The sequence below is a fragment of the Dermacentor variabilis genome, chromosome 5, assembly GCF_050947875.1.
Source record: "Dermacentor variabilis isolate Ectoservices chromosome 5, ASM5094787v1, whole genome shotgun sequence".
In the NCBI taxonomy this organism is placed as follows: Eukaryota; Metazoa; Arthropoda; class Arachnida; order Ixodida; family Ixodidae; genus Dermacentor; species Dermacentor variabilis.
In genome coordinates this window covers 188442305-188514393 of record NC_134572.1, presented here as the reverse complement: position 1 = coordinate 188514393, position 72089 = coordinate 188442305, and the positions used below count along the sequence as shown (strand labels likewise).

Sequence of the window (72089 nt, the reverse complement as noted above, 5' to 3'; positions counted from 1 at the left end):
CCAATTGGCGCGTACTCTAGATTGATGTCATGAGCCGGACGGCCGGTGACCTCACTGACAGAGAAAATGGCAGTCCGCGTTTCGAACTGGGCCGAGTCGCGTAAGCAGTCCTATTACTTTCGTCGCCGAGGCAATCGGCTGCCGCGCTTCGGTCATCTGGGCGGGGCCTCTGCTGCCTTCTTAAGTTGTACCCCACTATAGGTACGTGCCACTGGGGATCTACCAATCTACAATGACGAAAAAGATTTCTTAAATTTCTCCGATAATGAGGGCAATCGAACTCACGCCACAACGGCTCCTCTAGCACAAGCAACCCGACGCATTAACAGACTGAGTTACAATTACACTAGGTATGTGCCGTTTTCCATGAACGTCTTTCACTCCAGCGCTTTAGCGAGCTACGCCATTAATGAACCCGGTATGTGCCACTCTTCAATAAATCTTTCGCCAGCTTGGGTCACTGAGTATGTGCCATTGAGCGTGCGGCCAAATAAGGGAACAATTCTTAACGTTCGGAGCCATCGGCGCACTACACTTCTCGTCTCGGAGGCAATGCGCGGACTTCTCGGCAGGCCCACTAAATGACGCAGCGTGTCGAGAAAGAATCGCGAGGGAGGAGTCCGGTTGTCGTACGACGCGTTTTTCAGAGTTCGCACGCACTGGCGCGCCATGCATTCCGAAAGCGATGACCGTGAGTGTTCTTAGGAAAGCACGAAAGAAGAGCCGCGTTGCAGTGCACGCCTCATGCGTAACTCATTTCGACGGTGGTAATACGTTGCGTCGCTATACTATTAATTGCCAACGCATTACCATCGACAGTAATTGTGAGATGGGTACTGGCTGCAATTTCGTTACAAGCATGTAACATCGTAACAAGCATGTGACACCCCCTCGGGCAGAATCTTTGTTGGCCCGCCAGGCTCGGTGGCCTGCGAGGCTCAGATAGGCAACAATGGTAACCGCACCGCAATGAACACCGGCGAGCACAGCTGCTCGGCGGTCAGTCGTCGATCGTCACCACCATGCAGCGGAGCGTCATTCTAACAGAGAGTGCCTCGAGCCCTCCCTTGTTCACAAACCCGGGCGGATCGTGACACTGGCGACGAGTACCCACGGATCGTCCCACGCCACTGCGAGCGGCGAAACACCGCTTCCGCTGCTGCCGCCATGCCGCTGTACGGAAGGCTCGAGCCGTTCGAGGGAGATGGGTCCGCCTGGCCAATTTACGAGGAACAAGTCTACGTGTTCTTCCGGGCAAACGACACACATGAGGCCAAACAGCGGGGCATATTCCTGGCCACCTAGGGGGCCCGCATCGTCAGTCTCCAGCTCGACCTTCTCAAGCCAGCGACGCCTCATGTTAAGACAATCGGTGAGCTGCTCGCCATACTCCGCTCGCATTTCAACCCAGCACCGTCCGCACTAGTGGAGCATTTCCGCTTTAACAACCAGAGCCGCCGGGAAGGAGAGACCCTCGGGCAGTTCGTTGCCGCGCTACAAGGGGTTAGCAAGTGCCTGCGCCTTCGGGGACCAACTGGACTCGCTGCTCCGGGACCGTTTCGTCTGCGGCATCAACAACACCGCCATGCAGACGCGACTCCTGGAGCTTCCCGACCCCTCGCTGGACGACGTCGTGAAGGTAGCGCTGGCAGTGGAAGCTGCCGCCAAGGACGCCGGCGAGATTGCCCGTGGGACTGGCTCACCGTCGGCGCAAGCAGCGGTCAACAAGTTGGCGACAAAGAGCAGCACCTGCGGTCGCTGTGGGGGTGCGCACTCCCCCTCACAGTGCTACTTCTCCCAAGCACAATGCTTCACTTGCGGGAAAACTGGGCACCTGGCCCAGGTATGCCGAAGAGGGAGGACGAACAACGGACAGCAGCAGCAGCCTGGTTCAAGCCCAGGTACCACACAAGCCCGCAGCCAGGGTAGCCGTCGCAAGGGTATGGCGCGAGGGCGGGAGGCAGCAGGCTCAAGTTCTTCCGCGGCCAGCTCGATGTCGTGGCAGAGGACCCGCCGATTTCCGACATGTGGCACACAGGCCTTGTACTGTCGTCTGTGCCGCCGTACATGCCGACCGTCGAAACCTGCGGGCACCCCATTTCCACGGAGCTGGACACAAGGGTCAGCGTGTCAGTAATGGCCGGGAAACTCTTCAAACGTACCTTCCCCGGCGTGTCCGTCGAGGCTTCGGGCGTGATGCTGCGCAGATATTCCGGGCTGCTCTCCCAGGTCCAGGGTCAGGCACACGTCAGCGTTCGCTTTGGCGACAGGGAGGCAACCCTTCCCCTTTACTTAACGAAGAGGTCGTCGCCGATGCTGCTGGGCCGAAACTGAATTCATGCACTGGGCGTTCGTCTGCCAGAGTACCAGGAAGCCAGCCTGCATGAGGAGAAAGACGTCCCCAGCATCCTAACCGAGTTCATGGCCCTGTTCCAGCCAGGGGTGGGCACATTCTCTGGCACGTTTTTTCAAGCCTCGCCCTGCCGTTTGCCCTGAATGACGGGGTCCCCCTGGAGCTGCATCGAATACAGCGAGAGGGCATCCTGGTGCCCGTCAAAACATCTAAATGGGCCGCTCCCATCGTACTAGTCCTCAAGCGAGACGGCAGTGTCAGGATCCGCGGGGATTTCAAGATTACTATCAACCCCGTCGCTACCGTCGAGAAGTCCCCGTTGCCCCGGATTGAAGATCTCTGGTCAGCGTTGTCCGGTGGACAGAAGTTGATCAAGCTCGACCTCTGAGATGCTTATCAGCAGCTGGTGTTCCAGGATGCCTCACGGAAGTATGTCAAAATACCGACAACTTTGGGACTCTTCCAGTATGCGCGCTTACCGTTTGACTTGGCCTCGGCCCCAGCCATATTTCAGAGGGAGATGGAGAAGCTCTTCAGGGTCATGAAGCACGTGGCGGTGTACTTGGATGGCAACCTGGCATCCTGGTTATCTTCGACAAAGGGGACGACTTGCAGAACCTACACCAAGTCCTGGCACGACTGTAGGACGCCGGTCTCAAGCTAAAGCTGGAAAAATGCATTTTCCTGGCTCCTAGTGTTGAGGACTTGGGACATGTCATTTCCCATTCTGGCCTTGCCCCGGCTCGCCGCAAAGTTGATGCTTTGCTCAAGGCGCCTAAGCCCCAGAACAAGGAGCTTCACAGTTACCTCGGCCTCATCAACTTCTACAGGAGTTTCCTGCCGAACCTGTCAGAGCATCTACAGCCACCAGCGCAGCAAGGAGCTAATCACCAAGGCTCCAGTGTTGGTACACTTCAATCCTGCCAAGCCTGTCGTCCTGATCGTAGATGCGTCGCCCTACGGCATGGGAGCCGTCCTGGCACACCGGGACAAGTGTGGACAGGAACGCCCTGTGTCGCTTGCTTCTCGTCAGCTTCATGCTGCAGAGCAACGTTACCTCCAGCTGGACAAGGAAGATTTGGCCCTCATGTTTGGTGTCGAACGCTTCCACCAGTATCTGTGGGGCCGGAAGTTCGAGGCAGTCACGGACCACAAGCCGCTGCTGGGGCTTCTGGGGCCTGACAAGGCAGTTCCCATTCAGGCATCACCTTGAGGGGTACGCTGGGCCTTAAGGCTGGCAGCTTACTCTTACCAGCAGATTTACTGTCCACGAAAGGACCTCGGACCTGCTGATGCCCTGAGCCGCCTGCCTTTGCCAGATGTGCATGATGCTGTTCCAGAACCTGCTGAAGAGTTCATGCTGGAGCACGCGTACTCGGAGGATCTCTCCAGGTCTGCGGTATCGCAAGCGACCAGCCGGGACCCAGTCCTTTCTCAGGTGGTCAAGGTGGTGTCCCGTGGGGTGGAATTGGTTCAGCAGGCCTATAGCCACAAGGCCGTTGAGCTGAACTTGCAGCAGGGCAGCCTACTGTGAGGTTCCAGGGTGGTGATCCGACAGTCTCCGATCCAGGGTCCTGCAGTTGCTGCACGTGGGTCATCCTGGCCTGGAAAAGACCACGATAGTGGCCCGATTCCATGTTTGGTGACCTGGCCTTGACCAGGACATTGCTCATATGGTGCAGAGCTGCCAAATCAGCCAGGAGCATCAGCGAGCCTCACGTCATGTGGAAATCACCCCCTGGCCGTTCCCACAGAGACCCTGGTCCCGCCTGCATGTGGATTTTGGGGGCCCTTCAGGGGTCATTACTTCCTGGTGGTGGTGGACGCCTTTTCGAAGTGGGTGGAGGTTCTACCTGTAACCACTCCATCAGCTGGTGCGACTATTGCAGCGCTACGACAGGTCTTCGCCGCCCAGGGGTTGCCGGACGTCATCGTGTCCGACAATGGTCCTGCTTTCGCCAGCACAGAGTACCTGGCCAGGCTGACAAAGAACGGAATCCGCCGGATGATGGTTTCGCCGCACCACCCTGCTTCAAATGGTGCAGCCGAGCGGGTGGTGCAAACCATCAAGGACAAGCTCAAGAAGAGCCAGACTGGATATTTCCGGAGATATATTACCCGAATACTCTTCCAGTACCGGACCACGCCCCACGATGTCGCTGGCTCTGCCCCCTGTGATCCTGCTGGGTCGGATGGTCAAGACACCCTTGGATGTCTTGCATTCAGACCTCCGATCCACAGTGTTACTGAAGCAGCTGAAGCAGAAGCTGGCTGTTGATCAAGGGTGCTGTCCCAGGCCTTTGCCGGAGTCGGGAGCTCCAGTTTTCGCCAGTGACTTCCATCCTGGCCCACCCTGCTCTACCGGACAGGTGGTGTCTCCTGCCAGCGCCTCATCCCTGCTCGTCTGCATGCCAGCCCTCCCTTGTTCATCAGCCCGGCCGGATCGTGACAACCATTACATTTGGTTTTAGTGAGGATCCCTTTCTGCTGACCGAAATGATAGGCACTTCACGTCAAAACAAAGTGTTTTCGTTGTCTTGCGGCTTATACCGCATGCTGTTATTACTAACCAAAAAAAGTTGTTCATGAGCAAGAACCGCGCCTAACTAATGAGGTAATCGCGCATTGTGTCTAAGGATAAGCTGAAACGCATTTCAATGTAAACCGCAGAATTTATTCAGCATCAGAACCTACATTCAATATAGGCACCTACACTCTTACAATCATAAGGTATGTTGCTTAACTACTCGTCGCTGCTAAGCCACAGTCTAGATCAACTACAGGTGGAACGTTGCAATAAGGGCGCATCCTTTCGCTGGATAGAGCTGCTGAAAGTACGTGGCAAGGAAGAGAGCGCGCCTGTGAGGAAGAGGGTGATGGCAAGCAAGAGGCCGCCACGGCGGCGTGTACACTCGTTCGTGAAATGCATGTAGCTTTGCTAATACGGCATGATTTGGAAAAATATTTGCGACCGTACTGTTACGAAGAGTTGCGAAGAAATGTTTTTATTTACAGATGGACGATGATCGTAGCGGGATCGTAGCGCAACCCGGCCTCTCAAATACCTCGTTCTCTTCGTCTTCTCTTCTCTCTTCTTGTCCGCGCCTTTCGTATCCGTTACAGTACGTTCAATGTTGTCTTGGTTTACAGCTTCCACTAGACAACGATGTTTCGAGCTCTGAGCGGTTCAGGGGTTCTTTAAGCTCAGCTGCGCTCATTAACTGTTTTGCTGTCAAGCGCCTGTTCTCTTTATAAGTATGTTCTGTTGCCCTCTTCCAAGAATGCAATTTAGAGTAAAAAGTTGGTTAGTACTAGCGTTTTAAAAATCTATTGGGTGATCTTATAATCGTTCGTCTTCAGTTTGAGCTCTCTACCTCAATTACGTCTGCTTTGAATGTTTGTATTCAACATGTGCTGGATAGTTATGCCTTACCTAGATACAAATGCTGTATACGAGTCCGTATACAGTGCTGTGCATCAGCCTCGGGGAGGTGCGAATAACTTACACACAATATTGCAAAGAGATCCATTCAATTGTAGTTGCAGAATAAAGTAAATCACGGCCGTTGAAGAGAATCCGTAATTTCATGAATGCTTAATCAGACGTAGCGAGTAAACATCCAGCGTTTATGCGATTCGCGCGAACACTTAGCGGTTACCGTTCTGCTGTAGTTATTTACTACACCTTTGCAGGTTAGTTTCATTTCTTTGACATCCTTTTCTTTGTAGGATATTCTGTATTTTATGCACGCGCGAAGAATATAATTCCGTTTCGCCTAGTGTAATACAATGCGAGTGAAACTGACAATGAATCTCATGATACATAAACTGCGGTATTAATTAGCCCGTTGCTTGCATGTGGAATGTTTGCTTTTCCAGTGATACATTTCTGACAAGTGGAGGTTTCATGTGATCTGAGCGTAATATACGAAGCATTCTGAACAGCAGAATGTTCGAAAACCATGACTGTCACTCATTCGAAGACGATAGATCGCTGGGCGAGTCTGGAACGCATAAACTGTTAGCCGACTGGTGTACTCTTAAGCTCACAGTGACGGTCAAGTAGCGAAGCAAGTAAAACGCTTGTTGCACCGCGGCAGTTGGATACACTAACTGAAGCAACGACTTGTGTGGCGCGGATAACGCGTGACAGAGCGGCTGCTTAAGCTGATTAGTGAAATATGCTTTGGTAGAGGAAAAGCCTTATTTAGCGCACGGAAGAATAACGCATGCCTGGTGCAATCGAACCTCCCCTTTTCTGCACGCGTAGTTCTTATGGGTGAGCCAAGTCATCGGTCCGTATTTAATGTAGAACACCAGATGCCTGCAATTCTTTGTACCGAATGTGGACTATAACACATCTTTAGGCGCAAGCGAAGCGCATTGGAGCGGCAGCAAACCTGCGGAGCGGCTTAGTTCTTCTCGCTGCACGGACCAGTGCCACAGCTTTCCGTGCATTGCAGAGAACTACGCAGAGCGGGGACAAGCTGCGCACAGGGAATAAAGGACGAGGAGGCGGGGGAGGGGGGGGGGGGGGCTCAACACATCGCGAGGGGTAATCCCCTTTTGTTCGCTCGTTGATTCAGGGTGCTCACTCCGGCGCTTGCGTTTAGGCTTAGTGCGTCCTTTAATCGCGCTCATTCCGATGGGAGCACAAAAGTTTGTAGCATATCAGCAAGCCAGTCTCATTAGGACTGGCTCATTAAAACGTCCCCCTCGCTCTCATTCCCTTTACTTTTCCCTCCCGATTGGTTCTTCCCAGCACCGCTACTAATCCGCCCTATAGTTCGAATGCCACGTTCACGCCATTTTTGCGTGCATCACTGCCCGTACGTGTGTATGTGCTGCAACATCATCTCTGTGTATCGGAGTCCACGCGTTTGACCATTTAAGAGCCACACTGCAGCCGTTAATGCGATTCCATTAGATCGCTGACGCCCTGTGGCTCAAGCGTACGTTCCTATAGCACAGACGCCGAGTAAAATTTTTGCTGTGGCTTGCATATTGCAGGTTATTAAAAGACTCGTGTAGTTTTATGAGCCTCTTAATTGTGTTTTAGATACCTTTGTTGCACACTCTCACTCCACATGCGGTTCGTTGACCTTATATCTCTTAGCTTGTTTCCAAATTACGCGACCTACTAAACAGTCCGTAATAATTTCTGAGGATTCTGCATGATGGATCTCACTCAGTGGGTAGCTGCTTTCTTGTAAAGCCTGTGATGACCCTAATATGGGGGCAAAGGTTGGTGCACTCAAATGTTTTAACGGTTCTCTTAGGCGGAGCCTCCGAAAACCCAATTGAGGACGAAACCGTTGGTTTGAACACACACACAAACTTTTAATAGAACTAAAAAGGCTTAAAATAAATAGAAGAAAATAGAAAACATAAAAGAAACGCTCAAATAGACATAATCGCAGAAAGAAACACACTTGGAGCTAGTATGGAGCTAACTAGTGCGCGAGTCCGGGCTTGCCACGACGGCAGGGACACACAACAGTCTCGACGCGGCGACGCGGCGACAAGCGGACGAAAGGAGTGGCGCCAGTCTCACCAAAGGTCTTGGTGTAAGTTGGTTGACCGGGCGACTGGAGCTGGCCAGCTCTGGCTTGGAGAGGTAAAGCAGGCGGCTTGGTGGCACGAGTAGACGGCGGCGGCGTTCTGGCCGGGCAGCTGGGTGTAGAGTACGGGCCCGTAGCCCGACTGCTCTTGTCCTGCCCACAGGCACAGAAGCTCGAACGCCGGCCTCGGGCAGCAGGCGGCACGACAGACGGGGCGGCGTTCTGGGCGGGCAGCTGGCATAGAACTCGGGCCCGTAGCCCGACTGTTCTCGTCGTACCCACGAGCACAGAAGCTCACCTGCCTTGAGGAGCTGGCGGCACGCTCGGGTAGACGGGCGACGCACAGGAACAGGTTGGCAGGAGGCCCCGGTCGGGGGAAGTCCTGGTGGCTCGGGTCCGGAACCCGACGGTGGTAGTAGTAGTATGAAACATTTATTTAAAAAAATAATGAAAAATCACATTGAGGTCCAGTGGGTGGGTCCCTCAGTCCAGGGCCCCACTGGCGATCGCGGCACGCCGGGCTTGGTCGAGAAGGGCCAATTGGTCCTCCCGCACCATGACGGCCGATCTTCAACGCCCGCTCCGGTGTTGACCTCCTCCTGGCGTCTCCCCTGTGTCTCCCACTTCTGCGAGCGCACCACGCTTTCAACGCGATAGCGTTAAGGAGCTCGTGTCGCAGAAAAGCCGGTGTCGTCGGTGTCGGCGTCCGTGGCGTTGGCCGTGAGCGATAAATCACGGCAGGCACTTCATAAATAAAAAGCAACTTCCAAGACGGGCTGGGTGGGAATCGAACCAGGGTCTCCGGAGTGTGAGACGGAGACGTTACCACTGAGCCACGAGTTATTTTTTTCTTTATTACCGACATGGCAACAAGGCTACAAAACAAGACATTTTAACAGTACACAACGGTCACGACAAAATCTCTGCCATTGGTTGGCAGTCACAGGGCTAAGAACGCTTGAAATTTGCTAGCTCAGTCATCACACTGAGCCATGTTGGTTTTTCTTTTTGACTGAGCCACGAGTTCGATGCTTCAAAGCGGTACAAAAGCGCCTCTAGTGAACGCGGTGTTGCCTTAGAAACGAGCTGTTTTTAAGGCTCAGGCGTGCGTCGCTTGCTCAGGAGCACATTTCGTTGTCGCGCCGAACGCTGCCTTGCTCGACGCTCACCGCGTCCGATGCGGGGCGCGTAGTCACTGCGCCGTAGCCCATTGTCTTACACCCCTTGGCGGGTCGACGGGAACGCTGTCGCGTTCAACTCTTGACTGCGAAGCTTAAGCGTCCCCCAATTTTTTCTTCTCTCTGGCCGATTAGGCATTCTCCGATTGGCTGCCTGACGCCCCGTGGTTTTTCCTAATTGGTTTGCTTTTCTTCTTTCAGTTGTTTTTCTTGCGCCCCGCGTTCACGTGCCGGACGTTCATCGGCGTTGTCGTTTTTCTCCTTCCAGCACGGAATTTGCCTCGGCGCGCGCACTTCTTGTCGTCTGCTCCTCACCGTCCCGATCACCGCACCATGTCGCGCACCACACATCACACAGCTATAATATTTCAGCCATATTATTTCCTATTATTTCAACCCGTGATCTCTCGCACATACAGCTTAAAAGAACGAGAATAAAACGTCATTCATTTATCGCAAATGCTCGGGGGCTGCCGCGGCAGCCATGATGTCCATCTTGAATATCATAAACTACGTGTTAGGGTACTACACCACGGTTCCTCCTACACAAGAGAATTGTGAAACGAGTATGCCTTGGAAATGATAGCCAGAGGGATGATTGACAGCATCTGACATATAGGGACGATCGCTGACCTGGTTATCCTGTCTGCTTCACATGCTGATTATTAGTGGAAAGGGCCGTCCGTGCACTGATGGTCGGGGTTAACAGCTCTCAATTTGTTGGAAACAGGAATCTGCGTAGGCCGAAGAGCAGGATGTAAGACATTACATCAAGAAAGAGTGGAATATCAAGAATTTTAGAACATCAAGAACCAGTGCCGCGTTGAACCGCGACACCGATGAAGGTGCTGCGTACACAACCCTGCCTGATGCTCCAGACTCCTCCTGGGAGCCTTCCATCAGTGCGTCTTTAATTATAAGTCTTATGCATCGCTTCATTCGGCGGTTGCTAGGCCTTGCGCCCGAGTTCCACCCCCTACAGGAACGTTCATCCGGGCGCTGTCTACCTCTGCATATAGCAACCGCCAGCCCGCCACAGGTTCCACGAGTTCCACAAGTCAGCTCCCCTCACAATCCGTCCCAGGTCCGTCACAACCCTCCTGCAGCCACTGGTTCCCGGTCGCTTTCAGGGTGCTGCACATGAAGACGGTGAATAGTGGCTTCAGCAGTACGAACGCCCTTTCTACCTTTGCTAATGACGACCACCAGCCCGCCACAGGTACCCCGAGTTCCACAAGACAGCTCTACTCATAGTCCGTCCCAGGTAACCCTCCTGCAGCCACTGGTTCCCGATCGCTTTCATGGTGGTGCACATGAAGACGTTGAAGACTGGCTTGACCAGTACGAACGTGTTGCCAAAGTCAATAAATGGACTGACTGCTCAGCAGAAGCTCTCCCACGTTTATTTCGCCCTTGACGGTACTGCTCTCACGTGGCTTGAAAACCGTGGGACTCAACACTACAACATCACTACATGGGATGATTTCCAGCGTTCGCTCATTAAAACATTTGCTAGTGTCGAACGACGCGGCCATGCCCAGCAACTGCTTGAGTTGCGCATCCAAACACCGAACGAACCGTAGCAATGTTTTCCGAGGACATGACCCACCTGTGTCGTATGCCTCACATACCCGAGCAAAAGAAGTTGTGATGCCTTATGCGTGGCATCAAAGGTGGATGGCGCCGGACTTGTGCGCCATCCACCGAGTATCGTGGCTTCTTTTGAAAAGGAAGCCACTAGTATTGAACGCGCACTTCATCTGAGGTGCACGCAGTACGATCGCTTGTCCATCAGCGCTCCAATCACCGCCACCGGAACGACCGTTAGCAATCGCAAATCCCTCCGTGACCTAATTTTCAGAAGCTCCGAATACTGGCAGTAAGCACAGCCATGGCGTCAGTGGCTGAAGTCGTGCGTAATGAAATTAGGAAAGCGTTTTCGGCCCGAGATCCTAGTCACGAGTAGCGTCCAGTAAGTTACGCCGACGCTCTCCGACGTCAACCTTGTGTGACGCCTATGCGGTCGCACCATCAGCCAGAGCCTCACCTTGGTCATTACCACCAGAGGAATCCAGACGAGGAGTCAAAGCCTCCGCAAAAGCGGCCATAATGCCCGCTTTTGTTCGTACACGCTTTTGTTGGTACACCTCTTTCCGACCTCGTCAATTCTGGTCTGACGGTTGACGCACTTGTGACGACTACATGCTACGACGCGACGATGCTGCTTTTAAAAACCTGCAGTTACGCGCATTCTGAACGAGGGCTTTTTGCCTAATCACCGGACGATTTCGGTTGACGGTCACGCTCAGGCCACGCCCAGCCCACGCCGGAGAAACTAACGGCGGCGACCTCTGGGGGTAAGGTTGCGGGCCGACAATAAGACGATGAAAAAAACCCAATAACTCCGCTGCAGGACGTCGTGAAACCGACAAACCCTGATACCAACGAAATTGTGAATACCGACGAAATTGTGAGCGCAAATCTTATTGTTTCCGTTGACGGACAGCAAGTGGCAGCACTAGCCGACACTGGTGCCGATTATTCCATAATGAGTCAAGGGTTACACGTTCCCCTTAAGAAAGTAAAAACGCCCAGAACGGGACCCCATATAAGGACTGCGTTTGGCCAACTGCTCATACCTGCTGGATGTGCTGTGAGAATCACCATCGGAAATTCTTCTTTCGTGGCCACTTTCGTCCTTCTTCCAACATACTGTAAAGATTTGATCATAGGCATGGATTTTCTAAGAGAATATGGTGCCATCATCAACATCCCGGACCGCTCGGTTATGTTTTATAAGAGTCCTGCTTAAAGTCCCTGCTTATCGCCAGAACGCAACCGCTTTCGTCTCATCGAAAAGAACTTGGTCGTCCCCCCTCGGTCATGTATGCTTGTTTCGGTGGCATGTGCCGTACCATTTGATTGTAAAGGAGTTGCAGACCAAGTAACCCCGTTGTTATTTACCCACGGTATCTCCGTTTCACGAGACATCGTGCATGTCGCTGGTAGGCTCACGAACCTATTATTAACCAATTTCATTACCCGCCGTGGTTGCTCAGTGGCTATGGTGTTGGGCTGCTGAGCACGAGGTCGCGGGATCGAATCCCGGCCACCGCGGCCGCATTTCGATGGGGGCGAAATGCGAAAACACCCGTGTGCTTATATTTAGGTGCACGTTAAAGAACCCCAGGTGGTCAAAATTTCCGGAGTCCTCCACTACGGCGTGCCTCATAATCAGAAAGTGGTTTTGGCACGTAAAACCCCAAATATTATTATTATTATTATTAACCAATTTCAGCACAGAGCGACGGCACCTGCCAAGGGGCATGGCTGTGGCTTATTTCGACAACGTCGCTGATGTTCGTGTCATCTTTTCAGTACTCGAGGAAGCATCTGCGCAATACCACGCACCTCTGCGTGATGAAAACACTACCACAACACGAGCGAGAACGCCTTCTTGCGCTCCTGACCGAGTTCCTCGACTGCTTTGCGTCAGCTTCAAGAGTTCGTTGGACGCCCTTAACCAAGCACAAAATAATCACAAAGGACGCAACGAGACCGATTTATGAAAGCCCTTATCGTGTTGCCCAAGAGGACGTCAGGCGATAGAACAGCAGGTAAACCAAATGCTCGGAGACGATGTGATTCATACTTCCAAGAGCCCTTGGGCATCACCGGTAGTTTTGGTCAAGAAGAAAGATGGCAGCCTGACGTTTCTGTGTGGATTATCGAAGGCTAAATCAGGTGACGAAAAAACAGACCTGGATCCGCTCCCCCGCATAGACGATTAAATTGATAGGCTTCGAAACGCTCTTGATTTCTCTTCCATGGACATAAAAAGCAGGTATTGGCAAATTGATGTAGACCCGAGAGACCGCGAGAAAACCACTTTCGTCACGCCAGATGGACTATACGAATTTGAGGTTGTGCCTTTTGGCTTGTGCTCTGCACCTGCTACTTTCCAACGACTTATGGATGCCGTGTTTTCGGTGCTGAAGCGGCAAACATGTTTAGTCTATCTCAACGATGTCATAGTGTTTTCCGCAACGCTTGAAGAGCACCTTGACCGGCTTAAAGCGGTTCTGCAGTCAATAAGGTCCGCCGGTCTCAACCTCAGGCCGGAGAAATTACATTTTTGGTTTGAGGAGCTTGAGTTTCTTGACCATGTCGTCAGTCATGCTGGTGTCCGCCCGGATCCTAACGAAATTACCACTGTCGCACAGTTTCCTGTACCATCAGATAAAAAGACTGTCCGGCGCTTTCTTGGCCACTGCGCATATTATCGGCGCTTTATCGCAGATGTTGCTCGCATTGCGTCATCGTTAACTTGCCTCACGAGGGATGACGTTGCTTTTGTACGCGGCGACGAACAGCAAGCATATTTGCGGACCCGTTTACAAACGCCGCCTGTTCTTGCCCACTTTGACGAGAGAGCTCCTACAATGGTTCACGCTGATGCCAGCAACGTTGGTCTCGGAGTCGTGCTTGGGCAATGCCTCGAGGACACAGAAAGAGCGATCCCTTATGCAAGCAGAACCCGCTCACCCATAAAAGCAAACCCTACTCTACAACTGAAAAGGAGTGCCTCGCCGTCGTATGGGCAGTTACAAAATTTCGCCCATATTTGTATGGTCGCCCCTTCAAAGTTCTGAGCTACCACCATTGGCTCGGCTGGCTCACAAATCTTAAAATCCTTCCGGGCGATTAGCCCGTTGGATCCTTAGACTGTAAGGGTTTCATATGACGTTCATGTAGAAGTCGCGGGAGCGCAATACCGACGCCGAGTGCCTGCCTCGGTCGCCCATAGAGTCGGCTCCTTCTTCCGATGAAGAGGAGACAGCATTCCTCGGTGTCTGGACACGTCTACCATTGCACAACAGCAACGTCACGACTCTCAGCTGTTTGACCTGATTAACTTCTTGGAGAGACAAACTCATACCGGACCTAAGGCTTTCGCAAGAGGAATGTCATCGTTTCCCTTAAGGAAAAAAAGTATACAAAATGAACTGCTCTTCGAGCGGATCCTGCTGTTTGCTCGTTATTCCTACTGCTCTTCCTTCTGAAGTACTGGAAGCATGTCACAACGAAATCACGTCTGGACATCTAGGATACACGCGAACGCTGAGCAGAGTGCGACGAAGCTACTATTGACCAGGACTGCCCATTGTCGTGGAAGACCACGTTCAGACCTGCCTAGATTGTCAGTGGCGCAAGTCACCTCCAACAAAACCACCCGGTTGGCTACAACCCGTTCAAGTACCGAAAACGCCATTCGACCAGATCCGTATGGACCTATTGGATCTACTTCCTACCTCTACTACGGGTAATTGCTGGGTTATTGTAGCGACTATCTTACTCGTTAGGTCGAAGCGAAAGCTACCGAGAGAGGCACAGCAGCAGAGTTGCCACGACTTTTCATTGAGCATGTTGTCCTGAGACATGGCATGCACCTACCATCGTCATAACAGACCTAGGCAAAGCATTCACAGCCGCGCTTTTAGATCACATCCTAATGCTCCGTGGCACGACTCATCGAAAGAAAACAGCCTACCATTCACGAAGAAATGGACTGGCAGAGCGCCTGAACAAAACACTCGAATACATGCTTTTAATGTGCGTGAATATAGAGCAGTGTGTTCAATGGAGCTGGTTGGTTCATCTTTAGAATAAAAACAAGAATAACGCAACACAGGACGGGCGAGGAAACAGGACAGATCGCTGACTAGCAACCAAATGCTTTATTTGCAGAAGCAGCATATAAATAAATCATGAAGGTGACACAAATAATAGAAAAGGAGCGATAAGAAAGATAAGTGTCAGCCACGAAGATAATTTCTTTTGTTGAGAGCGTGAGGGATGCAGAACTGACGCACGCATCGCCACTTTTGAATATGCAAAATGCTTCAAACATTTCCCGCGCACGATTTTCACTATGTCTGCCGATTATATCGCCCTTCTTAAAGCTGGGGGTGCAACCACACGTCTTACATTATTATCTTCATGGCTGACACTTATCCTACTTATCCTTCTTTTTCTATTCTTTATGTCACCTTAAAAATTATGGGGTTTTACGTGCCAAAACCACTTTCTGATTATGAGGCACGCCGAAGTGGAGGACTCCGGAAATTTCGACCACCTGGGGTTCTGTAACGTGCACCTAAATCTAATTATGTCACCTTCATGATGTATTTATATGCTGCTTCTGCAAATAGAGCATTTGGTTCCTAGTCAGCGATCTGTCCTGCTTACTCGCTCGTCCTGTGTTGAGCTGTTCCTGTTTTTATTCGGAATATAGAGCACACAGATTGAGGCGAGATTCTGCCTTATATCACGTTTGCTTATAATGCGGCTAAACAAGAAACTACACGGATGACTCCATTCAGCCATCTTCATGGAGTGGAAGTAAGGACGGTGCTCGAAGCCATGCGACCACACGAACCTGGCGACATTGACACGGATGGCGATGCGTTTACGCAATGTGCAGAAAAAGCCAGGCAGCTCGCACGCGTGCGAATACACCGGCAGTAAGAGTACAATACAGGTAGCTATAACGCCCATTATAGACCTGTAACTTACGAACCCGGTGACAGAGCATGGGTCTGGACTCCTATACGAAAGCGGGGACTATCCGAGAAGCTCCTCGGGCAATACTACGGACCCTGTAAAGTGCTGCGACGGCTAAGCGACGTCAAATACAAGGTCGCTCCAGAAAGCCCTTACTCCACAAGGCGCCGCCAACACCGTTTTGAAGTTGTGCACATACTGCGCGTCAGCGAGTGACTGTACGACGGACTTTCCTTTATTGTTTAGCTTCGGGACGATGTCCTTTTAGAGAGAGAACAAATCACGCGTGCTCTATGTAGACACGTAGAAGACGATGAAAATAGTGCTTTAACGGACTCCGTGTGGTGGGACTGGGGAAATGCAGAAACGAAGAAGACGTGTGTTTTTTTTTTCATGCGAGGGTTAATGCCTCAGGGCATATAGGGCTATGGAATGCGGGCGAATAAGGATGATTAAATGAATGAAAAAAGATTTGCACATCTAATAAAGTCCAGGAGCGATCTATAATGTAGTCCCTGCGTCCAAGCAGTGTAGTGGGCTAAGATTATGTGGCAAAAGTCCCGCTGCTGCGAGGTTCCGGAGCCTCGCCGGTTTCAGGGCAAATCCACAGTAGGTGGTAAATGTCGGCTTCAGCATTGTGTGACTTGCAGACTGGACATCCAGGGCGGAGATTTACCTGGCGAAAGTGCGGCTACTTCTGAGTCACGGCACGAGTGAGGGCAACCCCGACCCGGATCCTCCGAAGCGCAACCTCCTCTGCACGTGCGAGATCGGGGGGGAGGGTTATCGCACAGGGCAGGTATGAGAGCACGTGTGCGGCTCCGGAGGTGCTCCTTTCTTGTTAAAGGGAGGGCGGCAGCATCTATGTGAAAGGAGCTGAAGTAGTGACGATGGAGAGGTCGCCAGACGGCTCGTAGAATCCTCCCGGCTTTACAAGCTCAGAAGGTCATGTGGTATCCACTCGATAGATATTTGCTGCGGCATGCAGCCAGAAGATAGATCTGTTGACATATTTCAGGGCTGCGACTGTCGCGTCGCCTGGAGGGCATCAGTGCGGATGACGATGCGGGCCGTGGGTACCATGGGAAAGGCGGCCTTAGAAGCACAGCGCTTCTCGAACAGCAAGGAGCTCACCAGGAGGAAAGAGGCTCACGAAGTTGAAACCGGGACGTCTTATTCAGGGCCGATGTGGAAGGACCATAAAGGGCAGTGGTCGTTTCACAGTCCTGAATCGTTGCATCAGCGTAAATCACGATGGTGCCAAGCGGCAGGTAGGCGTATATCTGTTGGCTTGTGATCGCTCAGCTGTACAAATCTCCAGGGGGGAAGCACTGGCGATGGTGGCGGTAGAAGGGAGTGCGAGAAAGCGTAAGCCCAGAGAGCACACGTTGCGTGCGAAAGGCTGGCCTTAAGCATACGAGCATTACGTCGCTGCTGCACCAGCTCATCTAGTGTGTTCAGCTGTACATTCTCTAGCAGAGCCACGATCGGGGTGATGCAAAGAAGGCATGCGATGACCCTCAGTAACTCGCGATTAACAGCTTCAAGGTGATCCCATTGGGCCCAGCTGAAAGACACAACAGGAATTTCAGTCTGTCGTATTTTGGGACGTTGTTTCCGTCGTTCTATTGTCTGTAGTGGGACGTCCTGTAGTCGAAAGTTCTGTAGTACTTGATCAGTATTAAATTAAAAATTGACAGAGACCTCCTTGAGACTATGCAAATTTGTTAGTACAAAAAGAATATAAAATAAGCTTGCCTGCCGGGAATCGAACTTAGGACGTGAGGATCTCGATACAAGCATCTTACCACTGCACCACGCCGCACGTGTTTGTAAGTATACATTTTGGCTATGTCAACAGTAAGCATCTCTGTCTGCATTGATGTTTACATTTGCATTTTAAGAACTAAGATACGATTTCACTCCACCGTGCCAACTGCCGCATCTCTAGAACAGCAAAAGTGTTGTTACCATCGACAGCTACACCGTGGAGTGCTATAACATCGATTTTGCTGTAGGATATCCATATTAAATAACAAATTCAGAAATAAACAGCGGTGACCGGGGACACTGCTATGGTTGCTGTCTCTCGCTCTTAACACTTTTGAGCGCGCATATAATTCGTGTGTTCAATGCCAAATAGCTGCATAAACATTCGTGGATGATTGTTCATTCTGACAGCATACTGGTTTCTCACAGCAGCGCTGTACCAGAATAATGACACCCGAGCGAGGCAGCTTTTCAGGAAACTTTGTGGAACAACCCAAACTTGTTTTTCGCTTCGCAAAAGCTTATACAATATTTCTGCGAAATTAACTAATTAACCAACGCAATTAGCAACTAATTATTTACGTAAAGTAATTAGCTAACAGCACATGTAAATCCACAGACCTGTGTGCCACATCTCACCAAATAAAACAAAACGGATATGCAGCCAATCCCGCATATGGTATGATTTTGATCAGCGGCCGATTCTGACGAGGCCGGTAGGGCGTTGCTGGTGGCTCGTCGTCACGCCACAATTATAACTATTGGTCACGTCGACTTTAATACCGGTACCCGTGTCGGTGCTATCAGCATTGCCGGCTTCAGAGAAGCACGATTGAATACCCCGACAGAGAAAAGTACAGTGCCCACCACCGATGCGAAACTAGCATACAATTTTAAAGCGTCGCGACGGAAAGCGCTTCTGTCGCGGCGTCACAACTTATGGCGCTGCGACAGAAAGGGGCACATTCTAACGCCACGACAGAAAATGTGTAGTTCCGACTGAGAGTTCCTGCTGCGACGTCAGAATTGCTGTTGCCATAGGAAGTTGTTGCTGCGACTTCATAAACTATTGTTGGCGCAACAGTAACAAGACCGCCATGCACGCGGGATGAAAGCAATATTGAATAATGTGAGTGACAATACCGATACCTCGGCAACGCCGCGAAGAGGTACAAATGTGCCGACAGCGTCACCACTGAAGCGGACTGCAATGTGTCGGTCTTAAAGGAAAAATTTCACAAAATCCCGTACTCTAAAGGGAAAATGCAGCATGTCAATTGAAGAGAAGATGGCATAATGATTGATTTTATCGTACGCCTTTTCGACGTCCATAGCGAGGACAGTACGGACAGTGTGGCTGCGAATTGATGATAAAACTGAGGATGCCAAGACAGCCACCCCATCTTCAGTACCTATGGATGAACCGAAGCCAACTTGAGCAGGGTGGTAGAAACCGTTGTGGTCGCCACCACGACAGTCGTGTGGCTAGTATTTTCTCAGCAAGCTTGCACATCCTTGATGTTATAGAAATAGGTCGGAAGTTGCCAAGCTCGGTCGGCGGCTTGCCTGCTTTCGCAATCGGGATCACACTGGCCAATTTCCATCCCGGAGGGACAATGCCATCTAGCCATATATACCTTGCTAATGTGTCGAGGAGTTGAAGCAGCACCTCGCAGCTCTGATTCTTGTAAAATTCAGAAGTAATAGAATTTGGGACCCTATAACGTGAAACTATTCCAATATGTTTTTATTGCAATCTCCTTACGTCAAATTTGCGTAACCGCCGACGCAAGCATCGGGCGGCCACCCGCAGGTTGGTCTGAACAGACTAATCACACACTCTCCTCGTTCACAGGAGGTCACTTTTGTCAGCTTGAAAAACGAATAACATTGCTTACACTGAGCAGCTTCTCTTATATAATTGGCTGACAAGAGGCGAGGAGAACGCTCAAGTGGAGAGGGATTCAATGGGACCGAGTGACTGCACCGAAAATCGATAACCGGATGAAGAGGGTGGTGCCGGCGTCTGCGATTGGTCCGCATTCCCTTACTTAGCTTGCGGTGGCTGATCGAAAATCGCGGCGGCAGGCGACGGAAGCTTAAAAGTGACGCTAAAACGGATGCTCAGTAAAGAAGAGTTGGCAGATCGAGGTCGTAAATGTGCCGAAAGGGCTCGAAAACTCTTACAGGGCCGTGCAAAAAGGTTTATCATGCGCAAATAAACCCATGCACTCCGGTAGGTGCGAGTAGTCAGTGCCTGAGCAATCGGCTGCAGCCACCTTTTATTCCTTCTGGAACGGGGCGCCTGTGGTTATTCAGAAGTAAATTCAGTTTTGTTCGGCATATTAATGCATCTTTAACGCGTACACGTCACTTTGACGCGGTAAGTCTTTGCGGTTTTGTGACGTCGCATGACAGGCAGGTGAAGTGAGTGCAGCCCGAAAACTTTTGACCAATAACCGAGAGCTTATGGCGCAAAAGGCGTCGAATCAGAAATAACTATTTCTTTCTTTTCTTCCGCCCAATCGTGCATAGTCAGTGTGTACAAATCATAGACGACGAGCTATCGTGAGCGGTTTTCGTGACTTCGCGTGACAGACTGGTTAGGTGGGGGTGATCCAAAACAGTTTCTGACCAATCGTGGAGGGCTGATTGCAGAATTGGAATGGAAAAGCTTGGAATAATCTTACGTTATACCACCCTGTACCGGGCGCTGTCTTGCGACTGGCACCATGTGTCGCTGCAAGCAACTCAGGCATAGTGAAATAGCTTGCAATTCCTTCGGCGTTTGCTGTATATGGTAACTTGTCGACGTATGCTGGAATGCCTGTGCCGCGAGAGGTCGTGTTCATATGGGCGGGCCTTAGCAGTAAGCAAATTCACTCTTTTACCTGCTTGTGCATAAGTAGGGTCTGGGGATGCTGCCAGCTCAGCTTGTCTGCGAAGCAGCCCACACGTTCAGTGGGCCGACATGCGATGCCGCTCGATCGACGTCTACCCATCTGAGGGTTGTAACTTCATTGAGCGCGCTTTGTGTGCAATCGACAAGTAGTGGTGACGAGTCCACAGAGGTGTCTTTGAGAATGGAGGGAAAGGTGCCCCACTTGACCACAGTACACTTGCGGCGCACTCGCCGGGCCTGCGACGGGGAAAGACCGATGATGATAGGGTGGTGGTCACTACCTCAGCAGTCAGGCTCCAGCGGCCAAGTGTGAATGACAAGACCTGACCACCACGTAATATCCGGTGCGTGTGTTCTAGGTCGAGCATGAGGCACAGCCCACGTTGCCGAATCGGGATGGTTCAGTAGAAGAAACGAAGCATCCGCGAAGGCAGCCTGCACACGCCTACCTCGGGGGCTAGAAGTGGGGCACCTCCAATCTGGGTGAGGGGCGTTGAAGTCGCCACCGACTAAAATACAACACCTCGGGTATTGACGACGCATAATCAACAGCCAGCGCCGATTAATCCGTGAAGAAGAGCCATTGGCTGGACTTACGTAGTATGACATTACCACAAAAGTTGCCTTGGTTAACTTCACAGCTGCTGCCACTACCTCCTGATATGAGTTACACCAGTTTTCACTAGAGAGGCGGACCTGAGGATAACGCGTATCAATACACGCTGCCACCTTCCCTGGAGGGGCAGCCGTGTGCACGCGACAGTCGCTCACCGAAGGAGGCACGTATCCACTGAAGCCTGGAATGACAAGCAAGGCGTTGGTCCCCTTCAGTAACGAGGCCCATACCAGCGGCTTGTTCATGCGAAGACTGGATTTAAACTACCCCACTTTCGTGGAGAGGCCTCTACAGTACCACTGCAGCACACCACAAGATCCTGTACCCTCCATTTTGATTGCGAGTCCAGGCTTTGTAAAATCACAGATGTCAGTTTGGATAACTGGCTGACCATGAACCGCAGAAGGGATGTTGCGGAGTTATCCGGCCACTGAGCAGAAGACCTGGTAGAATAAGTGAACGATACAGCAGCGAGCGACATAGATGATGATACAGTGGATGATGAATGTACCGCCGCAACCACGTTACCGAAGGCACTAGGCCTAGTCCCGGTGCACAATTCAGCTGCAGGGATGATGGAATGGAACTCGCTGAATGCCAGGAAACAAGATAGCGCAAGAGCGTCCGGAATGTCCTCGAATGGCTTGAGGTCTAATGTCTGGAAGTGTGGAACGCATTTATGCGGGCTGCGAGATTTTTCACACGAGTGACGAGCAGCTATCTTAGCAGGGGCACTTCGTCGTCTTCTTTTAGAAGACGTCTTTGTTCTTGTGGTTTTCCAACAGGCTGTTCCGCCGTCTAGCTCAACGTATTGTTGTCCCTTGTTCGCGTTGAACCGCGACAATATTGACACGTCTACTTGTTTGTCTTTATCGGGAGACATGTTTCACCGCCTAACAAATGTTATCGCACAGCGCAGGACGCGCCTACATGTATTGGAAGTTTCTGGAATGTTGTCGATGCTTCTATCCACTGTCTGTTGTCGCCGAACCTTGTGTGATCTGATTTCATCGCGCGACGCGAATGGTGTAGAACTTTGTGGAAGACACGCGGGTCCTAGCGATTAGTCTGGAACATTCGACAATTGATGTATAAAAGCCGACACGCTTGACCCGTTGATCAGATTTTCGGCGATCGCTGACTGTGTTCGCCGCTGTCGCCGTTCTTTGAGTGTAGCCTGTTTTTGAGGGCACAAGTTCGCCCAATAAAACGCTAGTTTCGTGTTCCTCAGTTTGACTGCTTTCTTCATAGTCACTACCACGTAACAATATATACAAAAACAGACAAAAAGAGACAAAAAGAAAAGACAAGAAGGAACATAACTAATCGCTGGATCATACAAGAGCGTGTGCATTACTAAGCGCTTTTTGCCAGCTGCCGTCATGAAAATTTATTTCTTTGTCCGATTACAAAAAAGAGGTTGAGCTGAAGCACTCATAATCATCACTACTCATTATACCGCCACGTCAACACTCTCGCGCCTACACCGATCTTAGCCTCTAAACAAAACTGCAATGTTGTCAATATATGCAGAACACCTACAGTCTGGGCATTTGCATTGTAACACCTAGTGTCCCTGTACTCCTTTTGTCGTTCGTGTCCCTTCGTGCATTTTTTATAGATTCTGCGCTAAAACGGTACTTCGTATGGATTACCAACTAACCCAAACCAACGCTTTGCACTCTATATGAGTTGTAAACGTGAAAGCAATAATGGGTCCAATTTAACGCCGCTGAGTGGTCCTTGGAGTTAAACTAGTCAATAAGCTCGCAGCGAAAGTTATATCGCCGAAAGCGATCGCGTGAGAGTACAACTCCTCCCGGCGAAGTGAGCGCGTTGAGACGCTTGGCGTGTTTCAATTCCACCGCAACGAGTTGGAGTTAAAACGCAAGCGAAAGCTTGCGCAGGCAAGTAACGCACGGATAACGCAGGCTCCCGAGAGCGAGAGCGAGGATGACGTGTGTCGAGACGATGCCCTCTCCCCTCAGGCAATAACGCGGCTGCAGGCGTCCCCCCCCCCCCCCGCCTGCTCTGCTCGGTCTCAACTTTCTTCTTTGCATACCCCCTCCTTTCCCCAGGGCGCTGAGTCGTGCTCCCGAAAGGGCTGCAGAAAATAACGCCTCTTTCTCTTCACAATATATCTATTTCTCAGCTCCTTCGAGGCCCGCACCATTAAACGCGAGCAAGTGTCATATAATTATGTGAATCCTCCTGCATTCACCCAGTGTTCCCTTTCTCCCTCTCTTTATCTGTCTATCGCCTGCAGGGTAGCAAACCAGATACTTTTTCTATTCGCTCTCCTTCTCTCTCTATTCCTCTCTCTCTCTCTCTTTCTTCAGTTTGAATTCGCTGGTTGAAAACTGTTGGACGTTCTAGATTTGCATCACGATTTCTTCTTTCCAAGCACATCTGTGTAGCGCATCGCTTTATCTTTAGTACGGCCCTCTTCTTTCGTAGTGTTTTGCTCGAAACTACAAACGAACGACTTCGTGGTCTCAGGCTGGGCGTACTCGCACGCGTAACGTGCTGCCGTGCACAGAAGGTCATGTCGCGTTCGTGGCGTGTTCATGCTACGGTCTCTTCCCGCAAGGACCGCGGAGCCCGCTCTCTCCGTCCGGTCAGCTAGGCGTCTTTCTTCCTCAAGGAATTCCTGCTCTCTCCAGCGTGGGCGGGCTGGGCTCGGTAAGATGCAGTGCGTCAGATTTCCCTGTTCCGCCCTGAATAATTGCGTAGCCGCACGCAAAGGCCCGGCAGGAGTCTCCCTTGTTTCGTGCTGCGGCAAGGCGGAAGCGACGCGACTGATCCTGCTTGGCTCTCGACATTCCTCCGGCCAGTATCAGTGATGTCACCGGCGGCTTGTAGCCTGTTCCCAGCTAAGTGACCCCTGCTTTAACAAATAAGGAATCCGACAGAACGCAAGATTTGGAGATATTTATCTACATACGTTCATGCAATTGGCATTCAAGTGATTGTGCCTATGTAATTAGGTGCTGGAAAATTCATTATTCCTAGTGGTTTTAATAATCGTGTTTATGCCAGGAAATTATGGAGTATAAGTTGCGTAATCGGGCAGATACTCAGTGTCCGATGTTGTCTGCCCAGGAAGACTGCAGCCAACAGGTACCTAGTGTTGCCGAAGTTAATAAACAACTTGGGTCACAGGGAGACAGAGAGATAGAGAGCTAAAAGCAAAAGAAAGACAGAGAGGTTAACGAGATGTCTCCGGTTTGCTACGTTGTACTGTGGAAGGGGAAAAGAGGGGAAATGGAAATAAGAAAAAGAAAGCAAAGGAAGGGAAATACGAACAACGTAGTACTGTCTGTGTCTGTGTTATAACAGTCTGTGAAGGCACTGCATAATTACCAATGGCATTGTCCCGCGGAGATGTAAAACGCCATCCAATGCACAATGATAATTTGGGGTAGAACTCAAGGTTCGACAAGTTGGTACGTATTCATTTCCTTGTGGGTTTCAGCGAGCACAGTCTACAAACCAAAAAAGAAAGGTAGACGCGTACACATTTATTTTGTGACTTTGTTGACTCTGTGTGTTTTAATTTATAAGAAAACTATAACAGGTTCCCGTATTTCTTAGGATCACTGGGAAGGGAAGCGTGAAAATGACACAGACAGACAGACAGACAGACAGACAGACAGACAGACAGACAGACAGACAGACAGACAGACAGACAGACAGACAGACAGACAGACAGACAGACAGACAGACAGACAGACAGACAGACAGACAGACAGACAGACAGACAGACAGACAGACAGACAGACAGACAGACAGACAGACAGACAGACAGACAGACAGACAGACAGACAGACAGACAGACAGACAGACAGACAGACAGACAGACAGACAGACAGACAGACAGACAGACAGACAGACAGACAGACAGACAGACAGACAGACAGACAGACAGACAGACAGACAGACAGACAGACAGACAGACAGACAGACAGACAGACAGACAGACAGACAGACAGACAGACAGACAGACAGACAGACAGACAGACAGACAGACAGACAGACAGACAGACAGACAGACAGACAGACAGACAGACAGACAGACAGACAGACAGACAGACAGACAGACAGACAGACAGACAGACAGACAGACAGACAGACAGACAGACAGACAGACAGACAGACAGACAGACAGACAGACAGACAGACAGACAGACAGACAGACAGACAGACAGACAGACAGACAGACAGACAGACAGACAGACAGACAGACAGACAGACAGACAGACAGACAGACAGACAGACAGACAGACAGACAGACAGACAGACAGACAGACAGACAGACAGACAGACAGACAGACAGACAGACAGACAGACAGACAGACAGACAGACAGACAGACAGACAGACAGACAGACAGACAGACAGACAGACAGACAGACAGACAGACAGACAGACAGACAGACAGACAGACAGACAGACAGACAGACAGACAGACAGACAGACAGACAGACAGACAGACAGACAGACAGACAGACAGACAGACAGACAGACAGACAGACAGACAGACAGACAGACAGACAGACAGACAGACAGACAGACAGACAGACAGACAGACAGACAGACAGACAGACAGACAGACAGACAGACAGACAGACAGACAGACAGACAGACAGACAGACAGACAGACAGACAGACAGACAGACAGACAGACAGACAGACAGACAGACAGACAGACAGACAGACAGACAGACAGACAGACAGACAGACAGACAGACAGACAGACAGACAGACAGACAGACAGACAGACAGACAGACAGACAGACAGACAGACAGACAGACAGACAGACAGACAGACAGACAGACAGACAGACAGACAGACAGACAGACAGACAGACAGACAGACAGACAGACAGACAGACAGACAGACAGACAGACAGACAGACAGACCTTTGCTGAACTAGGGTAAGAACGCTGATCGCATTAAAGCATCCGTCTTTAAGTTCTGCCAAAGTGCGTTGATGTCAGTCGGCTGGCGCGTACTGGTGAACGAAAAGCGCATGAAGGATAACGCACAAGGTAGTTATGTGACCACATGTCGAGAGCAGCGAAATTATATATATATAATCATTGGGCTATATGTTACTCCTGTTATAATGTAGTCAATTTACAATAAATATTGTGTGTTAACGCTGTGTTTTTAGTCCTTCGCGTCATCCCGCCTTCTTTGCTGTCTAATCCCACTTTTAATTTCGACACATTAAGCATGATAAGCCTTACAACACCCCACCACTGAAGCAGGCCACTTGTTTAAAGCAATGTGCTTACTTCTCTACTTCAGTTTGTCACATCGCTTGCGGGTTTGTGGCCTTTAAACCACCCAATAATCATTACGTTTTACAGAATGTTTAAATATCACCAGTGGCAGAACGCATTGGCGGTCCAGTTACTTTGTGCTTAAATGCATAAAAGAACGTTCTGAAACAAAAGTAAGTGTAGAAGCAGTGCATTCTTCCCACGAGTTTGATGGCGCCTATTTTGAAACCCATGCCATTTTCAAAATTTGTTCCTCGTGTATATTTGTCGCAAACTAACCGGCTGCTATTCGTAAATTGCAATATGTACCGTACAGTGATTAGTTAAGAAGCTAATTAGTGCATTTTAGTCAATTGAATTATTACACTTATCCATTTCTCGCGCATGTCGGCCTCTTTGAATGTTCCTTCTCAAGGAATTGAATTGAGCTATCCGAAACAACTGATTTTTAAAAATTCTGTAAAACTTATAATTGATCAGCCCGTCTAGTAGCGACCACACACTCCTCTAAGCTTGGCTTTCAACGTGTGAAAGGTTTTTCGAGCCTGTTGGCCATACGCGCCACGTGGTAACTCAGTGGCTATATGTGTAAACGCCCACGTATCGTGCATTTGGTGCACTTTGAACCAACCATAAGAGGTAAAAAATTATCCAGGAAACCCCATTACGACATGCCTCATACAAAATCAGATCAGGCTGGGTTTTTTTTTCTTTTTTTTTTACAGTCTTGAACACGCGCACTTGCAATTTCCCAAGCCTTGAACGTCAATTCTAGCAGGTTAATAGCAGGGAAGCACGTACGGACGAAATAGCATAAATTGCAACAACATTGCTCCTTTCAATAGCGATGTTTCTTTCCCGCAGTTTGGCCTGACTCTAGAATAAATCAACTAAAGCAACAAAAAGAGAGCGAGAGAAAGAAGATAAAGAAAAGTGATATTGCTTCCACAACTGCCACTTTGGTTATTATGAAAGCAGGTGGTCTCCTAGACATTCTCCTGATGCCAAATTCTCTTAGCTTGTCCTGACGCCTACATTAACTTTCGAAATCTTTCGATGAATGGCCGCATTTGTTGAGCGTGTTATAATGCCCCACTGAAATGCGAACAGCGTAGTACGTGGTTCTAGCGCAGCCGGCGACAAACAAAGCGCGCCAGGGTGTATGCGAAAGACCGCGGTTCGCTATGAGCGGTGCTCGCGACGCGTCACAGCAGGGCGTACATCTTCGCGCCCATTGCTTGCACTGCAGGCAAGCGCTTTACTCGCGTTTCAATGGATTGGCATAGTCCGCCGACGCATACCAATAAGGCCACGTGAAAAGTGCCCCATTCGATATGGTTGTCCACCCATAGATGAAGCAGTTCTGGCTGTCCACTCACCCAATCGTTTCACGCGCAGGTTTCTGCTGGCACATTAGTTTCTGTCCGATGTAAACACGTGATGGTGTTCAATAACGGTGGGGCGATATTTTGTAAGGGAATATCCTGTGCTAGTACCTATGTGCCTTTATTTGCATCATGTAGCGCGCCTGGTTGTCTAAAGCCACGGTTCAGCATTCAAAATAAGTTACTGCGAAATTTCCTCTTCTCTGCTGACGCTGCGAAAAGAAGTAAAGTGCCATTCATTCGCAGCCTGTCATTTGAAGTCATCATTCGCAGTCAGTCATCGTTAGATTTCGTTCGCAAAATGTAAAAACAAATTAATTCTGAGAAGGGAGAAATGATTTCCTATAAACAAGGCGTAATCTCAGAAACGTTTGCGCGCTTTCTTTAAATGCCTGACTGCATCGTCATGAAAGCTTGGCGTTGTAGCAACCGGGAATCTGTCGAGAATGAAAGCGCGTGTCTCAACGTAAAGTTCACAAATTGGGCCGGATTATAGGTCGAGCGCCATTAGGCTTTTTCTATGCGCAAGTATTATCCTACTGTCGTACTCACGTGCACTCAGGAATCTATCAAAATTCAGCGCACACTCGTATAAGGCGTTCAACGGAGTCGCTGCTGCGCAGCTTAAGAATGCATGACTCGAAAATGTCTCTCTTCTCTCTGGCTATTTCCTTGTCAGTGAGAATATTTTTTTTTTTTTTTGCCGCTCTATAGGATGAAGACTTTCGCCTCAGCCGCAGCGTCCTGCATTCTTCGAGGCGCCCGCTTTCCGGGATGTCGTGTTTGCATCGATGCATTTTTATAGAGAAAAATGCTCCAGACGTGGCTAGGTTACCGAAACATCGTTTCAGTCTGTTGTTGCTGTTTCTTCACTCTTTATTGCCGGCGTGAGCACTCGGCGTTGTTTGGTTGCCGGTGTTTTGTTGCCGAGCACGTTCGCTTAGCGCGAAGCACGGCGTACGCGCAGCGCGTTTATTCGCCGAATTTTGTAACTCCGAGCGTACAGTGGAATTCATTTCTGCCGGCGTCCTTCGACGCATACAACTCCGGCTCTGTGTGGCAGGCTGGGACTAATATATATATATATATATATATATATATATATATATATATATATATATATATATATATTGTAGAGGAGATTTATTAGGGCTCGTAGCGACCGCCGGTTCTACGATGCACCGAGCAGTTCCCGAGCTCGAGCTTCTGCTGCGCGCTTGATGCTGCCGATGCTGCTGACCCAGTGCCCAAGTTCATTATCTTCCTTACGATGGCCCCGCGGAAATAAAGGAGCCATCTTGGCGACTTAGTTTTTTGGAAGGACGGTAGAATGGTGATACGGCTTGAGACGCTGAACATGAACGACTTCGCGGTTACGACGTCGCATGTCGGACGGCGGCGTTAGCGGCTCAACCAGGTAATTCACGGGTGATGTTCTCTCGAGAACGCGGTATGGCACGTCGTACTTCGGAAGGAGTTTTGAAGCGAGCCCAGGCGTGCGGTGTGGCACTAACAACCAGACGAGAGCGCCCGGGAGAAAAGTGGGAGTCGAGTTCTGGGCATCGTGAACGGCTTTTTGACGGTTCTGGTCCTTCGAGGTGAATCGGCGGGCCAGTTGGCGACATTCCTCGGCCTGTCTGGCGGCTTCCGAGATGGGCAGGCATTCGGATGGGTCTGGCCGGTAGGGCAGAATGGTGTCGATTGTGTGCGAAGGTTGACGGCCGTAAATAAGGTAAAAGGGTGAGAATCCGGTACACTGTAAGATAATTTACACCCCTAAGGGTTTTTTTGAGTGTCTATAACTAACCCCCTAGCACCCTAGAATAAGCTGGGTTTTATAGGTAATTACACCCTTATGATGGTTATTCTATATTCCAATAACACCCTATCCCTTGAGGGTGTTTTGAATAAAATATTACCCTTCGACCCATGGGGTGTAAAGGTGTGATCAAGAATATATTACCCCTTCACCTATCGGGTGTAATAAGCAATATAAGAGCCCTTGCTAAAAGGGTGTTGAAGTACGGCACGTTGAACCGGGTACACATGCACTTCATTGTGTTTCTTAAGTCTAAAGTCAGGCTAGCACACAGAAATGTTATGTATGGTGTGCATACAATAGGTAATGTGTTTCCAAACGCATGGCATAGCAACTTTGAGAGAAAACACAATCACATGTGAGTGTTCTGCGCGAAATGGTCTCATTTACCACAGATACAGGAAGAGTGACTGCATGGAGGGTCATTTATTCTAGCCACCTGTACAATATTTAGAGCTTGCACTACGCCTTGTATGTGGTCACAAGTCTTGTGGTCGTTCTACACTGAAGATCAGTCTTATTCAAACCAATGTTCCAGGGCACAGGCGAGGCTGGTGATGCCTTTGTGTAGCTCCATTCCAATGTCCTAAGGCGAGCCATCATAGATGAAACCATTTCTTCCTTGATCGCTGTAGCCATCTGCTTGTTTTCTACCTGCAAAATGATTTGTTGCAATTTAATGTCAGGAAAAGTACACGAAACATGACAAGCAGCGCTTCCCTGCATCATTCACTTTAATATTTCAAGATCACATGAAGACCAGGATAAAGAAAACAAGCACAGATAGTGCTTACTTCCAAGAATAAGGCATTTATTCTGCCACATCATGAATGTAGGAGAGACAGGTTACACAATTATATGAGGGCAATTCAGAAATTATTGCCTCCAAGCCCACTACTTTGCCGATATTACTGCAAACATTTTGAACTCTTTATCATTGATGCACTTATGTTTATGCTATCGAATTTCGCCTCACCTTCCTATCTCTTCTCATTCCAGAGTAATCGACCAATTCATGGCATCCAGTGGTGACGTCAAGTTGAAACAGCAGGCTGTAATTGAATTTCTGACTGCGGAAGGTTGTGCGCATATCAACATTCATCGCCATCTGACTGCAGTTTACGGGGATTCCTGTGTTGACATCAGCACTGTGCAGAGGTGGGCAAGGACTGTGAAAGACCAAAATCCTGCCGCATCAAATCTCCAGGATCAGCACCGAAATGGACGGCCCACAATGGCTTCTGATGAGGGTCATGAACATCAGGCAGATAGGTTCACTCAAGGCAATCGCAGGATCAAGCAACACCAGATTGCAACAACACTCACCATTTCCATTGGCTCAGTGAACCACATCATTAAAGACCTGCGTTACAAGAAGATGTGCACTTGTTGGGTGCCATGGCAACTGACGACTGACATGAAAAAGTTTTAAGCATTGCGAACAAGTTCAAATTTTCTTGTAACCCAGGAGGTTCTTAATTATGTGGTTCACTGAACCAATGGAAATGGCGAGTGTTGTTGCAATCTGGTGTTGCTTGATCCCGCGATTGACCCGATTCAACTCGTCTGCCTGATGTTGATGATCCGCATCAGAAGCCGTTGTGGGCCGTCCAGTTCGGTGCTGATCCTGGACGTTTGATGCGGCTGGATTTTGATGTTTCACAGTCCTTGCCCACCTCCACACAATGCTGACTTCAACACAGGCATCCCCGTAAACTGCTTTCAGACGGTAATGAATGTTGAAGGGCGCAGAACCTTCAGCAGTGAGAAATTCAATTACAGCCCGCTGTTTCAAGCGGACATCACCACTGGATGCCATGCATTGATCGATTACTTTGGAACGCGAAGAGATAGGAAGATGAGGCAAGTGACATTCTATAGCTTAAACATCAGTGCATTAATGATAAAGAGCCAAAATGTTTGCAGTACTACTGGCAAAGTAGTATGTTTGGAGGCATTACTTCCTTAACCGCCCTCATATTACAGCAATAACACTGGGCAGTTTGTTTTCGTGTGTGACATCTGACCCAAAACTACAACTTAGAATGTGCACAAATAAAGATGCTCGTGTTGAGCGCAATAAATTGCTTACAAATATATCAATCCTTTCTTATGCAGTAAGTTTACAATGAGAAGCCACATCATCTCACTGCAACTTTTCCCTGCAAGCAAGTTGCATTGAAAAGAAGGTGCAGGCATATGCTTCGCTATGCATTGCAGGGTAACCATCAAGAGGTACTTTGACATTAATGCCTTGTTCCCAAAACCAACAGTTTAAATGCCAACCATTATTTCACAGGATGTGGTGGCCACAAGGCAAAAACAAATTCGCAGGGTTTACGTGCCAAAACAATGACCTTACATTCATCGGTTAATATAACACATGGCATTGTTGTTTTGCCTGCCTCCTCAGAATTATACATTGTTAATAAGAGTAGAAATCAGCATTTTCACAGAAGCTTGCTCCTTTAACAACAAGAGGCACTAACGATGCTGTTCTTTAGGTTTCCCAGGCAAACAATGCAAGCATCACTATACTCACTATCACAAACAATGCAAGCATCACTATACTAAGCATCACTAAGCTAACCTTTATTTTTTTCTTAATCTATGACCTACACAGTGGCTGGTAAGAACCCCTCTCCAAGAAATATTTGGCATCTCTACTAGAAGCCCTACCTACACCTTTTAACATCATCTTAGACATCTCCACTAAGCAAGCACATAATCCTGCTGGTATTTTTATTACAGAGGTTTTCACTAAAGATCTTCCAAGCAAGAACTCTTTAGCATCTGATCATTTAGATGCTTTGAACTGGAACAACACAGTGAATGCATCATGCTTAACAGAAGTTTAGCTATTTTAGTCAAAGCACAGTTAAAGCCTTTCATGTAAGAAGTTTGTCATCTGCTTTTACTTGATCTTGCTGCTTATCTGATTGTGAGTTACACTAAGATCAAACATTCTAATGGCCAACATCTCATCTGTGAAACGCAGAAACTTTAGTGCACTTGTCAGTGTTGTTACGGCATTCTTAAATGTGATGATTAGGCTGCTGGCTGTTTAGCACTGTAGTACCATTTTACAGGGTGATCATTTTTAAGTTCTATGGAATTTTTAAAAATTTCCTGTGGCAGATGGCATAATTCTTGTCCTTGAGCTATATTATTTGAAGAGGTAGAAATCACTAGCATGAGAAATAGAAACACATGTTCAATTAATTAAAAAAATTCACTATTGACTTGGTAACTAATTATTTTACTGTGCATATTGCAATTTACGAATTGTAGCCAGTGAGCTTGGAAGACGTGTACATTTGAACTTCCAGGATGACATCAGTTTAGGAATATTTCCCTGATAAAGAACACTACACAAGGGTGTTCCAGTTACTTTTGTGCATCAGTGCATACAAGCACATTTTGTTAAAAAAGTAAGTGGAACAACAGTGCATTTTTACGGCAAGTTTGATGGTGCATATCTCCAAACTGGCGTCATTCTGGAAATCAATTCCAAGTGGATGCATCTTGTAATCTCACTGGCTATGATTCGTAAATTACAATATGTGCCTCATATATGTGGTGGCACTGGCAAATATTCCCAGAGTTTTACTAGGAAACATAAATACCGAAGAAAGTGGATGGGGAAAAAGGCGCCTGTAGTAGTTCAATTGGTAAAGCATCGCACGCGTAATGCGAAGACGTGGGTTCGTTCCCCACCTGTGGCAAGTTGTTTTTTCATCCACTTTTATTTTCATTAATTTATCATTATTTCATTTATTAATCACAAGTAATTTACCCTAAGTGGTCCTTGGTGTTAGTGTTTGCTGGCTTCTTAGGATAAGATTAATAAGCATCGGCCCCTCGGTTAAGCCACTTTCTTTGTTTATATGTGCCATGAAGTAATTAATTGAACATGTGTTTCGATTTCTCGTGCAAGATATGTCTGCCTGTTTGAATATTCCTGCTCAAGGACTAGAATTATGCTATATGCAACAGGTTATATTTAAAAATTCCACGAAACTTAAAATCATCACCCTGTATAAAGACACTGTGAATTTTAAAACAAGCTTCAGTGAACCTTATTGAATCAGCAAATGGCCAGTGTAACTAGCCTGCTTATCCTGGAAATCTTTTGTAGCTTATAAGCATAGAGCACTTCACTTACACATTTAGGAATGCGAAATTTTCTTGAAATCAGCCCTTTCTTTTTAACAGCTAGCATCCCTGCCAGTTTAGTTAGACATAATGTTGCATGACTTCAATAGTACTGCCAAATCAGATTTTCTTTCTGCTCCCAGTGTCCAGTGATGTATCTTTACCAGTGTCTTTAGCAGCTGAGATAACTAATGTTCCTGCAGGTAAATATCAGAAAACATTGCGATAACTGCCAAGTAAATGCAATCGTGCGTCTTGTTTACAATACAGCATGTGCTCTACCTCTTGCCAGGTTTGTACTCCATATCAGGCCAGCATGCAACTTGTACAAGAGGCACCTTTCGCATGCATGAAGATATTTTATGAGGTTATGGTGGTGTCAAAACATGACATCAACCATAATGCCTTAAACTATTATATGAAACACTTACTTGTACAAAGATAGAAAAGGCACCACTTTTGAATTTAGCACATTCGGTTTACAGTACCATAGTAGAAATGGCTCAACTAGTACAGGTACGCAAACGGGCTAGTTGGTATTGGTCGAGGACTTTCGACAACGTGAGCTCGACAAAGGATGGAGAAAGAGGCGATAGCATTTGTCTCTATTTCTCGCCACTTTCGACGTCCTTTGTACAAGCCCGCACTGTTGAACATCATGGGTCAACTAGTACAGCCTGAAAAAAATGTCATGAAAGAAAACTTGGCACTCAACCTGAACAATTCTGCCTGTCAGGTATTATGGTTTCTTCAGAACTTATTTCTTTATACAAAGACCGACCCATCAAGTAAAGCTTACTGAAAGAAATGAACAACATCAACACCTCTCAAGGCACATGCATCAAAGGAGTTAGAGCATCATACGCATTACCTTTAAGTGCAAAAGTATTCTTTTTCTTAGGCAAACTGCATTTCTAGTTTCTTAAACCCTATATATTCATTTGTCACAGCTATGGGAAAATCACAAGGTGGAAAAAGATGTGTTGGTGCAATTTTAACTTTTATGTACAACAACAAAAGGTAAAGCACAGGAAATCTCACTGGTCCTCTGTCTAAATGACACTCAGTTTCATTTGTCATGTCCACTCCCATCCTGATGGCAGCAGAAACAGGAAGAGAGCAGCGTGGTTCAGAAAGCAGACGAAGGAGCTGATATCCTAGCTGACATAAAGAGTAAAGAAGGGAGCTGGTCAGGCCATGTAGTGCAGACTTGAGACATCATTAACTAGCGCGAAAAAGACAATGGACGACAGCTAGAAGCACACAGGACAGAGCTCTAGTCTTCAACTGAAATTTTGGCTACACAGAAACATAGGATTCAGGGGATGCGACCACGACGGATGGAAGCAACATTCATATTTCCCTTTCCCTGTCTGACAAAGGAGATATCGGAGCAAATTGATGGATAGGTTCATTTCGAGATACGAACACTCTTTTTGGTGAGAGCCAGAGAAGGGGTGCTTACACACCTATCACCCGCTTTTTGATGCAAAGTGCTTCGAATATATTCATGTAGACCTGCCTCTAGAGCCGTCTGGGCAGATGAGTGCTTTGAAACTGCTCAGTGCATGAGCACCTACAGCAATGATTGGCCGGATGGCCACCAGCCACTGACAACTGCGGTCGTTTAAACACCAACCTCTTTGGCTTGAGGAAACATAGGGAAGCTTTCAGTACCTTAGTGGCTGGTGGCCACATGGCCAATCATCGCCATATGTGCTCATGCACCGAGCAGTTTCAAAGCAATCGTGTGCTCAGGCGGCTCCAGAATCAGGTACATAGGGAAATATACGAACCACTTTGCATCAAAAAAGCGGGAAATAGGTGTGTAAGCACTCATCTCTGGCTCTCACCAAGAATGTTCGTAAGTGAAATTAACTTGTTCATCACTTTGTTCCGATAGCTCCTATGTTGTTTCTGTCTGTCGACATTCTGTGCATTCCATGTTTCTGTGTAGCAAAAATTTCAGTTGAAGTCTAGAGTTCTGTCTTATGTGCTTCTTGATGTTGTCTTTGTCACGCTAGTTATTGATGTCTCAAGTCTGCCATGAGCACCAACTAGCCCAAGTGCCTTCTTCAACCATTTAATGCATAGGGCAGATAACCGGTGGCACATTCAAGTTACAGAATGGAAGCCAAAAGAAGAGAAGGGTAGTCAAGGACGGTAGAGAAGCAGACTATGATGAAGTCAGAAAATTTGCAGGCTTCACTTCGAATCCGCTAGCGCAAGACAGAGGTAATTGGAGCTCACTGGGAGAGGTCTTCATCCTATGGTGGAAAAAATATGTCGGCCAATTGTGATGAAAAAAGTATACCTGTCAGCTCAGATGTCTTCGCAGTCTTTTCAGCAATGGGTAGGCCCAAGACAGCCAGTCGGTTCCCATGCAATTGCTTCATGCTGACTGTAACTGCATGAGCACAAGAAAACAACCTACCATTAATGCCACTCGAGATTGACTACTCAATAAAAGAACCTCTCAAAGCTGCAAATACAATTAAGCATTTACCAGCTTAATACATACATATATAAAGGCCAAGAATAGTTACAATAATCATACGCTTTATAACTAGACATTAAAATAAGGTAGTGAAACGTACAATAACCGTAGGACGTTGAGTGCAATTCATTTCAGAAATATTTTTGACCACTGACAGGATGCCTCAGGCAGGGCTCAGTCACACAACAAGAAAACATAAATAGTAGTAGTAATAAGCATGCCTGCGTGAAACCAAGACACGAATTCAAGGACGAGAAAAAAATTGATTAGGCTCGGTGTACTTATTTTACAAGAAGATAAATTTATAAACAAATAGCGCAACCACGCGTTCATTCGCAACAGCATGAGAGCTTCTAGAACAAACGAGCACAACTTAAAACGAAGGATTAGTACATAGCCGGGGTGGTCGTGGTTCTTTTGTTTTGCATTAGTTCTAGTCATGAAAGCACGAGCATTGCAAGCTACTTGCGCCATTACCTATCACGTGACCTCCGACAAAAAAAAAAAAGAAATGAGTGAAAGTAAATAAGCGACATTTAATACGGTTTTCACACTGCACACTTTTGCCCGCGATCGATCCTGACTGGAATTGAATTTCTGGGCACGTTTGGCTTCGTTGCACAATCTGCGGACGGGAGCCAATCGCGGTCAAAAATTTGCATCCAGAATGGGCTCGATCGTGATCGAAAGTGGCCCTGTGACACCGGTATAAGTCTGCGCCCATCTTTTGTAACAGAATGAACCAATTAGTCAAACCAAAGTATTATTTACGTGCCTGCGCCGAATACTGACGCGTAGCAGTACTTAATTCTCTACAACTCTAGTTGAGGACACGTGAACAATGAAACATTCTTTTTCTTTTTCACATTCGGTGCCCGTAGGCTACGCCTGGAGTACAGATACTACACTCGCATCCAACCCACCTTGTGCTGCCCTTTAAAGAAATTACGCGAAAATTACTACCACAATGACGCACCATAAAAACGCGACGCTGAACGTGACTACGTACGTACCTTTTATATGAGCGGTCCATGCGCCTTGCAAAAGGCCCTCGGTTTGAAGGTGGAGCGCTGCCACGATGTGTACTCTGGGCACGCCGTTTGGTTTACGTAGTGGATGGACCATGTTGACGATGCATTCCGCCGAAAAACAAAACGTCCACTTCATCACTGTTCAAGCCGAATGGAAGATGTTTTCTCTTTCGCCACGAATGACGGCCGTCGTAGGCATAGTAAACACACTGTCACAAAGAAACACCGATGTCGTAGGCCGCTGCTGCCTTTCTTTCTCACGCATAATCGCGTCGCCTTCACTCCGGACGCTCACTTCACGTCGATGAGCGCAAAAGTACACGAAAACAACGAGGTGGTACAATCTAAACGCAGCAAAAAACAATCGAATTACTCACAACTTCAAGAATGTCACGGAGAACGCACCAAACACACACGCACCTGCCGGCCCGCCGCGAGACGCAGGAAATGACGTAGCGGCAATAGCAGCGACACCCGTCGGGGGAAGTTATTTCAATTTCGGTTTCGTTTTCAAGGCATAAATACAAATATTTTTTTAAACTACGTGTGTATATTACTTTTCAAGCTATTTATTTTACGCTACCTCTAAGCCATTTCCTGTGTTTACGGGTAGGTTCAATGGAAATTTATTCGCAAAAACATTGGCTGATATCAAATGAAATGGAATGGCAAAGGTGGGCTGGTAACTGCATGTAAGTGAATTCATTTTCTATATATATATATATATATTTTTTTGCTTGGACGTTCATTTGTAAAGAGACGTGGCCCTTCCTGATTATATAGGATGCAGAGGTACTTGCGAGTCTGTCTTTTCTTTTATGCACAGAGAAAGAGAAAGAGAGAAAAAAAAGCTTTAATTGGCCTTTTAAAGAAGTTTACAATGCTCATATTTCTTAACTGGTTTGCTCACGCAAATTTTAAATATCTTGGACGAACGACCGATGTAGAAGTACTTGCATAATAGCTTTCTAAACGTATAGGCGATACCACGAAATTTCACACGCACAGAATTACACGAAAACCTCAAGTTTCCAAGTACGAAAAGTATTTCTTTGCGTGGTGTCGTGAATGTGCAACCGAAGCGAATCCAGTTCTCGTTTTTTTTTTTCGTTTTTTTTTTAAGAGCGGGTGAGCGAGTGGGGCCGATGACAGCTCCAACGAAAGAACAAATATAACGACTCCCCTTTGGTGGACAGCACCGTGAGTTGTCGTTGTTATAATCTGATGTCGGTCTTTGTCTTACTACAGTTGCTTTGAACAGCAGTTTGACGGGTAATGAGCAAGATATATTCACAATCGAAGAATTTTGTGCATGCGGTAGACAAGTCATTTTCAACCCAACTACTGTAGCCCTCAAACTACCGCTAGCAGAGCAATTTACTATTGTTCCCATTCAATAGCTGCGCCTGTACAATCGCCGAACCCCTTTGCTCGGCGAGGGTGCAGCTGTGGTAAAGGCTATTGAATGACAACAACAATTTCTTGGCAAAGTGTTGGAACTGTGATGGCATTTAGTCTGGCTGTTGGCTTTAAGCATTCTCTTGTCTCCCCTTAGTACCATACTATCTCTCCTCTGCGCTGTTGCATGTGAGTACAAAAGTAAGCGCTGCACCTTTTGCACTACTTTTGCGGAGGGGGGGGGGGGGGGAGGAGGTCGCTAACGCGTAGTTAGTCTTCCAGAGGGCATTGTGTCGATGGCCAGGGTGTTTCAGTGGGCATTGTGACGGCCAAAGAGGCCCAAAGAGTGTTGTAGCGATGCCTACGAAGTTCTCGCTAAAACGACTCGCACACGCCTTCCCCGCGTCCCTCTCATGTTCATTATGCACGCTCTCAAACCACCCACCGACGCGGCTGGCAAGGCAGTGACAGCAGCAGCAACAGAATTGGAAAGGGTGAGGGAGGAGGCATAGAAAGCTTCGCTTTAAAATCTGGCAGAACGCCCCCGTGCACACTGTAACCTGCAATCCAGAGCTCTGGTGTTAGGACAAAATTCAATTTCATTCTACAAGGTATTTCTTTCCCGTATTCAGCATGTGCACCTGTCTCACCCATCTCGCGATGGGAGACGGGCGAGCCTCGCGCAGGTCTGCATATGCCAAGATATCGCGAACGTACTTGGCAGGCGGGCAATTGCGCGCACACTTCAAAAATGCCTCGCCACTGTTCCGTGAACAAAGATGGGTCTGCAGATGCCCCGCCAATTTCTGGAATCTCGTTATATCTACAATGATTGGCTTAATTTCCTATTCATGCATGCAATAATACCGTCTCGAATTTGGGAGGGGAAATATTTGAGTAAATAGCGCTGTTGGGCGGTGTTGTAAATACTGTATGCATCGCAAGTTGTACGTTGGTTCTCTATACTTTCTCATATTATTCTCCCTTTCTTTTTGAGCGCTCCGTTCTGGCAGCTGTTTGTAAGCCAGTAGAACTTTCCTTTACTATACAACTACAAACTTAATAGTTTCTTGTTGTACAGCCAGCTTCGTAAATTGACGCGGACGCGAAGCCATGAGCGTTTTGCACGGCTCGTTCTGCAGATGCAGCTTGAGCAAAGCATTGCGGTGGGTGAGAAGGCTCAAGTTTGCCAACGAACCTACCTTGTTTATGAACTTGAGAGAAGCAGAACGAATTGGGATTATTGATTCGGCGAAAAAAGGTCAGGTGGGGTTAAAGCTTCCCAAATCGGCGTATCTTTTTTCCGCGTATGGTTCGTCGCGCCATTTTCTGCCTGTTTTGTCGTGCTTGAAAGAAACCTAGACGACCGCACTGCTTTCGAGCAAGTGTGGCGCGTCCAGCTGCATGCTGTCACGTGGCCTGTTCATTTTGCTGGATTCCTGGCGTCGCAAAAGCAGCTAGAGCTGCACTAGTTCTGCCTTACTGAAAACATTTTGAACATTTTTCTTTTGGTTAAATATTCAATACTAGAAAAAGTAGGTGCGCGCTTTTGGATTCCGCGGAATTTGTGCGTGACGACATTTGAGAACTGTGTGCCACCTAGAACACTATGACATAATACATAGTAGTGCTTAAGCAACAGGTTTTTCGCAGGACATATTTAATATAGCTCGTCAAAACAGACAGTGAAACGGAGGGGGACTCTCTTCAGGAGTTTTGTTGGCATTGAAAGCCCGACATGTCTCGGGGGGAAGGGGTTGGCGTAGGGGAGGGCACACTTCTGTATCCGCCACTGGTTTGTAGTGCCGTGGGACACGCTGTCTCTTCGTGCAACTGTATGTTTGTGAATGTAATAAAAATAAACAAAAACACCCTTGCACCCACCCCCAATATTGTTAGTCAATGCACCCTTTCGGTGGGTAAAAGGGTGTTATGGCATCTAGAACTGCCCTATGCTTCGCACAAAGTCGTGATGATGGGATGTTTCTTGAGTGAAAACACCCTTCAAGGGTGTTATGATTCGCAATTATCACCATCAAGGGTGTAAATTATTTTACTGTGTAGTGGCCTGAGTCGCGGTGTTGTAGGCATAGGTGACAAACGGAAGAACGAGGTCCCAATTAGAGTGATCAGGTGAAACATACATGGCGAGCATGTCACCAAGAGTTCGATTAAAGCGTTCCGTGGTACCGTTAGTCTGTGGGTGATAAGCAGTGCATTTACGATGAACAATAGCGCATTCACCAAGCAGTTGTTCGATGACTTCAGATAAGAAGGCGCAGCCTCTGTCGCTTAAAAGTTCACGTGGACCGCCATGACGAAGGAGAAAACGGTGAAGTATGAATTTGGCGACCTCCTGCGCTGTAGCATTTGGTAGAGCAGCGGTCTCCGCATAACGGGTTAAGTGGTCTACCGCAACGATTATCCACCTGTTGCCGGTAGGAGTCAGCGGAAGTGGCCCGTAGAGATCTATGGCCACGCGATCAAAGGGTTGGGATGGGAATTGCAAAGGCTGGAGTTCACCGACGGAGTTGTGCGATGGCGCTTTACGATGTTGGCACTCACGACAAGAGCGGACGAATGTTCGAACGAAATTGTACATTCCCCGCCAGTAATAGTGGTGTCGAAGTCTTTCGTAGGTTTTGAAGACTCCCGCGTGGCCACACTGAGGGTCGACGTGGAACGAGGAGCAGAGCTCTGATCGCAAGATTCTCGGAATGACGAGTAACCTCTGGGGCATAGTTGCGTCGATATAGTAGCTGGTCTCGAATCGCAAAATGAGGAACTTGGCGCCGAAGCGTACGTGACGCTGGAACTTTCGACGTATCCGAGAGAAGGTCGAGCAGAGATGCAGTCCAGGGATCATTACGCTGTGCAGCAGCGATAGTCTCAACGTCCAGAGAGGATAACGTGCTCTCGTAGGAAGAGTCGTGACTGGCCTTCGGGGGAAGCGGTGATCGGGATAGCGCGTCAGCGTCGGAGTGCTTTCGCCCGGAACGGTAAACCACGCGAATCTCATATTCTTGGATTCGGAATGCCCAGCGGGCAAGGCGGCCGGATGGATCTTTGAGCGTCGACAGCCAACATAGTGCGTGGTGGTCGGTCACTACGTCAAACGATCGGCCGTATAAATATGGGCGAAACTTGCCAAGCGCCAACACAATGGCCAAACACTCCTTTTCTGTAACGCTGTAATTTGTTTCCGCCTTGGTTAACGTGCGACTCGCGTATGCAACGACGTATTTTGTGTGGCCAGGTTGACGCTGGTGCCAACACAGCGCCAAGGCCTACACCGCTTGCATCGGTATGGATTTCAGTTGGCGCTTGAGGGTCAAAATGGCGAAGAATAGGTGGCGTCGTGAGAAGACGGCGCAAGGTGGCGAAGGCGTCGTCACACTTTCGAGACCATGATGAGAGATCTCTAGCGCCACCAAGGATCTGCGTGAGAGGCGATATAATTTACGCAAAGTTTCCAACAAATCGTCGGAAGTAAGAGCAGAGGCCGATAAAACTGCGTAGCTCTTTCATAGTGGTAGGTTTTGGGAACGCAGTAACAGCACGTAGCTTCTCGGGATCCGGGCGAATGCCCTCCTTTGACACGACGTGGCCTAAAACTGTGAGCTGACGAACAGCAAATCTACACTTCTTCAGGTTAAGTTGCAACCCGGCGTTGGTCAAGCAAGTGAGTACGTGCTGGAGGCGGAGCAGGTGCGTTGCGAAATCAAGGGCGAACACCACAATGTCGTCAAGATAGCAAAGACAGATTTTCCATTTGAGGCCACGTCGAACATTATCCTTCATTCTTTCGAACGTAGCAGGAGCGTTGCGAAGTCCGAAAGGCATGACGGTGAATTCATACAAGCCGTCTGGTGTAACAAAGGCAGTTTTCGGGCGATCGGCCTCTGCCATCGGAACCTGCCAGTAGCCTGACCGCAAATCCAGCGAAGAAAAGAACTCGGCTCCCTGTAAACAGTCCAGAGCATCACAGATTCGTGGTAATGGGTAGACGTCCTTCAGCGTGATCTTGTTCAATTGTCGAAAATCAACACAGACGCGGATGGAACCGCCTTTTTTTGTGACGAGGACCACGGTAGAGGCCCATGGGCTTTGGGAAGGTTGAATGACGCCTCGACGGAGCATGTCATCGACCTGGTCTGCAATGACGCGACGTTCCGTAGCGGACACGCGATATGGTCTTTGCCGCAGGGGTGAGTGAGTGCCAGTGTCGATGTGAAGCTCGACCGTCGATGCACGGCGAAGAAATGGTTACGCAACGTCGAAAGAACGGCGGAAGTGCTGAAGGAGTGCGAGAAGTACAGATCGCTGCGAATGCGTCAGATCTTCGGCGATGAATGGGCTGAACACACCAGTCGATGTTGAGTCGGGTACGGAGAGGGCACTCAGTTCATGGACGGCAGTAGAAGGCACTTCGTGGAGGACGGAGACAACTCGTGTTGAATCGACCGACTCGACGTAACCAAGGCATTCGCGGTGGAGCAGTGATAGCGGCGATGAAAGATGATTGTAAATGGGCATCGTGCTGACACCGGCGGCAAGGTCAAGAGCTGCAAAGGGCAAAGGAAGCACTTTTCGGGTAACAAAGCGATGAGAGGGCATGAAGAAGACCGTCCCGTCGGATATGATACTACAGAAGACTGGTACGAATGCTGAAGAGCGCGGAGGAATACAAGTGTCTTCTTTCACGACAATTTTAGCAGCAGGATGAGCATCGACGGAGGCGAGGTCACCAAGGTGGTAAAGTTCAATCTCAGCCCGAGCGCAATTGTTGATGGCATTGTGGCGTGAGAGAAAATTCCATCCTAGAATAACGGCGTGGGAGCACGATGAAAGAACTATGAATTCAATCGTGTACAAAACGTCCTGTATGGTCACACGGGCAGTACAAGCAGCGGTAGGGCGAATGGGTTGAGCACTCGCCGTTCGGAGCGACAATCCAGACAGAGACGTCGTCACTTTAAGAAGCGAACGGCAAAATCTTGCATCCATAACTGAAATAGCGGTACCGGTATCGACGAGAGCGACTGTAGCGACATCTTCGATAAACACACCAATGACATTGGCAGGTAAAGGAGGAGGACTTCGGCATGCCCACACTTCCGCAGTTCTTGCCTCAGGAACTGCGTCGTCTAGTTTCCCTCTTCGTTAGAGACGGGCCGTCGACGCATAGGGGAAAGCGATCGGCGACGTGGGTAAGGTGACCGTAGGCGTTCGAAGCGAGGACGGCGACCAGTCTGGGAGCGAGCTGGTGATGGGTCGAAGGATCCGTAAGGCGCATTTGGATCAGGCGGCACATAGGGCGCGCGGTGATTGCCATCGAACGCCTGCGATCGCCGATGGCAGAACCTTGCGACATGACCGGGATACCTACAGGCGAAGCATATAGGGTGATTGTCCGGCGTACGCCACTGATTAGTGACGGCAGTGGTGGTCCAGGGGACGGGAAGGGGAGGGCGGTGCACAGGCTGCTGGAAGCGACGCACGGGCACTGTGCTAGGGGCCATGGCAGCAACCGTAGCAATTAGTGAGTGGTATAGTCACGACATCTTGCTGGTGAACAGCCGGCAGCGCTCCCGCGACCTCTTCATGTACCACGTTACGGAGATGAGACGGCAAAGTGCTGGCAGACTCCTGAGTAACGGACACCAGAGATAGCTGTCGTGCAACTTCTTCGCGGACAAAATCCTTGATTTGGGTTATCAGGGAGGCTTGTTCTGGGCCGGTGGTCAGGCTGCAGTGTGACGTCGCATTTGGTGTGGGATGTCGCCTTATCAGAGCTCGCTGCTTACGCAACTCGTCATAGCTCTGGCGCAAACTGATGACGTCGGCAACAGTGTGTGGGTACTTGGCCAGAAGCATGTGGAACGCTTTATCATCGATTCCCTTCATGACGTGCTTGATCTTTTCCGCTACCGTCATGGCAGCGTTCACGCGCCTGCACAAATCTAGAATGTATTCTATATAGCTGGTGAATGTCTCACCCGTGTCCTGTGCGCGTGTACGCAAACGCTGCTCGGCTCGGAGTTTCCTGACGGCGGGTCGTTCAAATACTTCCGTAATCGAAGTCTTGAACGCCGACCACGTTCGGATATCCCTCTCATGATTTCTGAACCAGAGACTGGCCACACCCGCGAGATAGAATGATACGTAAGCCAGTTTATCTGAGTCATTCCATTTGTTATGAACGCTCACCCGCTCGTAGAACGACAGCCACTCTTCAACGTCCTTGTCGTCGGTTCCGCTGAAGATGGGAGGCTCCCGTTGGCGAACGGTGCCAGGGCAAGGGACAGGTGGCGGTGGAAGAGTCTGCTGGTCGGCGTCCGGCATGGCAGAGGGTACAGTCCGAGAACGGAGTTCCAGGATAATAGAGCGGAACGTTACCCTACACGGCTCCACCACTTGTAAAGGAGATTTATTAAGGTTCGTAGCGACCGCCGGTTCTACGATGCACCGAGCAGTTCCCGAGCTCGAGCTTCTGCTGCGCGCTTGATGCTGCCGATGCTGCTGACCCAGTGCGCACACGTTCATTATCTTCCTTACAATATATATGTATATATATATATATATAGTGATTGCAATTCTGCGCTAAGCGTGGGGCTAATTTTGCGCAATGAAACCAATTAAGCCTCCACCCAACCAAGCTTTCCATACCTTGTCAAACCCTCACGATCTATCGCGGTCCCCTTCTTGGGATTCACGGACGTAACGAGCGTAGCCGTGTGTTCAGAGACAATTATTCGCCTCCTCTCCGATGCACCTGAAAGCACCAGCGACGCGCGTAGACGCAGCGCTTTCCAAAGCGCTCCGCGGGCGCCTGTGGCAAAAACAAGCACGGCTCCGCACGAATTGTTTTACTCGCGTGCGTCCAGCGCGGCGTTCCCACGCACGCTCGGTGCTGGAGTATCGAATCGGATCGTGCTGGTTCAGCCCGGGTGCTCGCCGCTTGGGCGAGGCCGGACGACTCCCTTCGCGTCTGCCGCGGGCTGGGACACCGTCGCTGCCGACGTGCGTCGGCTGCCCTGCCCGGCGTTCTCGGAAGAGGAATGGCGCAGACGTGCCGCCGCTCTTCCTCGACGTCCGTGGGCGCCGAGGGCCTCAGCGCCCCGCCGTAATCCGAGCACGTGCAGCTCCATACACGCGCTGTTCTTCTTTTTCTTTCCTCTTCCCTGCGGACTTTCTGTTTTTCTCACGCATCCAGCGTCACCGTCGCCATGTGAAACCCTACACCTCCGCGTCGCCATCGTTCGTAGCTATTTCGAGGGCTTCTCGGGGGAAGCGAACAGTCCTGGCGGCCGCCGTCAAAAGCGGAAGCAACAGCGGCACCGCAGCGCGGGCCGTCCCGATGGAGTCAGCTCGGAGGCGGCGGCGCCAGATGCGGCCTAGCACAAACCGTTTCGACGCTTCCTTTCTGGTTACGACGTGACGTTACTTGGAAGCCCCCTCAAAGAGCTCCGGCCGATTGAGCACCCTCTGGAGAACACGTTGGAAGCGGCTCTCTTGGCCGCCTAATATATCATGCTTCGCTTCTCGCGATTCTGTTAACGTCACTGCGACAACCAGAATGCCCAGATTGCCCAGCATTTAAGGTGTGGTCGGCAGACATTATTTTTCCTTTACTGTGATAAACCATTAAATAACCGGGACTTTAAAATGCTGTCGTAAGCCTAAAGAAACTGCAGAAGCAAGTAAAGCTGACTTAATAATCTAAAGTATTACTTAGTACTTCTGTAATATTTGTGTAAGCATGTACATATACTTATTAAAGAAATACACCGAAACTGAAGTGGAATATGCAGGTTTACGTTAGTTCGGAACAAAGGATTACGGAATTTTGTGGTTTATCATGATTAGATATCGCAGACCCTGTGCGAGCGAGGCCATCAAAGAAGGGAAATATTGAAATTACTGAAAAAGAATTTAACCAATGTGAACATCTGCGAAATTTGTTAAACGAACGACTTCACTTTGCCATCGTATTTGGAGAAAAACAAAAGACTACGCATCAGTTCCGGCAAATGACGGCGCAGCGAACGCGCCTTAACTGGGTTAGAAAACAAGTCAGTCACGTTTCAAGATAGGAATTGCATCGACGAAGTTTTTCGCGGAAGCGTAGTGACTCGATAGCGTTAGCTTTCATTACTTGGGAGGGAAGTTTGCCGGCAATACTTAGGGTAAATGAACCTGACGGCATTCCCGACACCCATCCAAGTTTATTGACGCTGTCATCAGTATTCGGGTCCCAGCTGACGCGAGTGCATTCAGGCCTGGGTTTCGCCATATGTAGTAGAAATAAAAAGAGAGAAAACGTTTAATAAAGAAAGAACAGCTTATTTGGCGCATGTATCAGCAAACATAGTTTGCGAAAAGCCAACGTGAAGATGTTATCAATGTGCATGTTCTTGCTCCAAGGTAGGGTATACAGGACAATAACTTTATGATTTTTGTAGCTTGAAACAGCTTGCAAAAGTAAGCACCGAAAAGAGGTAAGAATGACCTTTTTTTTTCTTTTGAGCAAAAGAACTCCTTCTTTCTGTGTTTGTGAGATTTTCTTCGTTGTTTATAACAGTTTCTTCTGTGTTTATGACCAATCTCGATATCTTACATAAATTGAGTCTGTCTTACATTAATCAATACACCGATATCCGTTATGTTACTTTAATATTGAACCGATATTATACATTACTTCAGTATGTATGTGTGTATGTATGTATGTATGTATGTATGTATGTATGTATGTATGTATGTATGTATGTATGTATGTATGTATGTATGTATGTATGTATGTATGTATGTATGTATGTATGTATGTATGTATGTATGTATGTAACATGGTCGTTTATAATACACAACCACTATCGGTAGTTAATTCTAGCGGACCTGCAACGCTTACAATGTCCTTAATATTGCCGCGTCTGTACTGCGGCAAGGATGATGACGATAAAAAGATATATCGGCATTTAAAGGAAACAAAGTGAACAAGACGAAGGGACTAAAACAAACCGTTCATGTTACTTTCCCTGCTCAATAGTGCGTTTGTCCTTCGAATTTCCGACGCCGCGACAATATACATAGGATGCAATAAGGGATTCGAGATACATAATGCAAAGAAGGGGTAAGGCGTGCTGACACGGACACAAGAGAAGTGGACAACACGAACGCCGACTATCAGCTGAAGGAAGCACTGAGGTGAAAAAGAAAGAAGACCCAAACTCATCTGCGCATGCTCTGGAAAGGTAGCACCACGTGTCGATCGGGCACACGTGCCGGTTTACGTGAGAGAGAACTGTTAAGGCAATTGATCTCTTCCTTATGCAAGGTAATCGAAGGCTGACTCACGCACGCACTTCCGCCTTTATTCATATGTCACGCCTCGACCATAAGACGCGTATCTTCATTTCTATGCTTCTACTATATCGCGCATTCATCTAACTTAAGCGTACAGTTACAATCTTGGCAGTCTTAGCAATGTAAGATTAGAAGGCGATCCACCGGTTAACGACCTTTTTTGTTCCATTAGCCTGTGATTGATACACCGCCCCGTATGCCTTACGTATACATGGTCACAGCTAAAGGGAACTTTATATACCACACCCATACGACAGTCAGTAAAACTGTTGTTATTGATGTGCTTCACTGGACAAATATCTGTTCTTTTTTGCCTTTCACCTGCTCCTCTTTTTCCCTGCACGGCGGCGCATATCTTACCTAGCTTATTGGGAGCAGCGAAAACGACATTAACACCACATCTACTAGCCACTTTCTTTAAGCTTGTGCGATACTGAATAAATGTAAGGAATAGCCACTACTCTTTTCTAGCTATTACTGCTTTCTGTAATCCCGTCGTCCCCCTCTTCCGTCCCCCTTCGTAGCTAGTTTTAATCCCTCCTCGGATGATAGAGCACGACTTTTCCAACTGTTGATATTTCAGTTTTTCCATTCCGCCCTAAATAGTTAAGCAACCTTAAGATGCCTTGCTTACGGGAAGTCTTCATCAAAGAACAGGGACCTGAGCAGATTGACTTCGGTCCGTCCAAGGTTCCTCGAGCGAAGTCTCTTCCCCTGCTTCCCCAGGCACTTTGGGGCTATGTCACTGATCGCAGAGCTTTCTTTCTGGGTTTTTTATATATATTATCACGCATCTTCCAATGAAAAATACACATGGCGCAGCCTACCCTCATAGGTCCAGTTGTTGAAGTCTCAGGTGCTTTCGAAAGTCTCCAGCCAGGTTTCCGGATCCTCCGACGAAGCTTCATGGAAGCTAGGTGGCTGCCTGGGTTGTTCAAGCACAACGGGGGACGCTGGAGCTGTCATTGTGGTTGTTGACTTGGCCGCGATGTTCCTCGTCGTCTCGGGCAAAAGTCCGCGCTCCGGGGGCAGTCCTTGCAGTCTGCGGCGAGCTCACTGGTCCTTGGCGACGGTGGCGTTCCCCTCGGATGTCGGACATGGATCGCGGCTTTGTGCGGGCGTTCGGTAAATGAACGCACTAGCACCTCCACCAGATGTCACATGGTAGTGACCGTCAAGAACACAGCTGTGAAACTGTGAATGATGAAACGGACCTTTTATTGCGCGTACTTATGCCCACAAACTCAAGTTGCACTCAAAGAACAACGACAGCGGCGCACACAGTCGGCGATCGTCGAAAAACAGATCTGCGGGGCACTCGCGTGGGCTTTTGTGCATGAGTCATAGAAGGTTCCAGAATATTCGCTGGCGCCCCCGTGTCAGAATAAAGGCCGTGCCTCGGCCTTTATCCAGAAAAAGGCCGTGCCACGGCCGAAACGTTAAAACCATTAGAGATGCAATTTTCGTAAGTGTACATCTTCGCTCCTAAAACTACCTATGCACCGGACCTACCGAACTTCTCATTGAAATATATATGTATATATATATATATATATATATATATATATATATATATATATATATATATATATATATATGTATATTGTAGCGAAGAGATTGTAGACGAGACGCTAGTGGGTTCAGCGCTACTGGCTCTAAACGCTAGTGGGTCGAGCGCCCCTGCTCAGCAACGGCTCTCGTGCTTGGAAGCTGTGACTGCCCTGTCCGTCGACGTTGCGCTGCTCCCGAGCTCTGCCAAATAAACACCTTTAGAATTGGTGGAGTGTGCGGTGTAACCTCAGACGATCATCCTGAAACTCCGGTCCCGTACCCTACCATCTACCATGCCCCAACATATATATATTTAATATATATATATGTATATATATTATATATATATATATATATATATATATATATATATATATATATATATATATATATATATATATATATATATAATATATATTTAATATATATATATATATATATATATATATGTATATTTAACAAATATATATATTGTAATGAAGAAGAACGCATGGACGAAGGCAACAGGATTGCCAACACCAACGCGTGCCGCAGATGCTCAAGCTTAGAGACTGTGTTTGGTTAAGCGCTCTACCCGTCATCGGTCCGTCATGTAATAAACCTCCTACATAATTGGTGCAGGTGCTGGGTATCTGTCGCCACTACCATCCTGGAACTCCGCACTCGGATGCTACCTTCCGCCATACCAGACGCCGACCAGCAAACGCTTCCCTCAACTTCTGTTCTCTGCGCTCGCGCTATTCGCCAGCGGGACGCTACCATCTTCAGGGGGACGGACGACAAGGAAGTTGAAGATTGGCTTGCGTCCTACGAGTGGGTGAGCATTCATAAGAAATGGAATGACTCGACCAAGCTAACGAACGTCGCTTTCTATCTCGCGGGCGTGGCCAACCTCTGGTTCAAGAACCATGAGGAGGATTTCCGAACGTGGTCTACGTTCAAGGCGTCTTTTACAGAAGTATTTAACCGTCCCGCCGTCCGCAAACTCCGAGCCGAGCAGCGTTTGCACGCCCGCGCACAAGACACGGGTGAAACACTCCTATAGACGACGTTGTCGATCTATGTTAACGCGTCAATGCCATCATGTCGGAACTGCACCGGATTAAACACATCATGAAATGAATTGATGACGCTTTCCAAATGATACTGGCCAAAAACCCGAACAATGTTGCTGTCGTTATTACCCATTGTGAGAGCTACGACGAGCTACGCAAACAGCGAGCTTTGATGAGGGCTCCTCCTACAACCGATGCGTCGATCTCCAGCCTGGCCATTTGTTCCGACCAGGCGTCGCTGATCACGCAGGACAAGGCGTTCGACCGCAAAGAAGTCGCGCGACAGCCGTCCCTGGTACCCTTCACTCAGGCGCCCGCTAGTCCTTTGCCACCTGCTCTGCGCAACGTCATTCAAGGTGAAGTCGCTGACGCACTACCGGTTGCTTGCCAGCAACCGCTCCGTTAACTTACGCTGTGATAGCTTCTGGGCCACACCAAGAGCCGATACGACCATTTCAGCAGCCCGTGCGCCACCCTTCTCTTCCCACATCCTGGGCCGGCCCTCCTGTTGCCAACCCGTGGCAAACGCACGACAATCGGCCTATATGCTTTGCATGTAGGTATCCCGGACACGTCGCAAGGTTCAGCCACCGGGTGCAAAGAGTCGACAATGATCTCCGGGCGCCTCGTTATTCGGTCGACTCCAATGCGAACTACACTCCATCCGACCCACCGCAATCTCGTACTCTCACTGATCGTCCTCTCTTCGAGCATCGCCGCTCGCATTCCCCCCTCGGTGGGCGCTTTCACCGATGCGTCGGCGGCCCATCTCTAACAACGAGGGAAACTAGACGACGCCGTTCTCGAGGCAAGAACCCCGCAAGTTTCGAAATGCCCAAGTCCTCGTTCTTTACCTGCTAATGTTAATGACGTGTTTGTCGAAGGTGTCGCTGCCGTCGCTCTTGTTGATACCGGTGCAGCTGTTTCTGTTATGGATGCCATATTTTGCCGATCACTTCGTAAGGTAAAGACGCCTCTTTTTGGATTGTCACTTCGGACTGCAAGTGCTCGACCCATCGAACCAGCCGCAGCCTGCACAGCCCGTGTCCTGATTCAAGACGTTATGTACACTATAAAATTTGTAGTGCTCTACATCGTGCTCCCATGCAATCATTCTAGGATGGGATTTTCTCTCTTCCCACAACGCTATAATCGATTGCGCTCCCGCTGAGGTTGAATTCACCCAGCTCAATGACCTCACCTTCATTGATCCTCATTATTCTGCTAAACTTGTCGTCAAGGAAGACGCCTACATGCCGCCACGCTCATCAGCGTTTGTACCAATCTCATGTGGTGCTATCTACGATGGAACGGTCTTCACGCCATCCGACCTCTTCGCTGCCCTAAAAGCTTTTCCTCTGCCTTTTGCTACTCTTTACCTCGCCGCCGGTTTCAGCACAATGCCCTTCATAACACGCTTACATTACATTACATTAGTTCCTTGGCCACGTCGAGAACATCGATTCCATGCAGATTGTATCCGTTCCCGACGAGGCGTCCCCTACGGCCGTCCTTGACTCGAGCGTCCTCTCTGCTGCGGATCCTACATCTACGAATATTTTCAGCCCATTCATCACCGAGGATATGACACCCTGGCAGTGATCCCAGCTTCTGACCATTCTACAGCACTTCCGAACTTCTTTCGATGCCGCACAAACATTTTTAGGCTGCACATCAGCAGTCGAGCTCCACATCGACACAGGCTCCCACTCACCACTGCGCCAACGTCCGTATCGCGTATCTGTTGCGCAACGCCGCGTGATTGCCGATCAGGTCGACGACATGCTGAGTCGAGGCGCGGTTAAAGCTTCACAGAGCCCATCGGCTTCTCCTGTGGTATTTGTCACAAAGAAAGACTGTACCATAAGCTTTTGTGTAGATTTTCACCGCTTAAACAAGATCACGCTGAAAGGTGTTTACCCATTGCCGCGCATTTATGATGTTCTGGACTGCTTACAAGGAGCCGAGTTCTTCTCTTGATTGGACCTGCGGTCAGGCTACTGGCAGGTACCAATGGCGGAGGCTGATCACCCAAAAACTGCTTTTGTTACACCAGATGGCCTACATGAGTTCACCGCCATGCCTTTCGGACTTTGCAGCACGCATGCTACATTCGAAAGGATGATGGATAACGTATTGCGCAGCCTTAAGTGGAAGATATGTCTATGGTACCTTGACGACATCGTGCTGTTCGCCCCTGATTTCGCTACACACCTGCGCCACCTTCAGCACGTGCTGATTTCCTTGACCAACGCCGGTGTGCAGCTTCATCTCAAGAAACGTCGCTTTGCGCTACTCAAGTTGACGATCCTCGGCCACGTTGTGTCCAAGGATGGCATTCTTACGGATCCCGAGAAATTACGGGCCCTCTCTTCGTTTCCTAAGCCCACTATAGTGAAAGAACTTTGCAGTTTCATCGGCTTATACTCTTATTTCCGTCGCTTCCTTCGAAATTTTGCATCAATACTATCACCCATCACGCAACTGTTCGTGGCGCCAAAGACATCGTGGTCCCCTGCCTGCGACCATGCGTTCAGAACATTGCGTCGTCTTCTCACGACGCCACCTATTCTTCGCCACTTTGACCCTCAAGTTCCTAATTAAGTACAGACCGACGCGACTGGTGTAGGCCTAGGTGCTATTCTCGCACACCGTCATCCTCGTAAGGCACAATACGTCGTGGCTTATGCGAGCCGCACGCTGACAAAGTCGGAGGCCAATTACAGCGTCATGGAAAAGGAGTGCTTGGTCATCGTCGAGGCGCTTGGCAAGTTTCGCCCTTATTTATATGCCCGCTCTTTTGATGTAGTGACCGACCATCATGCGCTTTGTTGGCTTTCGAATTTAAAAGACCCATCTGGCCGCCTCACTCGCTCGGCCCTGCGAATCCAGGAGTACGACATACGCTTGGTGTATCGTTCCGGGCGGAAGCATTCCGACGCTTACGCTCTTTCCCGCTCCCCACTCTCGCTAGAGGCCACTCATGAATCCCTAGTGAGCGCACGTTGTCGTCTCTTGACTCTGACGCTATTGCTGCCAAACAACACAATGACCCCTGGATTTCATCCCTTTTCGACCTTCTCTCGGATACCTCAATAGTTCCAGCCTCTCGAACAGTTCGGCGCCAAGGTCCTCCTTTTGCGATCCGTGATCAGCTTCTGTACCGACGCAACTATGCACCAAAGGGACGCACGTGCTTGCTCGTCATCTCGAGTTTGATATCAGATATCTGTTCCTCTTTCCACTTGGATCCCCAGTGTGGCAACGCAGGAGTTTTCAAGACGTAGGAGCAATTTCGGCACCGCTACTACTGGCGGGGGTTGTACACATTCGTTCGGAACTTCTTCGGCTGTTGCCGGGAATGTCAGCAACGGAAATCTCCGTCGCAACTCCCAGCCGGTGAACTCCAACCCCTGCTATACCCATCTCAACCTTCTGATCGTGTCGGTGTCAATTTGTATGGTTCACTTCCTTTGTCTACGTACGGCAACCGGTGGATTATAGTTGCCGTCGACCACTTAACACGCTATGAAGAGACTGCTGCACTCCCAGTTCCTACAGCTCAGGAAATAGCCACTCTTATACTGCGCCGTTTTGTGATCCGTCATGGAGGCCTTCGTGAACTCCTCAGCGACTGAGGCCACGCCTTCCTGTCTGAAGTCGTTGAAAAATTGCTAGCTGAATGCGCTGTTGTTCATCGCACATGCACCGCCTATCACCCGAAAACCAACGGTGCCACCGAACGTTTTAATCGCGCCCTTGGAGACATGCTCGCTATGTAGTACATTGCATCCGACCACGCCAACTGGGACCTAGTTCTTCCGTTCGTCCCATACGCTTACAGTACCTCAACGCAAGCCACTTCCGGTTTCTCCCCCTTCTACCTTCTTTATGGCCGCGATCCTTCTCATACAATCCATAGCATTCTACCCTACCACCGAGACCCATCAGAATGCTTACCAATCTTGGACGCCGCAAGACAAGCTGAAGAATGCCGTCAGTTGGCTCGCTGCTTCACTTCGGACGATCAGAATCGCCAAAAATCAAAACACGATGCTCGCAACTTGACTCCACCTTTCCATCGGGAACCCTCGTTTGGTTGTCCGTACCTACCCGCACGCCAGGACTCGCTTCAAAACTTCTTCCTGAATGTGATGGACCATACCGCGTTCTGCAGCGAACTTCTCCCGTCAACGACCTCATAGAGTCACTCACACCACCGTCTCACATGCATCATCGTAACCGCGAATTTGTCCACGTCCAGCGGTTCAAGCCCTATCATGATTATGCGGCCTCATCTTCGACTAAGTCACAAGGATTGCTCCTTTTCCGATGGGGCCATTGTAATGAAGAAGAACCCCTGGACGTAGGCATTAGGCTTGCCAACAGCATCGCGTGCCGCAGATGCTCGAGCTTAGAGACTGTGCTCGGTCTTATAATATATATATATATATATATATATATATATATATATATATATATAATATATATATAATAAATATATATATAATATATATAATAATAATAATATACATATATATATATATATATATATATATATATATATATATATATATATATATATATATATATATATATATATATATATATATATATATATATATATATATATATATATATATGTATATGTATGTATGTATATAGTCATATAAGAACGAGCCAACAAACACTGACACCAAGGACAACATAGGAGGAGGAGGAGGAATAAACTTTTATTGTAGAACCAGCACTTTATGATCGCCGGGCCTAAGCCTCCCACGAAGGGACGTCGAGGGCTTGCCTCGCCGCCGCCTCGCGGGCGTGCTGGGTCGCCCGGGTTTGGTCGTCGAGGGCGGAGCTCCGCAGAGCCTCATGCAACCTCGACGAGAGAGTCGTGGTGTTAGTCTGGGTGTACTGTGCTGGGCACTCCCATAGCATATGCGGAAGCGTAGCCGGGTGAATTCCACAGCACCGGCAGTTGGGGGTAGTGTAGACGTCTGGAAATATAAGGTGGAGGCGGGCGGGTGAAGGGTACGTGTTTGTTTGTAGTAGACGCAGGGTGGTAGCCTGTGCCCGGCTGAACTTCGGGTGAGGCGGGGGGAAGATTCGGCGACTGAGGTGAAAGGCCTTAACGAGATCGTTATAAGTTGTCAGACTCTCCCTGGTGTCCAACTCATCTCCAGTGACTCCGGCGCGGTTGACTAGACCTCGCGCAATGGAGTGGGTGACCTCGTTGAGATTGGGGAGGTGTGGGTGGACAGGGCCCGCATGGGCCGGGATCCATGTTAGGGAGATTATGCTGTCTTTAGAGTGTGGTGCCTGGCAGAGGATGCGAAGAGCTTGGGGAGGAATACGGCCTTTGCTGAAGTTAGTAACGGCTGAGCGAGAGTCACACGCTATGGTGTGACAGGTGGGATCTAAAGTGGCCAGGGCGATGGCCACTTCTTCAGCCGTCTCGGAAGTGGGGGTAGTGACGCTGCAGGCGTGGTGTAGGGCTCCATCGCGTGTGGCGACGGCCACAAATCGTGTGCCATGGGAGTATTGGGCTGCATCAACAAATGTGACGCCAGGTACGTGGGCAAGGGCTTTTATGATAGCTCCGGCCCGAGCTTGGCGCCGGGCCCTGTTATATTCAGGGTGCATATTTCTAGGGATAGGGTCTATGTAGATCCAGCTACGGATGTCGGTCGGGATCGGTTGTTTGGGGCCCTGTTGCTGATGGTAGGTGAAGCCAAGCGTGGACAGAATAAAGCGCCCCGTTTCAGTAAGGGTGAGCCGTTCAAGCTGAGAGCGTTGTTGGGCTTCAATGAGTTCGGAAAGGTTGTTGTGAACTCCCAGTTGGTTGAAGAGTTCAGTGCTGGTGCAATGCCGGAGCCCAAGTGCTTGCTTGTAGACCCCTCGCATGAGGGTGTCAAGCTTGTTTTGCTCAGCCCGGTACCAGTTGAGGTACGCAGCAACGTACGTAATGTGGCATATGACAAAGGATTGGACGAGTCGGAGAAGGCTTTCTTCTTTGAGTCCTCCTCGTCGGTTAGATATACATAGGGGAAATTAAAATTACTTGTGCATAATAAATGAAATACGGATACGCTAAATTAAAGGAAATGAAAGTGGATGAAAAAACAACTTGCCGCAGGTGGGAACCGAACTCACAGCTTTCGCATTTCGCGTGCGATGCTCTGCCAATTGAGCTACCGCGGCGCCGTTTTCCCATCCACTTTCTTTGGTATTTGTGTGTCCTAGTAGAACCCTGGAAGTGTTTATATATATATATATATATATATATATATATATATATATATATATATATATATATATATATATATATATATATATATATATATATATATATATATATATATATATATATATATATATATATGTATGTATATATATATAAGGGTAATTATATTGATATATTTAGGTTTTAGGGAACTTTTAATGATCGCCTTTGCCAGCCAGCATACTTCTTGTCCTTCAGCATGACTATTCGAAGAGGCGGACATTACTTTCGCGAGAAATCGAAGCACATACTCAAATAATTAACCTAAATTCAATAACTATCTTCTCAATGAATTATTTTACGGCACATGTTGCAATTTACGAATTTTGACCGGTGAGCTTGCTACACACATTCACTTAAAATTAATTTCCAGGATGACACCAGCTTCGAGATATTATTTACCTAAGTGTGGGACGAAATACACGATTGTTCACGTTGTAATTTCTGGACCCTTAAGTCCAGAAATTGTAGCTCTTCTTCAAGCGGTAGTTAATGCGTAAAGTTGCGGCCTTTACGTGTGAACTGCGTTTTGAAAAAGAGCCACAATTTCTGGACTTAAGGGTATTATTTCCTGCAGCAGAACACGTTTGCTGGGAGTATTCCTCTAGGGCAGCGAAACCCTCACTTGGACTTTCCTCTGATCACTCGAAAGTAGTTAAAAGTGGTATTTCTGTTTCTTGCATACACTTTTCATTCTTTAAATCGTGCCTCGACAGGATGCAATATAGTTTTCAGAGGCAAGTGTCCAAACTAAAAGAAGCAGGGCACCCTACCGTGGTTATCGCAAGTGTTTGAGAAAAGGTGGCTATCAATTAAAGGCAATCCGAAAATATCAACAGTTCACGATGATCCTGAGAGGAGAAAGAATATAGTATCGCTTCCATATGTGGATAAGCTAACAAACGGGTTGAAAAATGTGCAAGCAGGTATAATGTTGATGTTCTTTCTAGTGTCGGCCACAAGCTTGGCCATATTTGTCCAGCCGTCCACAAAGATGTTTCCAAATTGCATAATGCCCTCAATTTTGCTACCACACGACACCCCAATGCCTCGCTCTATTTACTAGGTAATTTTGATTTCCCCTCAGTTTCGTGGACTGCCATACCTCCTGCATTAATCTTGCCCTCTACTCAATGTGCCAAATTTTTAACCCTGTGATCTTTATTTTCGTTACCCCAACAAATTCATATACCAACAAGAATCACACGTAGAAGCGCAAATACGCTCGATCTAGTGCTGGCTGCCAACCCCGAACTCGTCCCTGAAGTATCTTACTTACCACGACTTAGCGATCACTTGCTCCTCTCTTTCGAAGTTAGCATCCCTGTCACAAAAATAAAGAGCAAAACTACAGTAACACGCGACTACCGCAGCGCGAACTTTGATATTATTAACAACGAACTTTCCAGCTTTCTTGGCCCTTTCCTGGATAACATTAATGAAAGAACGGTTAAAAATAATTGGAACGCTTTCAAGTATAAAGTGCACGAGATGACGAGAAAATACATTCCCTTGCGCAGTTTTTGTTCTAACCCAAAATGACCATGGTACAACGTGCGCCTTAAACGGCTATCTAATCGTAAGAAAGGTTTCTTCAGGGCAGCTAAGCGCTTTCCTTCCGTACAGCGTTGGGCTTCCTGTAAGCTGGCTAACAATGCCTACATGGACGAATTAAAACATGCGAAAAACAATTATCTTCAATACACATTGCCCTCAATGCTTAATAACGTTTCCAAAAAGTTTTGGCGCGTTATTAATCCTCCCAAATGCAACTCCATTCAGATAGTCGATCCCAGTGGCTCTCCTATACCGAATGTCCATTGCCCATCGGTACTTCAGTGTTTTCTGTAAAAAGTTTTGACCACTTCTCGTAATTTTCCTCCTTGTGAGGCCAACTGTGAGTACCTGCCCATGAATCCCATTATAATTATTCCACGTGGCGTTGCCAAAATAATTGAAGCGCTGAAAGTGTCATCAAGTCCCGGCTCTGACCTTGTTACTGCTAAGTTCCTAAAGAGCTCTCTTTTGTATTTGTCTATTATTCTGGATAAGATTTTTCAGCAGTCACTGGACACTCACACGATCCCTGCTGATTGGAAGGTCGGGAAGGTGGCGCCCATTCATAAATCCGGTAAAAAAGACTAGCCTAACAATTATCGCCTGATATCACTAACAAGTATACCGTGTAAAATCCTCGAACACATCTTGTACTCGCACTTAGCAACCTTCCTTGAATCAAATTCCTATTTTTTTTCGCCTTATAAACACGGTTTTAGGAAGACTTTATCGTTCAAAACTCAGTTAGTCTGTTTCATTCATAATCTTAATCTCATTCTAAACCGCGCCTCATGCACAGATTGCCTTTTCCTCGATTTCACGAAAGCATTCGATGAAGTCTGCCATAAATCACTTCTCTTTAAACTTCGTCAACTTAACATAGATCGTAACATTTTTTTTCATGAATAGGACAATTTCTTCTGAACCGCTCGCAGTACGTAACATGTTATGACCAAGAATCATTTTCCAGCCCTGTTCATTCCGATGTGCCGCAAGGCTCAGTATTAGGTCCCTTTCTCTTTTTGATTTATATTAATGGTTTTCCTGCTTGTGTTCCGTCTAATATGAACCTGTTTGCGATGACTGCTTTATTTTTCGTGAAATTACAGACTATAACGAACCTACCATGCTACAAAATGACGTTGACTCAGTGTCTGCATGGTTTAAGAAGTGGCACATGGAACAAAACGCTACTAAATGCAAAGCTACGCGTGTCCCCTGTGTGGTATCCTCTCCTGCCCTCTATCATCTTAACGGCGTACCGATCGATACCGTAACAGCATACCGATACTTAGGTGTTCACATAACGTCTTCGCTTTCATGGTCCCTGCACATTGAACAAATAATAACAACGCCAACCGCAAGCTTGGCTACCTTTTGTCGTAACTTTTCATTCGCCGCAATATCACTGAAGGCTCTTGTACACCACTTTACTAAGGGCAAAATTAGAATACGCTGCTTCAATATGGGATCCGGGGACTGAAGTTCTAATTAAATCTCTTGAACTCGTTCAGAACAACGCTGCGCGGTTTATTACAGGAGATTACAGCCGAGCATCCAGTGTAACATCTATAAAAAATACATTGCGCCTGCCTCAGCTCGCCCATCACCGTCAGTATTTTCGTCTTTGTTTATTTCCTAAAATTAATTATCACAATCCCTACTTGCGATCTATCTTCATATCCTAGCCTTCATATGTCTCCGCTCGCACACAATGCCGCTTCTGTGCAGAGCCTGGGTCCCTCAGGCACATAGTAGGTGGTTCCAGAACGGCACCATTAAATATTCCGAACCTTTATCACACCGACGAGCTTTGGAAGAGAGCCTTGGCCAGCTCTGACCTCGAGGATCAGCAACGGCTGATTGCGAGGGCCCAGGACGCGGCCCGAGCTGAAGGCATTCTGCAATGAGGCCGCCTCTCCAAAGCTGCATTTACCTAATAAAAATGTTTATTCTCTCTCTCTCTCTCTCTCTCTCTCTCTCTCTCTCTCTCTCTCTCTCGCTCCCGCACCGATCACCGACATAAAGTTACAATCATTTCTTCTGAAACAAAATCTTGTTTTCAGTCTTTCATTCCCCGTACAGCATACGAATGGAATCACCTTCCCGGACCAACCGCCGCCATTGAAAGCAATTGCCTGTTTCGCACTACTTTAGCTAATACTGTTACTTCAGGAAACACCGAGATATATTACACACAAACTTTTTGCTGCATTTTCTTTTTTTTCGTATTTTTGCTACAACTCACCTCTGTAATGCCTTTGTCCTTGAGGATAAATAAATGAAATGAAATAGAGTTACGTGTGACAAACATGCAGGATACGCTGTCAAAAATAAGTACGTGGATTCTTAAACTAAAGGTTCTGTTACCCTGCTCTAGTGGAAAAGTTTGCATAGGGCAAACTGGTCGGTGTTTAAATAGGATCCAGGAGCATACGCTCAACGTAAAGAATGACACCGGTTTACACTGGGGGGTTCACTGCCGCACAAGTTGTTGTAAACCAGTTTTTGATTGAACTGAGATTTTGCACCGGCATAGAGCTCGAAAAACAAGAGAAATAATGGAAGCGTTTTACATGTTTTTGGACGGTGACATATATCGGCCAACCTTCCATAGCTTTTTGACAGGGTGAAGTGTCGTCATAGCTACGGGAGTGTCTGCGAACCAGCTCTTGACTGACGGGGCTGCCACTTGTTTGCTACTTTCGTTTCCGTGGCCACGTGAGAAGGCTTTTGCTGCACTTTCTTTTTGGTTTTCTACTTATGCTTTTTCGTTACAAATAAACTGTTAGTTGCGAATCAGCGCCCATGTTTGTCGTTTCTTTGATCGCCTGCGTCTTTTTCGCGCTGGGTTCTTCTTTTTTTTTTTAAGATGGGACCATACCAACTCAACCAGCTTTCAGTTTTGATGCCTAATTCATCGGCTCGGCGGATCCAATCTCGAGCCAGAGGTTCGCGATCTCGTTTCCAGGATTGCCGTGGTGAACTGGCGCCCGGATAACCATGACTAGTTTTTTTGGCGGCTTTTGATTAATGATTCTGAGTGTATTGGTATGAATGCTACCACTAGCGAAGCTGCAACACGCCTGTTGAGAGTCGATCATTATGACTTCAACTTCTGTCTGGGAGATCGTGAGGGCACATCTATCCCGCCAGTGGACTGGAAACGGACAGGTCCATCCTCTCACACCTGAGGCTCTCTACCTCGCTCAGCCACCCACCGTCTCAGACTGGAAGCTTACCCCATGCCATCCGAAGCAACACCACCGCACCTGCACTACCTCACAACATGCACCCAGTGCACCACGCGCAGCGAACGGAGGCCCGGGCCCGAGCCATACACAAGCAATACGGGAGTCAGCCTTCTACAGCCGACACGGATGCGGCGTCTTGCGCCGGACGAGCAGCCACAACAGCCACCATAATCGTGAACAAATAACAAGGGAATTCAATTCTGGGATGTTACGTGCAATAAGCACTATTTGATTATGAAGTTGGACGTATTGGGGTACTCCGTATTGATTTCGACCACCGAGGGATCTTTAGCGTGCCCCCAATGCACGGTACACGGGCGTTTTCGCATTTTGCTTCCATCGAAATGCGGCGGCCGCGGCCGGGAGTTGATCTCGGGACCTCGTGCTTAGCAACGCGACACCAAAGCCGCTAAGCCACCGTGACGGATATACAAAGAGAACACCGGAGCAGCGATTCATTTCCCCGAAACAATCCCCTCCAAGCCAAGGAAGCGACCACTGAAAGCATACCAGATAAGAGTACAACTTGAATTGCCAAATTAATGAGCATTGTTAAAAAATAATTATGGGGTTTTACGTGCCAAAACCACCGTCTGATTATGAAGCACGCCGTAGTGGAGGAATCCGGAAACTTCGACCACCTGGGGTTCTAACGTGCACCTAAATCTGAGTACACGGGTGTTTTCGCATTTCGCGTCCATCGAAATACGGCCGCCGTGGCCGGAGTTCGATCCCGCGACCTCGTGCGCAGCAGCCCAACACCATAGGCACTGAGCAACCACAGCGGGTCGATGTTCGTGCTTACATACGTGGCTTAGAACGGAACGACATATTGGTACCAGCGATATATCTGTGTCTCTGTGCAGGAACGAACACCAGTCCTTAGCGCGTGAGTTGTTACGTTAAGTATGCGCTTTGTCGATTCAAGTTCCGTTGTCATCTGGTCTATTTCCGGTGAGAAAATGTGCTTGCGCACGCTGCCACCTTCCTTGAAGAATGTAAGTTTTGTCATGTTGGTATTCCATTTCAGCCTTTAGCACACAAAAGGCACAGGGACAGTGTCATAAGAAGCCAGCAAGCAGATACACCAAGGACGACATGGCGGAAATAACTTGTACTTACTATGCGAATTAAGGATATGACAAATTAATGGAAATGAAAGTGGATGAAAAAAACAGATGAGGTACGAACCCACGTCTTCGCATAACGACCAACTGAGCTACCCGGTTCCGTTTTCCCATCCACTTTCTGGGGTAATTATGCTCTACTTACTAGAACTAGCCCCGGGAGTGTTAGCCAGCGCCACCACTCCCAAACCTTGGCGGCGGATGTGGAACATCCTTTCTGCCGCAGGCGTCACGAGAATTTTCACTATTTAGGGATGGCAACTGGTCAATAAACACGCATATTCTGCCTGAAGTGTAGACAGACACGTAGACATGTCTTTCTTCACTGAATAAAGTTAGTCGCGAGTGACATTCTTCGCTGTCTCGTCGTTTCTTCGCATGGTTTCATGTCTCTTCTACCGTAATAGGTATGAACCCACTCGCCAAGCAACACATAGTGAATAAATTATTTTTTTTTTATTTAGAAATATTTTTGAGTAAGTTTGTTTATTGGAAAGAAAGGAATAATTGACACCGTAATAAGAACAATTAGGCGAAACTTCATCTGGAAATGTGGGAGAAATAAGCGTGACAATCTCGCAACACTGTTTCAAAGCGCACTTCCATTCACCACGAGAATCAGAGTACAATGAAATGATTAGCCACAGGTATAATATGAGCCTCTCAGCTAACCAATATTTATTCTCGGTGGTAGAAAGCGGCTAATGTAAAGGTGTTCGGCTTTCGAAAGCCCCTTGGAACATATTAGCCTTGCAAAAGCACGCTATGGGCAGGGCACAAGCAAAGGGGCGAAAAAGATGTGTATGAAACACGTTTAGCGGCACGACGGGAAGTTTATCAAGTCGGTAGGAATTCGTGATGCGCAAAGGTAGGCGTGCGAAGCAGCTACAAGGGGAACGAGAATACCCACCGTGGTAGCGCAGTTGTGATGGCGCTGTGCTGTTGGCGCTTGAGGTCACGGTTTCGAGGCTGCAGTAGCGGCGGCCGTATGTAGATGGGGGGCGAAATTCAAAAACTTTCATACACTTAAATTTAGGGGCACTGTAAGGAACCCCTAGAGGTCTAAACTACTCCACTACGGCGTGCCTCGTAATGAGATCATAGTTTTGGCACGTGCGATAGCAGAATTTAACTTCTAGAACGAGAAGGAGAACGCATAGGTCGTCTACGGACTCAAATGTTATACAGCGGCGGAGAAAGAAGACTCCTGCATGCTCGAGGGAAGGCAGCGTACGTGTGTGCACTGGTCAAAGGAAATTGTTTAGGCATAACAATTCTTGTTAACAATTCAAGAGTGAATTTCGCATTCACAAATTCTTTCAGTTTTAGATATTCATTTTAGTTTTTGTAGGGGACGTCTGTGCTGGTCATATAGGCCTCAGGCCAAGAAGGGGATCCTACCTTTTGATTCGTCACACTCTAAGACAATGAAAAGGGTTATAGCATCTGATTGCCTTGAATCTTCACTAGTGAAATCGTGCCACCACAAGATGCAAGAAAGCTTTCAAGTACAGGTGACAAAACTGCTGGTAGCAGGCGACAGTCATCACTGCAGTTGCTGAGGGTCTATTGAAGAAGTTTAAACAAAGGAAAAAGAAAGACAATTACGATTTCAGTGGAAAAAAGGTGCGCTTGAAGCAGTTCCCTACATTAAAGAAGTCTCGCATTACCTCAAGAAGGTCGCGAATAGGCGCGACGTTCGACTGGTTTTCTCTGCCCCCAACAAACTTGACCGCCGTTACCCTCGCATAGCTACAACAGGCGAGACAAGTCAAGGTTGCCAAAAGAAGCCCCGTTGTCCCTATCTACACTGCACCAGCTGAATTGTCTATGACATTCCTTTGAGCTGTGGCAAAAGCTATATCGGTCAAACAGGTAGGTGTCTGAATGGCAGATTTAGAGAGCACACCTTGAATATTAAAAAGACGGAAAGAACGCATTTGCGGATCACGTGAACTCTTGCGAAAGATGTAAGGCATTATTTTGTGACGCAAAGATTATTGATAAAAGCCCCAGTGAGCAGGCCCGCTTGATGCTGGAAGCATATCACATAAACAAGAGGGGCGAAGGTTGCATCAGTGAACCTTCATTAGGTCTGTACGCAAAAGGATTTGGATACCTCGACGCTCATATAAATGAAGCGTTTCTTCTTCATATTGACACGTGAACTCGTTTATCTTTTACGGGTGAGTGCTTTTACCGTCTAAGAAATGGTATCGCTCAGCGTATAGAAGCGCCTACATTTATCGGAAGTTTCAAAAATGCTATCGATGCTTCTATCCGCTGTTTGTTGTCACCAAACCTTGTGTAATCTGACTGCATGTATGCGCGACGCGAATGGCGTAGAACTTTGTCGAAGGCAGGCGGGTCCTAGCGATTACTCTAGAACATTCGACGACTGATGTATAAAAGCCGACGCACTTGACCCGCTGATCAGATTTCGACTATCACCGACTGTGTTCGCCGTTGTTGCCGTTCTTTGAGCGTGGCCTGCTTATTTGGGCACATGTTCGGCCAATAAAAGTTAGTTTAGTTTTTCACAGCACTTCTACTGTGTTCATTACGGTCACTACCCCATGACGATGTATTCATATCTTGTATATTTTTTTTTCCATAAACGCGTCTGCGGATGTGCCTGTGTGATATATATTTCATGTTGAGGTTGTCGAGTAAACAGTTGAAAGTAGCGCCTGTCATGTGTATGAACTTCTTTTTGTGACGTGTAACTTGTTTGCACTTTAAGAATATTTGTCAAGTATGCATTAACTAGACCCACAGAAAGTTCTTGTAAGTCACAGAGCTATACATTCAACATTCTGATACAACTGGCACAGGGACTCCGAGTTTCACGTTTATTTCTGCTCCATGTGTTGCGCAGTTTTCCAGATGAACAAATCCATGCGTAATATCGGAACTCGGTATAGTTGCCGAACTACTTACTGGCATAAACTGAGCTCATATACACTATTGATAATATTATAGACATTGATAACACAAAGAATATTTAGAATTGTGAAAGTTAGTAAGGCACATTTTCAGTACTGTTTCAAATGCATTCTAAATTCATTCCTGTAACTGCGTCTGGCTGCATAAAAACATTGGTGGCAGCTGACGGATTTCATGTTGGCTGACTCAATGTGGAGACGTGCGTTTCCCAAAACTTCTTTTTTCCAAACGGGGCAGGGACCTTGTCAAGCTGGTCTCACGGCTTTTATTCCCGCCTCCTCCTGTTAAAAATGAAATAAAAGGATTGATTGATTGATTGATTGATTGATTGATTGATTGATTGATTGATTGATTGATTGATTGATTGATTGATTGATTGATTGATTGATTGATTGATTGATTGATTGATTGATTGATTGATTGATTGAGTGTTAGTCAGTCATGGATTTATTGATCATTTCATTTGTCATCAATTTCTTAATAACGAGTGGGCATGACCGTCAGTTATAACGTCCCGGAGTCGACGTACTGTGCAAGTTCGTTTAAACATTGCAAAATTGTGTGTGTTTATTTTTGAGAATTGTTTATCAGTAGAGGAACAAAGAAAGAAAAATATGTCAACTGTGTCCGATATATCTTGCATTTATTTATTTATTTATTTATTTATTTATTTATTTATTTATTTATTTATTGACTAATGGAAAATGTTGCCAACATTTGTCGGGGCGCCATGCATTTCTACAACATTTGGTTGTCAAATGAATATGCAAAAATGACAAGAAGAAATTAGCAAACAAACACCTTCATACAATTACAAGCACTTAGCGTCGACGCGCTTCAATCAGTATACGTGACAGGACAATCGTTAGAATATTTTAGACGACCCCGCAAAAGCGCAAACTCCGATCCTTGATATGCGGTGTGTGGGCCTTCGCGCCTTTGTGGCACCACTGAAAGAATACATAGATCACTTGCATTATAACTTACTCTACTAGTACACCATACCTAGCATTCGAGTACTCTGCAGAGTCGTACGGTCATCATTGAATTGCTGTCATCGATGTCGTCATGCCGCAGTCATCACCATTGTCGTGGCTGTCATTAGACTGGTTACCGCTCTTTCGGGAGAAGCTTTATCGTCTCTATAGTTTTCTCCGAGGAATCTCAATCATTCTTGCCACAACTTCGCACCTAAAGGGGCTCACTAAGTGTGTTCCCCAAACTGGATATTCAGCTCACAAGAACACAAGGAGTCCTCATCGACATGCACCAAATAACGTACTCCCCGCAAGTGCCCGTACGCAACTCCAAGCGCACTCAATTTCAGCATTCGCCACCACGCCCACCCAACACAACCCACGTACCTCTAGCGATACAACCCTGTCCCTACCTCCCTCCCTCCCTTCCTCCCTCTCTCCTTCCCCCTCTCCCTCCCCCAACTTCTAATTATGCCAACAAACTCTCCCAAGTGGCCTACTGCTCATCGATGATGGTACCTGCTTCAGTCAAGCGGACCTGACAGAATTCATCGCGCAGGCTTTTAACATTCTTCCAGCGAGGCCCTCAATTAAAGCCCCAACAAGAACTACGTCCACCGTTTTATAAATACAGTGCTTTATTCCTTTTCTAAAATTTTTCAAAGGTTTCGTTTTTCTTAGGATAGCATGCTAACTGCAGCAAAGCGTATTACATTTCAAAGCAGATTGGTGGCCCCAACACACGCGAACCTGGCAGTCTTGCCTCATCCCACGTATGTTATTCAATCTCTTCACATTATCTTACTCTCCTCAAATGCGAAGCTAGCGGGCAACCTTTCCACCCTCGAGCTCTGCCATCGTGGCGCACGTCAGTTTGCTCTCTTTTACTGTGCCGTACTTCTGCCGCGAGGTCCGTCGTTTCGTATCCGCTTGAGAGAGAACGCCTGTTGTACAGCAATCAGAAAGAATTCGTGCTTTGACCCATCGCTTTTCCGTCCGTGTAGTCTACACCCACGCATTATTCTCGAGCGCTGCCGCATTGAGCTGGCTCGTTTACACGTGAGGGAATCCTCCATTAATCTGGCAGACAGTTTGCTCGGATCGCGACAAAATCGAAAACCTGCGCCCTCTTTACGCCTCGCGTTCCTTCCACATCGACGACATTACGGAAGAGACGAGCCAAAGAAGGCAGAAGTCCACCTGCCAGATAATTGCAGGATGCACGGTTCCTTTGTCACCGCTCTGGATGATAATCATTATCGGTGCTGTCTTCCGAACACGCCGTCATGCCTGCACAGCCTTTCATATTTTTTTTTTTTTTGCTCTCTCTCTCTCTCCCTGCTTTTAGCGAAAGGGAAGACAAAATGGAGGAACGCCCACCGTCACCGAGCGACATTGCTCTCACCATTTATTTTACACACTTTTCATTTCGCTCCACAAGCCGAGTTTGTTGTGGACGAGAGAAAGAGAGAACGTTATAAGTTAGGCGTAAACAAAAATGATGAAACAGAGAGGACAAGCGTTCGGGAGCGGCCGGAGGACGAACGACATCGTTGCAATTACAGGCCGTTCGCTCGCTTCTATCTTTCTCCTCCTCTCCACCTCGGGGCCAGTGGGAATTCGGTGTCCCGAAGGCGAAGGTCACCGACATGCGCTGCGCCGGGTGCAGGGGCGGCAGTGAGGGTGCGACAAGAGCACGCGGCTGCTGTAGTTTTTTACCAGCCCCTCCTGTTTCACTTTCTGTTTTCTGCGAACCCAATCACCAAGCACCAGCCCCTCAAGCATCAAAAGTGGGCCGCAGATGTATTTCTTGTTCCGCCCTCGATGTAGGACAAGCCGCACTACTGCGCATGCCTCTACGACTGCGTACATACGATCGAAGAGGTCGCGGGAAGGCTCCGCTGGGCGTCATTTCTACAAAGTTTGGTCAAGTCTCTTTGCTAAAAGCTGTCCTCACGACTGAAGAAATCTTTCGTGCCAAAGTCCCTTCTCTTTTCTACGCGCAAAGTGAAGCCTTTTCACCGGAAATAGCAGCCTCGAACACTGATCGCGCCAACGACAAGTCATCACGGGTAAACAATCTGCACTCATTCTGTTGCGCGGAGGGCGGACTTTTGCGCTTAAGGGCACGGTTATACAATGCCGTATAAGAACTCGGTTATACAATGCCGTGGTGCAGCCAAGTGTAAAGAACCGGACCAATCGGCCTTGTCACGCAGATCATCGCTCCCAGTGTACACAAGCGGCTCTTTCAAGTTGGAATCGCTTCTGCAATCGCTGAACTACAGGAGCGTTGAAGATGAGGCCATTGAAGATGATTCTCGATCAGGATGACTTGTGCAGGTAACCTCCAAAGGAAGGTGCAGGATCTTTGAGGATATAATCTTGCAACACAGATTATTCGATGTTTTGGGAAGTTACCGCAAGCAAAAGCGAGACTTCAAGGAAGGGACAACACGAAGCGCTACAGACAGCTGATGATTTCATGAAACGAACGTCAAGCTTTTATATATGAGACGCACCTGTTCACCCGAAAATCAGCGTAAAAATAAATAAAAACCACATAGCGACTTTAAACAGGGGTGCGATACAAATACTAAGAAAACGCTGACAGACTACTGAGGCACCGAACACGTGTGTATCCCATGGAAAGAAACAATAGTTCTTTCAGAGAAACCGCAACTGACGGAGAGTGAACGCAATCGCCATCATTAAAGCGTCGCAGAGCCAGTTCCTCTACAATCTTTCTTTCCAGCTGGCCCCTCTTTTTTTTTTCTATCGATAATCTCAGTCTTTGAAAACAAAGGAGAGCATCCCAAGCAACTACGGCAGTGAATAGCCAACTTCGACCCTCTATTGGCTTTTACTTCGCTCTTCGGGTGCACACGGGTGTCTGATATATAAAAGCTTGGCGTTCGTTTCATTAAATCATCAATTGTCAGTACCGCTTCGTGTGGTCCCTTCCTTCCCAAAATCATGAATTACCAACTGACCTACGCCCACACTCTGTTATGTTAATTGAGGTCTCCGAAATAGCTGAGGAAATGGACGCCTCCTCCAGTTCAGTTTCGACAATTATTGACGATAAGTTTGATATATAAAATGATGGGTTTACATGAGTAGGACGTCTTTACATAATATTAACGCCATTCCAGCGAGCAACGTAGCTTCAGTGCTATCAGAAAAACTTGGAAATGCTTCGCGATCACTCATATATATATTTTTTTACTTGTCTGAAAAGTGACAACGAGGTGCGAGTTAATCACAAATGTCCCCTGTTCAAAATGAAGACAATGCAACTGAAGCACAAGTCCCCCTCAACCATGAAATTCAAGACAGAAATATGCGAAGCGATAGTCTTGGCAACTGTCTGCTAAGATGCCGCAGTAGTTTTGCTTTTGCGATTTACGCTATCCCTGTGGCCCACGCAACTTGTGCCAAAATTTAAAAATATGCAGGTGTCACGTAACTGGACAGAATCTATGTAAAATTGTTTTTTGGAGTAAGTCAGACTATTTCTTGTATTTCACCTAATCGCATAATTAATTAGTCTGTATTAATCAATTTCTCAAAAAATAGATAAACAGTAACAGTGCCAATGAGAAAATTGTAGACCATTCCGAAAAATTCCCGATCCAGCTTTTTGTAGCGCAATACGTGCTGGATAAATGTCTTTTTTCAAGCCTGAAAGAAAACGCATGAATTACGAAAAAGTCGCTCAGCAAAATTAGTCTGACTTCCTCCAAGCAGCGCCAAACAACGTTGCCTTGATTTTGCCCAATTACGTGGCACTTGCATATCTTTACAATTTTGCACAAGTTATGCGAGTACCCAGTATAACTGAAGCGAGTTGTGTCAAAGCCCTCACCACTTTTCTGAAGGCAGTCAAGGAGAAAAGATAACGAAAACTGACAGCAGCAGGAGTGTTTCAGCTTCGTGACAGTGCGCCGTCTTATATAGGAGGAATCATACGATTACAGGGATTCAGTAACGTGGATTCCAGCAGCTTAAATCACCCGTCCTAAGCGGTCTCCCTCAAATTATTTCTTATTCTGGGTTATGGTGCAAGGTAGAGTGATGCTTTGGGTCAGTTGGTTTTCCATGACGCGCAGCACCAAGCGGGACAGCGGACACGTGAAAAAGCGAGGACAAGCCCTTACTGCCAACTGAAACTTTATTGTCTGATATAAGGTGTTATATAGAAAAAAAAACTAAGGAAAACTACATAAAAAATAAACAAAACACCAAAAATAAAGATTAATAATAAAGATGTCATCCCCACTCACTGGTCGCGCGGTCCTTGTCTAAGAGGGCCAACTCCCTTCATGATAAAGCCAAGGATGGCTTACTCATGCATGGGCATACTTCACGTGCCACACTGTTTGATTCAACGATGAGGCGCGTTCTATTGTTCCTGTGCGTAAAGGTTACTTTTGTTTTTTTCTAAACAGAGGGGTACATCCGCATGCACCGCAACGCAGGGCTAAAGAACCTTCTTCTCAATTCTTAACGTGGTTCACGTGTTCCCTCAAAGGATCATTCAGACACCTATCTCTCTGACCCACGTAGCATGCGCCTCATTTCAAGGGGATCTTTTGCACAACCCCCTGCACGCAATCCCCATAACGGTTACGGTGCTTGACTTCACACTGGGCTTTTTGTTTCTTGATAGAGGTGGTTCTCTTTCATATTGAACAAAGCTTGTGTGGGACGCAAAAAAACTGCCACGTACACCAACCCACCCACCGATTTTTTAAAGTCAATCAGCGACTTGATGTTTTCATGGAATAACCGCAACCATACTGTCCTTTTCTGTAGACTGCTCTTAGGTAACCATAGCGTCGCTGTTAGGTTTCCTTCTTTTACTGCGGATTGTCTTAGCTACTGAGACGAGTAATCCGTCAGGGTAGCATGAGGCTTTCAGGCGTGTAACTTGTGCTTGCAAACTGTCATTTAGTCTGTGGTGGCAGGACCGGTATAATGCATTAGAGGAGCAAGCCTGAACAACAGCGCTTTTTATTGGTCTCCTGTGTGCTGATGAGAAGGGCAGGAGTGGTTTGTGAGCTCGTGGTTCATACGTCCAGGAAACATGATCATTAGAAAAAAACGAGCTTCAGGTCGAGGAGATGGAGGCAATCATCTTGTGGCATTTCATGCATCCTGAACATGGTGAGAGGACGTTGTTCAAACATGCCGATTAGTTTTTACGAAGCAGAAAACAACTCCAAGACACCACACTGTAAAACTACAGAAAATTCGCTCACGTATCTGAAGGTTCTCAGAACCTTAGTTCCTGCTAATAGTTGCTTCAAGGCTGTCTGATTTTGCCAAAAACAGGTCGCTCAACAAAGGCGCAATACACGACCCGATGGACACTCCTTTCTTCTGAAGATAGATTTCGTCATTTAATTCCACGTATGTGAATTCAAGGTAAGACTGCACCAGACTGAGTAAATTTC

At 47.8% G+C, this 72089-nt stretch overlaps 1 protein-coding gene across 1 annotated transcript; it reads right to left on the bottom strand.

Annotated features, from left to right (window-relative positions):
- Positions 1-29847: 29847 nt before the first annotated feature.
- Positions 29848-37513, bottom strand: LOC142583406 (uncharacterized). The gene is made up of 3 exons (XM_075693860.1): positions 37102-37513; positions 35906-35998; positions 29848-30090 (listed from the first exon to the last, which is right to left on the bottom strand). The coding sequence occupies exons 1-3, from the start codon at positions 37253-37255 to the stop codon at positions 30023-30025; spliced, it is 315 nt and encodes a 104-aa protein (XP_075549975.1). The 5' UTR covers positions 37256-37513; the 3' UTR covers positions 29848-30022.
- Between the last annotated feature and the right edge of the window lie 34576 nt (positions 37514-72089).

What these genes read in the sequence shown, in the direction of transcription:
- LOC142583406 (XM_075693860.1), bottom strand. Translation starts at nt 37,255, where the DNA reads ATGAAGTGGACGTTTTGTTTTTCGGCGGAATGCATCGTCAACATGGTC. An exon ending in ATGGACCGCTCATATAAAAG is followed by an intron (nt 35,999 to 37,101) that starts GTACGTACGTAG and finishes GTGCTCATGCAG; the next exon opens with TTACAGTCAGCATGAAGCAA. An exon ending in GAAGACATCTGAGCTGACAG is followed by an intron (nt 30,091 to 35,905) that starts GTATACTTTTTT and finishes ATCATTTTGCAG; the next exon opens with GTAGAAAACAAGCAGATGGC.